The sequence below is a fragment of the Amblyomma maculatum genome, chromosome 5 (assembly GCF_055883805.1).
Source record: "Amblyomma maculatum isolate TAMU_Amacu chromosome 5, ASM5588380v1, whole genome shotgun sequence".
Classification (NCBI taxonomy): Eukaryota; Metazoa; Arthropoda; class Arachnida; order Ixodida; family Ixodidae; genus Amblyomma; species Amblyomma maculatum.
In genome coordinates, this window is record NC_139348.1 from 76,658,505 (window position 1) to 76,730,593 (window position 72,089).

At 44.4% G+C, this 72,089-nt stretch overlaps 1 long non-coding RNA gene across 2 annotated transcripts; it reads right to left on the reverse strand.

Moving 5' to 3' along the window:
* Positions 1-11,968: 11,968 nt before the first annotated feature.
* LOC146188531 (uncharacterized) lies at positions 11,969-56,720 on the reverse strand. 2 transcript variants are annotated; one of them, XR_014707542.1, is made up of 4 exons: positions 56,614-56,720; positions 43,734-43,748; positions 26,274-26,322; positions 11,969-12,239 (listed from the first exon to the last, which is right to left on the reverse strand). It is a non-coding gene; the product is annotated as an uncharacterized LOC146188531 (long non-coding RNA). The 2 variants fall into 2 exon arrangements; XR_014707541.1 differs by having other exon boundaries at positions 11,969-12,242.
* Between the last annotated feature and the right edge of the window lie 15,369 nt (positions 56,721-72,089).

Sequence of the window (72,089 nt, forward strand, 5' to 3'; positions counted from 1 at the left end):
GCGGCTGCTTTTTGATTGAGGTGAAAAGCACGGCGCCCGTGTGCTGTGCGATGTCAGTGCACGTTAAAGAACCCCAGGTGGTCTAAAATTTCCGGAGTCCTCCACTACGGCGTCTCTCATAGCCTTTGGGACGTTGAACCCACAAACCAACCAACCAATTGCAAACTTGTGTAAAACATAAAAATAATTTTTCCCCCAATATCAAGCCATGAGCAGTTACTGGAATTTTTGAAAATCTGAAAATTGAAAAAAATTTATTTCCAGTAATATACAGGAAATGGGCCTCGGGCGAAAAGCTACAACGATATTATCGCTTGAGAGATGCCCGAGACCCAGTAGTGGCCTCGGGCATCGACAATGAGTTCCGCAAGTTACGTTTTCAGCATATATTGGCGTTGGTCAGGATGGACAAATAGTATATAGAGGTGAAAATTGCGGCTGTTCTAAAAGCAAAATCGCACGCGTGTACACCAGCCAAAAGACACACTCATAACCACGAAAGCAATTCTCTATCCGAGTAACAGTTTTACAAGGAATCTTTATATCATATTACGTGGTCCGTCGGCACTGATCTCCTTCTCGAACCTACATCTGTTGCAGCTGCTGCTCTGAAATGTACCCCCACGCATGCATAATGATGAAGGCCTCACGATTTTGAAAATATTTTTCGCATTGAAAATATAAATTCGTGGTTGCGCAGTCTTGACTAAACAACATGCTCAAGTAAGTATATACTATGTGTGAAATAAACAATGTGTATATTCGGGAGAGTTTCACCACGGCTTAAAATCTGGAGTGCAAAGAAATGTCACACGTTTACACACTGTGCAAGAAGTGTTGTGGAGGCGTGTGGTTCATTGCCGATAAAGTGTAGAAATGTGAGACGTCATTAAATTTCATAGGACTTTGTCCTCCTTATAAAGCTATCACGTAGAAAACTTGCAGGATAAGTAAGCGACAAAGGTATTGAACACATCTATTACCCTGTTATCATCTTGTACCTGTCGGCCACACTTCTGAAGGGTAAAACTTCGCTTACATGCTCTCATGTGCAGTGCTCAAATGTGTGGCTGTTAGAAATAATGACACTTTTTCTGTTCGATTTATTACTGTCTCCTGAAGATTGCTGTCCGAATAGCATTTTTGACAGATTTTCAATATTTGCAGTGCGCTTAGATTTTTGAATTTTTCTTCTATACTTATCTCTAAACATTTATTGTCATCATTCTCGTCATAAATATTTCATTACAAAACATTTCAGTTTCGGCATTCAGTTGCATCAGAGTGAAATTCGGAATATTATTGGCGCTTATAAGGAGCAATGCCACATTCCGCTCCTATAACGCGCTAAATCGCTTCTAATTCTCCAGCGCTGTTTTTTCAGCTGTAACGCTGCTTCCGTCTCGAAAACTCGGTCGGCCACTCAGTCCGTACCTGTTCTTAATTTCCTACCGCATGCATCTCATGATACACATTGCTGCAATTCCGCCAAATTGTTCGCTTGCTCTCACTGCAGCTCGATGTGTCCGCATCAGAATGCCCAGCAGCGGCTCAAATCGTGGGAGCAACTTCGCTTTTGATGCGAAAACATTACTACGTCATGTATCAGCCTAAATTGATCGGTCCGGCTGTTTGACCTTTGACGAGCCAGAGGTCACAGATTGCCTACGTAGCTCAATAATTGTACCACGTGTGATGTACAAGAAAACTTTCTCATTTGAGCGTGAACCAAGATCAACCGGTCTCGCCACTCGCCCTCCAACGAAGAAGGGGTAACAGCGTTGCAACATGCTTAGCCATGGTATCACCACTGGTGTACTAAGACTGCGATTTGAGCTTTTAAAATTCGACCTTTCATATTGTCAGGTTCAATACACTACGTATCAGCCAGGCTCAGCCTTTATGGGAGCAATATCTTTGCTGAGCCAGAAGTGAGCATGTGCTTATACCGCCTTTATTCTATCACATTATTACCTTTCCAATACAATATAACGTATTCATTCTTGTAGTTAATGGCGTCATCTACTACATATTTTGAGCTATTGAGTCGCTGATAACCATACCTGCCCATGTCTAAACTTAATAACCAAAACAAAACCATAAAAAATGATTTCGCTTCGCCTAACTAGATTTAGTAGGTTTGAACCTTAGGTAATGTTTCATGCTTTGCCCCAATAAATTGTAGTAGTCGACGAGTTTTTCTATAATTTTTCTTTTTTGTTGCAAATGCTTAACCCGATTGCATGGTTGCGTGACCCGAAAACATCACGCGAGCGTCGAAAGTTCAGTAAAACAGCGAATTAATAAAGTTAGGGACCCCTCGCGCAAGAATAAATGTACAACAATCTACGCGGTAACCGTAACGTGGCCAGGCGGCTGACGCACAACAGTGTTTACATGTAAAGTTTAAACTGCATATATCTCAAGCTGAAATAGCCATCAAAAACGTAGTCTTTGGCCGAATGATGCATGTAAAATAAAGCGGTAATTTTAAAAACCATCCTCTAAGCTTGGTAGGCTTTCATGTTTTTAAGTATTAGATTATATTGTGTTTCTTCTCATGTGATTGTGTTAGTTGCGCCACATTTCTGGGTAATTAGCCCTGTTTTCAATCAAAATTCATTGCCATTCATTGGTTCACATATCACCTCTGTGCGGGAAAACACGAAAATTCAGATCATTTTCTTTGACTGCAAAGTGTTAAAAATGTTATCTCCTCCATCTGAAACTCAAAATTTGCCTGTTTCTTTCATGTGCGCTTTCTGCTATTACGTATATGCCCTAAAGGTCTGATAAGTGTACTTCACCGCTGTCTGAGTAAAACATATTGCGTAATTTTGGTATAGAAATTTGCGGTTGCTTGGTTTCAGACGTGAAACGTACCAAAGAAACTCGGGCTATACAGAAAGTGTAGTAGGGCGAGTTACTTCCCGCATCAATCGAAAAGCCGCCGCCGAAGCCTGAATGTTATCCCGCGTCCTTGGGCACACCAGTCGAGCGCCAAAACCACTGCGCCACCATCATCATCATCATCAGCCTGATTATACCCACTGCAGGGCGAAGGCTTCTCCCATATTTCTCCACTTAACCCGGTTCTGTGCTAGCTGCATCCATTTGACCCCTGCGAACTTCTTAATCTCATCCGCCCACCTAACTTTCTGCCTCCCCCTGCTACGCTTTCCTTCCCTTGGAATCCAGTTTGTTGCCCTCAGCGACCATCGGTTATCCTCTCTTCCGCACCACCACGGCGGGATATCAAAATTTTCTCGGGTTGTGTATGTCCGCTTTAATATATAGGCAAATTCTGAAGCAGAGCAGCTCACTGCAGTGCTAAATACAGGTTCGCTGCGGAGTTAAATCAGCCGAAGTGTATGGGGCTATGTAAGGAATTCTATGAGTGTAAATGATCACATTTTGGTGCACTCCACGGCCGCTGAAAGGCCGTAAAAACAAGCACGCCAAGTAGCGGGTGGGATAAAAGCAGCAGTACTCGAAGCCGCGGTTTGAGTTTTTGTCTGCCGGAGTTCCAGACATATAAGGACACCTACACACTGGGACAGAGAAATAACGGCCCCTTCGGCATAGTGGTAAAACACGTGTGGGGCGACGGCCTCGTGGAATACATGTTATGCACAATAACACCTGTTTTAGGGACAAGTGTGCTTGTACAACTGCTAATGAAGTCTTAGGTCACTCTATAGCTAATTAGCAGCATTAAAAAAAACGGTGCGCGCTCCCACCACACTCAAATTGGCAAGGGAGATTTTTCGTTTTTTTTTTTTTTTTTTGCAATAACTAGTCTGCTATTAAAAAGAAGCTGCAGCCCTCTTGTTACAGTCGTGGATGGCTGAAGTTCATTTCGTTGCCATCAGCTTAGCTCCTTCGTATCAAGACATGCGAAAGGCCGAGCACACAGTGGACGGGCAGGTCGTTTCCTTTTTGTTCGCCATTCTATGCTGATATACAAGTAACGTAGAGGGATTAAAAATTGCTGGGTTTAAGCATGACTCGCACCTATTGACGCAGTAGCCGCAATATCACCATTAATACGAGCGAAATGAAACACAAACTAGTAAAGAGTGTGTCTGAAATAATCAGTTTCTCACTTTGGCAATAATGTTTATCCACATGCGTTTTGTTTCAAAAATGAAACTAGCCAAAGTTAGTGTTATATATAAGGTGGGCCTTACAAGTCAATTACAAGTTTGGTCCCGTATCAGTAAAAAAATAGGAGCGCAAACGCGGGAACAAGGAAACACATAACTATACAAACTAGATGAACAGATTGTCGTCAAACGACTTGCTCGATTTCTAACTGCGCAAAATATTTAGCAAACCAGCAACATGGCTTCAGGAAAATTATATCATCCCAATCCGCACTCACTACGGTTAAAGGAGAGTATACTAAACAAAATAGACGAAAAGGCATAAACCTTGAAATGTTTCTCGAATTTAGGAAGGCGTTTAACCATTCAGCATCATCTTGTTATAAAATAAGTTCCATTTCACAACTTCAGTTGGCGCCTCATTGACTTTATGTGAAAGCCTTTTAAATGCAAAAGAGCAATTTATCAATGAACGCCAGATTTACTGATTTTTGTCGATGTATTGGAATCTTAAGCAGGCTGAGGTATTATATCTCGTTGGGATGACGAGGCACACAGTATAACAAAGCAGGCAGACTGATGCTTTGTCTCAATCACATACATATACTGCTAACAAAAAAAAAATGACGAAGCCGCAACAGGGTCGCTATGCTTCGCCGTCATTATTATTGACCAAAACAACTGCCCTAGACTCATTCCACCTCTGTGTCAGCACATATATGTTTGCAATCACGGAAACACGGCTAAAAAACAATATAAAAGGTTTCGATGTAGCTCTCTCCAACTAAGCAGTAGTAGGCAAAGGTAGGGTCACACGTGGTGAGGGCTTTGCTATCCTTATAACAACAGATTCCTTTCTCAAATCTTTCAAGCGTCGAAGATTTCGAAGTACTTTTTTTTTTTAACGCGAGAGCTCATCACGACCAGTTTTTATCGTCTGCGTTTGTCGCAGCTCATCTTCAAATTGCGATGTCCAGCAATCCTTACATGGCTATATGCTTAACACCCTTCTCGGTGCCAGGTTATTTTAAATGGGGGATTTTAAATGCAACGCTATGCAGCCCTTTTCTAAACTCACAGAGCATGCACTATTTGATATGATGCTAACATTTATTCTCAGCCACATAAGATGTCAACCAACAAACGTAGAAGGCGGCGGTTTGAACGTACTTGACCTGTATACCATTTCTTCGTGATCGCTTCAAAACAGAAAACGCAAAGCTTCGGTTTCTAGACGGTATGTCGGATTACAAGATAACAGATTTTAAAAGACCCACCTTTAGGCGCTCGAAATCTTACGTACATTATCCAGACAAGCCTAGCGACGAGTAGGACGCTTCAAACGGCCAGAGCACCGTTGTACCATGCTCTCGCGGGCAGCACCGTTGCGGTATGCTCGCTGAATTCAGTGCGGCAGGTGTTGTAAATTTGTCTTCTACGTTCTTGATGCGGCTGAGGTGAGTCATATTTTGATGTACCGCTTAACATTTATTGCTCCGAGCTAACGGTCTTGAGAGGATGGAACAAGGTTATAAGCAGCGCCATCTTGCGTGTACTCTGGAAGTTTGTATTCGTCGATCGGCACACTATAGGCAATATCTATATAACTTGTTGCTCTTGAAACTTGTTTAAGCGTGCGAAGTGCACGTAGCTTAAAATGCATAGCCAGCCCGTGCGCTTTAAAAGTTTCCATCCGTGCTTGGCGCATCTTCCGTATCCTTCCGTAAACAAAGGCCGACACCGCCGCTGAGCCTCGTAATGTATAGTGATCAGCAGGTTGATTATGAATGGTATGTAAGACGCCAACAATACATTCACCTACTGTTTTTGCTGAGAATGCAAATATTTTGGTAATATATTTGAAGGCTCATCAAATTTTGTGTACGCTCAATTTTCTCCATGTCATTATTCGCAAAAGGCGCTAGGTTTGTTCTTTTAGCAGTGCGTAGAAAGAATATAAAACTGAACTAAAGCTATGCGGTGAAAATGACATTAAATTTTCCATGTGACTGGTTATTGCTGTGTAGGCAATAATCTCACTTGCCGCGAGGTGGATTAAGGGTCGGTACAGAGAACGAAAAATGGGAATATTTTGTAATAGGTCGCGCTCATATATATTCGCCGCTTGCATCGGGTTGGTGAGTGCATAAATGGCTTCAAAATTCTATGGATTTATTGCTTCATACAGAAATAATTTATTCGCCTTCAAGATTGATCGCTCGCTCTGTCCTCATCGGCCATGCATGCCAACTATTGCTTGTTTATTTTATTGCATTTGGTTGACTACAGTCCTAAACTGAGCGACATCACATATGTTTATCAAGGTGCCGTACGTGATAGCGATTGACGTTTCCGTACCTCAGCATAACGGCAACGGATGCGTAGGGCACGACTGCGCGCTTGTGACGTCATCATCTGACGTTACGCAAGGCATTGCACTCGATGCTACGCGCGGGTGCTTTGCTTTGCTTAGTTAAAATATTGCTTGGGTATCGTAAACATATAATTGCGTACTGTGATGACCAGGCTTTCAGCAATGTAATCAATTATTAACTCAGTATAGTCGAAATATTGCCGGAGTTGCCCTTTAACGTGGAGTGAAATCGCACAGCATAAGGCGCGCCTTTCTTCTCGCCTCAATGCAAAGCGGCCGCCGCTACTGGGATTCAACCCCGAATCCTTAGGCACTGTATTTCAGTGCCATAACCGCTGCACCACCACACCGGTATAAAAAACAACGAATAAATACATCCTAGTAGATACACCGTGACACCATTTATGCTAAATGCATTGTGAAGCGGCTGAGAAAGCCTATACAAACAAAACCTAGTATAGGAGTAACTTGACTTATTTCTGCTGCAATTAACAATATGAAATAGAAAAAAACACCTAAAGAAGACTATTTTTCTCTCAGACCTACCACATCCCTAAAGGTTTGCGAAAATGTTTGCACAAGTTAAACCCTAAACAACAAAATAAGGTCATATTGAGTGCGGATGAAAAAGAAAGATCCAGCTCATTCGATTACTATTCCAATGAATCATTACTACAGATGACTGCAGCTTACCATCTAAAAAGACTCCGAAGATGTCCCTAGAGCTGAAAAAAATCGACAAGGCTGGCGTACTAAAACTCTTGTTAAAATTAAATGCCATAAACGGACTTGGACCTGAAACTTTATCAAACACATTTCTAAAATGATATGCTCAATAGAATGCTAAATACTTTTGCTGCCTTTTTCACAAACGTTAGCCACAGCTTCTTTTCCAACAGGCTGGAAAGTGAAAATATTTCCTATTCATCAATCTGGGAATAAAGATAAACTTTCTATCTCTGCGCTTATTTCACTAAAATGTACCGCATGTAATCTATTGCAACATATAATACTGAAATATATAACAACCTTCCTCGAAAATCAGAATATTACCGTTTTTTGCAAGAACCTATCTGCCGTCAATCAGCTTGTCGAACTGATATACGACATTTTACGAACCATTGACAATGGAAAGCAAATGCACCTAATCTTATTCGCCTTCTCGAAAGCTGTCGATTGCGTCTAACAAACTAATTAACAAGCTAGAATCCATACTAGGCGCAGAAATGATCAAACAATACATCAATATCTACTTAACTAATTGATCTCACTTTGTAGAAATTAAGGGCGAAAAGTCTACATAACTGAAGTCATGTCCGATTCATCCCAGGGAAGCGTTCTTGCGCCAATTTTAGTTTTATATTCCTCTGTAATCCCTTACCAATGTTTCAGTTATTATGAGACTTTTTGCTGTTGACTGTTTCCTGCACACTGAAATAATTCGAAATATAACAGATAATCATGGAAGTCTTAACAATGCATTAACATCAGTATTTGAATGGTGCACTAAATGGCAAGTGATTATTAATATAACTAAATCTGCTATCTCACTAGTTACAAGGAAGCATCGCTCCTCCCTGTTTAAATAAATACTCAACAATATCACGCTTCAAGCAGTTACACAGCATAAATATCTTCGTGTGATCATATCAGCCGACCCTAATAAGATTGTCATGTAATTCTCGTTCCTTCATAAGCTATAAAAAGACTCTTCTTTCTAAGATACGCCTTCGAGACGAGCCATCAGACATTTAATTACGTTCTGATAGCATATTCATCAGGCATACTTCAATATGTCAATGTAGCCTGATTTCCATTTTTTCGATAGAGTAATAAATCCTTCCCTCTTGCAAGATGGCAACTTTTGCAATAGGTCAATTTTTGAATAAATATTGCGCATGGTTTGTTTCGAAAACATTGCGGCAATCTAAGCGCGAGTCTGAGCTCGAAGTGTGACTGGCTACTGCGAGAAGTATATATGTTTAGAAACGACCCCTTGGCAACGGTGAACAATCCGGTGTTGCTGCGGCAGATAGAAGACGAACGCGGTGCATTTATCGTTACAGTGAATTTAGTGACGGATGCGGAGGCCGTCGTTGCTGGAGGCCCTAAACCTCTGACGCTGTGCTAAATTTACATCGAAAACCTTTAACAGCTCACGAGTACGTCTACGAAAAATGTGTTGTTAAACTTGTGCGGGATGTATCAACGAAATTATGCGGGATAACGGTGGTGTTCTGGTATGAACAAATAGTCAGCGATTAAAAAGAGTCTATCTACTCTCCCTACCTCTTAAGAGAAAAATGGAGAGCTCCCTCACAGACAGAAAGAGAATAGGAGGAGAGTCCCTCTCTTGGGAGAGAATTTCCCTTATCTCGCCTCCTGTTTCTCTTTTCTTCCAATATCTCCCCCTCCTCACCACCCTTCTCATCACTCTCTGCATTTCTATTCCTTCTCTTCACCTCTCAATTATATATAGCTTATCTTTTCTTTACGAATCGGTGGAACGCGGGGCATTCTCCAGCCTTTTTGTACACCACCTGAAAGTAAAGCAGCTTGAAAAATCTTGACTAAGTACTCTGATAACTCTGCTGCAAAATGATTCGGGAAGGCATTGGAAGGGAAGGGAACTTGCAGTATCTGTCCCACTTTTTCAGCAGATACATAAGGAGTTACCTGACGTTCAGGTCATCCGTTCGAGTCCCTACCGCAAACTGACTTCCACATTGACTAGTAGAGGGATAGTAAATGGGAAGCTAGATGGCATGACACCACATTGATAAGTAGATAGATGGATTTATTGAGAGAAATGGCAGAAAGGCAGAAAGGAAATCTAGCGTGCTACACTGCACTGGGGAAGGGGAGAAGAAAAAGGATCATGATGGGTGACGATGTGGAAGAAGACATAAAAAACACAAGTTTGAATGCTGGGCTGCACTATGCCTGATGTGAGGTCTTGCAACTCCATCATTTGGAGTGCGTTCAGTGCGCATGAGTAATATTTATGCGCACCTAAAGTCTCTGACATTATATATTTTGTATACATCAAATGAAATAAATGCGCACATATTCACCGACGTATGTGCTGAGGGATGGCAGGCAGCAAGTAAGCTTAGGAAGGTGATTTATTTATTTATTTAAAATGTATATAGAAACTGCAGCGCTATGGAGCGCTACAGCAAGAGTGTGTGATAAAGAGATAGATGCAAGAAACATATTGTGAAATAATCAATGCCGGAATACAGAACTGAAATAAATACAAGTTTAAATGCACAGTGAACATCAAAAGTATGAATACGAATGAGTACAGTCGACGTCACCCTTGCGTAGAGAGCTCCGATCTGCGCACTTCTGTGCATAAAAATCAATACCTCGTCGCAGTTTCTACTTTTTACAAGCAATGCTGGTACGGAAGTAGATCCACATAGACCTGTGAAGAAGATGAGCTTGAGCACTTTGTCTGCAAATTGTCGGCCGAAATTTAATTTCAGTTCTTATCGCGGAGTGAGCACTGCCCGAGCGCTCTACACAAGGGTAACGTCGACTGAAAATGATCAATGTAAGGTTACATGCATGTATACAAATGTGTATGCGCCTTGAATGGCAGCTACTAAACTATCGACATCCGAAAAGAAATAGTTGCCAGGTAATGCATTCCACGATTCAATGGTGCGTGAAAAAAAAAAAAATTGAATGAGTTAGTTTGTGCGTAAAAAGGCGTCACGTTCCTGGTGACTTCTCGTCGATATTTCTGGAGCTAAAGTACAGTAATCGGACGAGAGCGTGGCTGCAGAATAGACTAAGCAATGAAGGAACTTTAGCGGCTCGATGCGATGACGTGCAGAAAGAGTTGCTAGTTTCAAAGAGGGAAGTGCTGAAGAGGGTGAGCAATAGCGGTCATAACCGCGAAAAATAACATGAACCCTTTCATTTCAGTAGCCTACAATCTATTGATCTGCGATTGTGTATATGAGTTCCAAGCTATGAAACATAGTCTAACACTGGACAAATTAGTGATTTATACATTTGCTCCATCTCTACAGGGGAATTAGTTATTGCACGCAGCAGGAAGCTTAACTTTTTAACTACTTTGTTACAGGTGTAATCAATGGGATTAGTCCAAGATAACTCCTACTTGAAAATCGCACCAGGGTACTTATTCTTGGACGCATTATTTAAAGTACGGCCCTGAAATGAGTAACTAAATGTCGATGGAGATATTTTGTTAGAGAAGGACATCACGAGAATTTTATCAAACACAATCCTCATCTGCCCTTCCTTTCACTAAGTACAAAACCTACCAAACGGTTCTTGTAAGCAAAAATGGTCATTATAACAAATATTCACTCGGGTAAAAAATTAATCATCTTCGTGAAGAGGAATGTTAGAATAGATGATACTAGGCAAATCATTGATTTATAATAAAAACGTAATTGCCCGTAAGGAATCCCTGATATGCCAGTAATTGAAGCAGAGTCAGTAGAGCTGGAAGAAACAAACTTGGAGCAGTGTTAGAGGAAGCTGAAAATTCAATTAACTAGTTGAGGGTTATTTAGTATAGAACTAAGGCTTAGAAGTTTAGAATGCAATACGGTATCAAATGCGTTTGAGAGATCAATAAAAATGGCATCGACATGTTTGCCAAGATCAAGGTAAAGTGAATTTTCATGTTTGAATTCAGCCAACGGTCACTGTACTAAAACCTCGTCTAACCTCGTGCGCCTGTTAGAGTAAATTATTAGATTTTAAAAATTACGTGATGTGCTTATAATGATATGTTCCAACATTTAGCACGATTTTGATGTCAGTTATATCGGCCTATAGTTAGACAGAGGCTGTTGTCACCAGATATATTCTTTACTTTTGCTAACTTCCAAGAAACGGGAACTGTAGCAGACATTAAGGCCTTTTTTATATATTACCGCAAGATATTTTTATGACCAAAATGTGTAGCGAACCAAGAGCGCATTAGGAACACCGTCCGGACCTGTGCATTGCTTTGCATTGAAGTTTAGAATACAATTTTAATGCCTGAACTAAATACTTTGATATCACTAATCACGCCAGAAAAACCTATATCGGCAACTGGAGGGAAAAGGTATGGGAAACAAATACGGACTGAAAACACATATAGAACGCATTCGAGGCTGCTTCCGATTCGCTAATGATGTTGTTTCCTATCTTAAAGGAGTTACAAGAAGTATCACTGGGAAGAATGGAAGGCCAAAGTTTTCGGGCCTTAATTTTGTCACCTTACATTTTACTTGTAAACTCTCCTCACCCTCATTTCACTAACTTCGGCCTGCTTCCCAGTCAGCTTTTTTTTTTTGCCTAGCTTTTTTGAAGCTCTTCGGAGTACCTAACACCGCGAGGTGGAAGAAAGAACATCTTCGACTGATATTCTTGACAGTACTGCGGTTGTTTTGCTCCTGCAGTTGAACTCCGTTTCATTGCAATACAGATACAGTAGAACTTGACAAAATATATATCGAGTAGAACATAGTAAATGTTTATTGTCATATAAAGGATATCACTTGAGAATCCCAAACTTAAGTTTTCACAGGATTGTCAATGTCGCTGCGACGCTTTTTTCTCACCTCTCATTTCGTCGGCTTCATGCTCCAAGGCAGAGGATTATTTTCAAAGCCGGGCGGAATCGTACCGTTTGGAAGCTTGTAGCAGTACCAGCCGTGCCCTTCTTTATGATAGCATCCGCAGCCATCTCCACTACACGCAGAGTGGAGCTTATCTTCATTGCACTGCTTGGGAGTAAAATAAACACTGTAATTTGTTTTTCAAATATGACGCGCTGGACCACTGATTATAATTACTCATGAAAAGCTATATGATGACGAGCAACCAAGAAACCTGGGCATGCTTAAGTCCAGATTAGTTAAAAATAAATGTAAAACTTTTATTGGCAGGAGCTACAGCACAACATGTGAGCGTATTTGTACAATAAACATTTAAGAAACACCTGAATAGTTGCTACTATCTGGACAGCGATTTCGAATTGCGTAATAAATGAAATATGACACCATTTCAAAGGATCATTACAGCGCACAATAATGTGGGATTTTATTGCGGTCTAGCAGGGTCTACGCTGTTCCATAGTCAGTAATCATTGCCCCTTGTGCGAGAAACAACTAATGAAAAAGAATAGTGGGGAAGTCAATTCCAGTATTGGAATAAATCAAGACAATATCTAATTTGTTTATCTTCATGTCCTTTGAAATCATCCTAAATACACAACATAACCATTTATTTATTTCTTTTTATTTATACAGAACATCAATCCACTTGGGAATTTACCAGGAAGGGCATTTATTACAGAACATATTGGAGTGAAACGCACTACAGGGCTAAAAATGTTAGATGCAATGCGTAGTCTTAAAAGGCGTTTAAAATGTGAACAAATGGGAATACCGTTCCACACTTTATTACACAGTTGTATACAGAAGATCACTGCCGCCTGGCAAACATAACCACACTGATAGGTTAGGCATGACCCGCATAGCACCACATAACAACAATGATATGGCCGAAAAATACAGCACTAAGCATGGAGTTAGCTATTTTGGTTGACAATTGAAATATTTGATAATGACAGAAGATGACTTTCAACACGTTTTGCAAAAGTATCCAGTGATGTAATATCAGTGATGTGATGATGAAGGTTATTCCACTCTCTTACTGCAAGAGGGAAGAAGGAATAATTCAGGCAGTCAGTGCGGAAAAAGTATTGTTTTAGTGTTTTGGTATGTTTATGTATAGTCGATCTCGACTCTGAGGTCATGATGTAGTTAGTTTTATCAAGATTGAGTTGGTTATGCAGCAATTGATAAAAAAGCTGAAGACATGCAAGTTTGCCTCTATTTTCTAGAGTGAGAATGCCGGATCAAGTAGTAGTTGAGTCGGTGAGTCAGTATTCCTGTACCTGTTGAACATAAACATGACTGCCTTTCTTTGGATGAATTCGGATTTACCAGTGAGATATTTTCGTGCGAGCGAACCAAGCGACAGTCGCATATTCTAGAACCGATCGAAGAACAGCGTTATATATAAGTTGATTTGTTGAAGGTGGGGCTTGACGGGGGTGTCTTCTGAGAAGCAAGAGTCGTTTTACTGCGGAAGTTGTGACATGCGACTATTAGCTGAGATCATCTGATATTATTAAACCGAGGTATTTATAATTGTTACCTCGCGTCAGGAGGGTACTATTCACGATATAGGAATAGGAAGGTTGACTTTTTTTTCTCGTTATTGTGAGAAGAGCACACTTAATAATATTAAGGCTCGTTTTCCAGTCAATACACCACTTGGATACGGCTTCTGCAGCGCGGTTTAGGGCGATATATTCATCGTGAGTATTAATTTCTTGGTAAATTATACAATCATCTGCAAAAAGTTTAATGTTGACATTAACATACGATTGTAGGTCAATAATAAAAATTAGGATAAAATTGTAGCCAGGAGGCTGCCCTGTGGCGCTCCTGATGTTACTCGTTCAATTGTAGAGCACTGATTGTCAATCTCAACATATTGGGACTGATCCGTTAAATAGTCTTTAATCCAGTTAACAACGTGGCTGCTGCCAAGTGTGCATTCCAATTTATTAATAAGTTTTCTGTGTGAAACGCGGTCAAACGCCTTTGAGAAGTAAAAAAAATCTTATCTACTTATTTCTGACGGTCGATGTTCAATGATAGGTCATGAAATAGTTCCAAGAGCAGAGTAACCGTGGAAAGAGCTTACCGAAACCTATGCTTGACTGATGTCAGCATGTTTTGTTGTTTGAGAAATGTGGTTATATGCTTGGTGATGATGTGTTCAAGAAGTTTACATATTGTGCAAGTTAAGGAGATGGGGCTGAATTTAGAGGGTTCACTCTTGCTTCTGGATTTATGCACAGGAATAATTTTGGCGACTTTTTATTCTAGGGGTAAGGCGCTTGTTGATAGTGATTTATAAAATAGTATGAATAAGTATTTGGTGATCCATTCGAAATATCACTTGAGCAATCTGTTTGGTATGTTGTCCAGGCCAGGAGTTTTTTTTTTGTGTCTAGTTTAAGTAAAAGGTTCAATATACCTGATTCACTTATATTTAAAGATGCTAGAGAGAGAATGAAACTGCATCCATGAAATTAGGAGACGCCTGCTTCTGGGAAAGAGAGCCATGGCTAGCCTTGACCACCTAGTAAAGAGCAGACACATTAGACTGTCAACCAAGATCCGTATAACGCGTGCTATGGTATTTCCAGTTGTGATGTATGGATGCGAGAGTTGGACTGTGAAGAAGGCTGACCGCCGAAGAATTCACGCGTTTGAATTGTGGTGCTGGCGGAGACTCTTGAGAGTTCCTTGGACGGCCAGAAGATCAAATCAGTCGATATTGTCGACCATAAACCCTGACTGCTCCTTGGAGGGTCAAATTCTAAAGTTAAAGCTCAGTTACTTTGGTCATCTGATGAGAAGAGAGGAGTCGCTGGAGAAAGATTTTATGTTGGGAAAGGTTGAGGGTCACCGGAAAAGGGGTAGGCAGTGAACGCGATAGTTAGATGGTATCCTCGAGGCGCTGCAGATGAAGGTATGTGATGTTAGGAAGATAGTGAGAGAGCGGAAAGCGTGGCGTGATATGGTCCATAAGGTCACGAAGAGTCGGACACGACTGAACGACTGAACTGAATTGAGAGGTAACCTATCACACGGGACGCGGCCAGAAAGTAAAAATTAAAACACAATGCTGACCACCAAAATATGCAACGGCTTATGCATCTAGAACGGCATAGTCTATTATTAAGGCTATTTAATGCGCAATCTTATTCTAATGGCATCATGAAAAGATGAAAATAGTAGCAAGTAGAGAACAATGAATCTCAAAAAACGCAGTCTGTTTTGCCGTTTTGCACCGTTTTATACACTGTTCGTGTACCTAATATGAACCAACAAAGACTTTGTTTGATAAATGATTCATTCATTATTTTATCTACAATTGATTAGTTAGAAGGCAGTTACTGGCTTTGCCACTCTGCTAGCTGCGTGTGGTGCAGAATGACACAATCGGACACACATTACTGATCCAGATTCTTTGCATATATTAAGAATTCTATTCGTTCTAAAGCGCCAAATCAGCTAGCACTGACAAATAACGATATTCTGAGATGCGCCTCTGATACAAAAGATAAGCAGTGAATCTGTGGTATGTTACTGATTCCTGAAGAATGACATTATGCTTAGAGTGCAATCGGCTACCTACAAGCCAAATGGTTACTTCTGAGAAAAGAAATACAAATCCCAAAATAGCGACGCTACACTCGACACGTTCCTATGCACCTGTAGGGCCTGTTGGGAGGGGCTGGTAACCGGGATATCGCGCGCTTCCCCCCCCCCTCTCCAAGATAAAAACGACGAACACTACAAAAACTGCATTGCAGTAATACGAAAGCATCGATGCTGCTGTTGGTTCCTTTTGGTTGCTTCTAGTTGCGTGATTCACTTCTTGTTTACCCATTTTAGTTTTTGGTACTTTCAAATTGAGCGCCAAGCCTTCCTATGCCTCTTTTCAGCTGCACTTTCGGTTTCTTGAGGGTCACATCCTCTACGTCACAATTTTTCACTTTTATTCTTCGGTACTTCCAAATTGCCGGCCAATCCTTTCCCCTGCCTCTCTCAACTCTACTTCCAGTTGTGTGACATCACATCCTTGACGCCACAGTAGTTCACTCCTTTTTTACCCATTTTAGTCCTTGGTACTTTCAAATTGCGCGCTGCTCCCTTCCTGTGCTCTTTTTCAGCTCTACTTGATGATTTTATTTAAATAATTACTTTTTCGACACAACAATATGTCACCCTCTTAGATTGACACCACTCATTAACCTCTACTACGTCTCTATTACTCACAACTGCTGCGGACGCAATTTTGCTGTCGCGGTCTGCGGACGCAATCTGTGGAAATAAATCTGATAACATAGTGAAGTAATGCTTTCACAATAATAAAGGCGGTGCCTGGTCGTGGCTTGTGCAGTCTCTGCAGGCTGTGTTGTTCTTGCGCCAATCAACAGCAGTCTTCTTAATTCGCTCCTGAGGCGTTAGGCCTTCATCTTGTGACCTAACGACGAGAAATGGTGATCCCACAGCATCCACAGAACAGCCCTCGCGTCCTCAGGACATCTCGTCACTGTAGTGTCATCTTCCATCTTTCTGGCCTCAGAACTTGCAAGTTTTGATCCACCAGAGCTTAGCGCAATTTGGTCTTGCCCGCATCAGCTCGCATATGACACGATACTACCATGTCGCCTCGAGCCTGCCTCGCGAAGTTGGCGGTGATCTCTCCGACGTTATCTCTGCCCCCATGGGTGATACACCATATGCCAAGATGCTAATGCAATTCAGTCTGATCTCGAAAACATTCAAACCTGGTGTGATAAATGGCTTATGTCCTTAAACATTAAGAAATCAGCTCTTCTTACTTTCCATCGAAGAAAGACCCCTACTACCCGGAAATACACTCTTCTTGGTTCCGACATTAACTCTGTAATTACCTGCAGACATCTTGGAATTAATTTATCCGCCAATCTTTCACGGCCCGATCACATAACTACGCCAGGAAATGAAGCTGACTGTGTCCTCAGCGACTTATGCCGCAACCTTTGATTAACCCCTCCCTCTGTAAAAAATAACATACTGCACCTTCGTTCGACCTAATCTTGAATACGCATGCGCTATCAACGACTCCTACCAAGCTAATCACATTAACTTGCTGGAATCTGTTCAGAATCGTGCACCACGTTTTATTTTTTCTAATTACTCATATATGCACAGTTCTTCAAACCTCAAAGGAAAAGCTAGCCTCCCCAACCTTATTCACCGTCGCAAAATCGCCCGCCTCTCCCTCTTCCGTACATTCTATTATGAATCACCTCGCAACTCTGCCATTCTACCAGCACACCACCTCTCCTCTCGCCTCAGCCATGACAAGATGGTACACCCAACTTCAGCCCGACCATCAGCCCATCGTTCCTAATTTTTTGTACGGACACCAAAGGACTGGAATGACCTTCCTGCTGCTGCTGTTAGTCATTGAAATGACGTCCGTTTTAAGTGCTTCATTGAAAAACTCATCTGCCTCACCTAAGGCCCGCCCCTCATGTAAAACCCCTTCACAGGGACTTTTCAGGTATTGAAAAAAAAAACACTGATGTGCACACTTGGGCGCGCCTGCGTCTACCCTGTCAGACGACCAATGTCTGCCGTCATACCAAAACACATTCCTGGGCGTTCCTACCACCTGCCCGTCGTTTCGACAATGTACGTTTCGATGTCGCGTGCTGTCTATCCGTGTTTAGAGGCTACCGTTGTATCCCTACCATGGTCCACTGCTTCACTCGCTGGCTGGCCGGGTGCAGTCCCCAATCATGACATCACCACGAAGACTCTTCCCCGCACCTTCATCTCTGGGTGGGTATCAAAATTTGTTTGTCCTGGCACCGTGACAATCAGCCATGGTCGCCAGTTTGAGTCCTCCCTGTTTGCTTCCCTTAATAATATTCTCGGAGCGAAGCATTTCCGTACCATTGCTTATCACCCGCGTGCCAAAGGCATGAAGAAAAGCCTTCACCGCTAATGGAAGGCCGGCCTAGCAGCTCGCCTCAATTGCGCCACCTTGCTCAACTCATTACCTTTTGTGCTTCTTGGTCTACTGTCCGTCAACCGGGAAGTTACAATGCTCAGTTGCAGAGCTGGTATATTATTGTGCTGTGCGTCTTCCAGACGTCTTTACATCGAAGCAGCTCTCAGCCCAGCCCCAATAATTCCTTTAACGTGTGTTGTACTGCGTTAAAAATCTCCGGCCTACTTCACGCGCCCGTCCCACCCCCATGCCAATTTCATGCACCCTAACCTGGCACTTTGACCAACGTTTTTGTTCGCCGCGATGCTGTACGAGCTCCACTAACAACGGCCTATGACGGTCCTTTCAGTGTTCTCTAACGCACTCCGAAAATCGCTTCCCTCCTACAGAACAGCCGGGCAGAGACCTTCAGCCTAGACCGCCTTAAGCCGGCTTATATGGAGACCGCACTGGACAGTCTCGCATCGCCGTCTGACCTCGTGCTCCAGTGACATCGCCTGCGTCCGTCCGTTTCGACTTCCAGTTTTTTCGGGGGCCGGCCCTCTATAGCCCTCTTAGGTGGCGCCGGGAACCTGGATATCGCGAACCGCCCGGCGAAGAAAATAAAGATGGCGCCTGATAGTGGCTCGCGCCGCCTCTGCAGGCAGTCTTGTTCTGTCTGATGCCAGTAAATAGCAGTCTTGTTCCTTCGCTCATGAGGTGTTAGTTTTGGTTTAGTTTGCTTTGGTGGGGTTTAATGTCCCAAATCGATTCAGGCTGACAGACGCCGTAGTGGAGGACGCTGGAAATTTCATCCGATTGTGGTTCTTTAACGTACACTGACATCGCACAGCCCACGGGCGCCTAAGGTTTGCGCCTCCACCGAAAAGCGGCCGCCAAGGCCGGGATTAGATCCCGTATCCTTGGGAACAATAGTCGAGTTCCGTAACCACTGCGCCACCCCATCGAGGCCTTCACGCCCAGCGCTGTTTCCGGCGACCTTAGGATAACTTAATTGCCATTTTTGCTCTTCCTCCAGTGACACCGCTGTGCGATGACAAGCAGAGAATCAGATCGGGTGCGGCGGATCTCGATTTGTGCACCACCCGAGCTGCAACGCACAGCCGCCACAGTTCGTAATTGGGAACCACCTGCCTATATAGATACTTTATTTTCAGCCGGACCTTTCTGAGTTATGACCGAGGCAGCAGGTAGAAGGCATTTGTCTGCCGCAGTTCCTCAGTGAGCTGGCAGTGCAGAGACAGGTGATGAGCTTTGCTCAAATTTTGCATTATGCAGTAACGATTCGAGGTTTCATGAGACAAACGCTTTGCGGTATCAAGTAACCCTGTAGGTCACTTTCTGGACGCCCTTTTGTTAAGCCTTAATAACACAGGCATTTTTAATGTAGGACTCAGGCAGCCATAATAACTTTGTTGTCCCCAATCTGAGATCACTGCAGGAATGTGTCAACCTGCTGTTGTGGTGAGATAAGCCCACTGGTTGGTGAACCAGTTGCGAATCGGAGTTTAACAGCCGCAATAGAATGGTCTTGAAGCGCATGATGGCGCCCGCTCTCATACATCCATTCATTAGTGTATGGGAGAAAGTTTGTATAGGGATCCCTACTGTTCCTCCGTCAATTTACTCCTCAATTTCAAGCTGCCATTCAACACGTCGAACATAACGCGCACTAATTCTCCTTCACGATCGTTGATCCGTCCCTACTAAGCGGTGATGGCTTGTAGGACAGATGCTTGATGCTGTGTTTTGGCACGGCCGCTCGATGGAAGCGCACTGGGTGCTGCATGCTGTCGCCGTCAATGGGCAGGCGCGTCCTTGGGGAGTTTACAGTTGCGCCCGCTATTTCTGCTGAGGGCGCCACTGTTCGGCGACACGTCGCCGCCGAGGTCGCCGGCTCTGAGAGCGTGGTTTGCTTCCTTTCTGGACGCATTCGCCTCGCGTCTGCGTGGTAAACGCAAACGTTTTTGTGTGCGCGTGTGCAAGCACGTTAACGTTGAGACTGGGTGCGTTTGTTTTTTAAGGCGAAAGCCGTTCTAGGCTCATGAAGCTAAAATATATGCGCAGAAGCTGTGCCTGTTATCTGTGCGTCGCATCTGTGCACTGGTGCGCCAGTCGCAAAAGCGGACGTGCAAGGAGGGAGATTAAGAATGAAAATGATTGATGGTGATAGGTAATCAATAAAAGTTATAAATAGACATTGATAGAGGTAATGACTAATGCCAATGACTAGTAATGGTTAATAATGATTAAACGATTTGTAATGACCAGTATATCAAACTACGATATGTAATGACCGCAATTGATTAGAAATGAGTAAAAGTGCTTAGCGATGTGTGGTAATGACTATAATAGCTAGCCATGACTCATCATTACTGTTAATGACTACGAAATGACCAATATGTGAAACGACGACATGTAATGACCACTTCTGATTCTAAATGAGTAACCTGCTTAGTTATGAGTGATAAGGGCTGCAATGACTACGCAGGCACACTCATCATGACTGAGAAACGACCAATGTATCAAACGACGACTTGAATTGACGAACTGTGGCAAACGATGAGAGGCAAATGATAGGAGAAGGATGAGCTTTCGCCGTCCTCCGCTTAAGAGACATCTAAGAGACCCTCTAATTTTATCTGCTGAGCTCGCTTCAGGCAAAGACAGCAGCGTGGAGTGGAAATGCACTCGCTTCCTCTGAATTAAAACGGCGTTGAGGTTAAAAAGCCCAGATGCTGAAGCATAATGCCCTATTAGCTGCCATTGAATTTGCTACAAGGGACAGCAGATTGGACTCGTTGGTGATTAATTATAGGTTAACCGCGTAAACAACGTGACGGGAACACAGGAGAAGACGGCCCAACCACGCTAGTTGTGGCGTCCTCTTTTCCTGTGTTCCCGCCACGTTGTTTAACCTATTTAGTTACCAGGGAGCTGGCCAGTGAACTAGGATTTTTAACGATGGGTTGTGAAGCAGATGAACCCGATTAGGTAGCACCAGAAGCTTTTCTCGGAGGTTATGTTGCGAGGACATATCAGAAAAAGTTTCGAAGGTTTTTTTTTTTATATAAGCATGCAATTTGTTCTAAATTGTGTCGCGCTAGTCTGAGTGGCCTTTGAAGTAAAAGAGCCTGAGCATACAACATTCGTTTATACTGTTGAGACTGTTTGAGCCGATGCGGTAAAATGAAAAGCCATGTTCCACAGAAAATCCGGCACCCGGTCTGACGGCGGAAAGTCGGAAAAAAACCTTTCTGGTAAGAGGCACTTTAGTTGGTGACATGGCCAAACACTTTTGGCGCAATAAGAACACATGACATGTTCAATGTGGCAGGAGCTGCCAAACCAGAGAGAGTCAATAAGATGTAAGGGTGAAATGGGAATTATCGAAAGCGGGACCCTTAGATACCAAGTCAGGCACACTATACTCCTATAGGGCACGTTTTACAGCTTCGGTAAAGAGGTGCTTTATATACTTATGTGTAGGGTGCTATTTTATATAATGCGGTGGTTTAAGGCTGCATTCTAATGATATGCGACAGAGGCAGCAATTACGGGAATGGTGAATAAGCAGGTAGCAAAGTGCGGGTACTCTAACGAGGCTCCTCAAGGAGACTTAAGAACCCCAAGTTTTGTTTATCACTACCAGGTTGTTGCTTAATTTATGCGATATTTGGTAATGGTTTTGAGGCGACATGTCAGTCGAGCACGAGCCTGTTGCAGGAAATATGAGTCAACTGGACCAGTTACAGGTTAATGAAAACCAAGGACAGTGGAGGCTTGATTGTACCCTGCAATGGAAATAATCAAGCTTTGTCAGCTTACGAGCACCTTCATTAACAGCATGATGAAGTCTGAAGAGGTCCGGCGAAGTAGCAAGCTGTATAAACTTGGTTTCATCATTGTTTTCTCACTGTACACAGTACCTGCAGCTAATCTATAAAAACAATGATCGTGCCCATGCTAAGGCGCTATACAAGATATCGTTAAGTTGCTGCCCCCACTGATAGCGAGCTGGGCTGGAAAGGTCAACTTAACAGTGGAGCAATGTTTATGGCTATGGTATAAACCTCTCTCAAGAAAGGTTTTCCGTCTGCGATTGGCAATTTTCTGCCTTCTTTTGTGTGGCCAATAAAAAAGCGTACTCGGCTGCTCGCTGAATCTCGGCTGCAGTTGCGCTCTGACGCGTGAACATTCTTGTGATCGCAACTAAGATTTTCACAACAGCAACACTCGATGCGCGTTCTTCCATTGAAAATTACGAATCAGCAAAATTTTATGGGTTTGCGAGCAGCCAATAAAAATAGAAATAAAAATTTTCGGCGCATTTACGTAGCACCTTGAGGCAGACCGACTTTATGAAGCGCGCTTAGTTCGGTCATGCAAAATGCGGAAAGCCATGACGGATAGCGTTCTGGCGTACAAAGTTTAGGGTCTCCAATTGAGTCAAAGATCCCAGGTTATCATCTAGATTTAACCCAATAAACATCTTCATATTTCCACCATAACATTTATCACAATGAGATAGAAAGGTTTGTTACATGTCGCATTTTCACAGAGGTTGCTCATAGTAGTACATTTTTTAATTGGACAGCGCTGGCAGCTTAGAACAGGTTGACATCAATTTGTGTATAAAAGCTGTATGCAGGAATGAGTAAATGGTATGAAAATGACACACGGAATTCACGACATAGTTAAGTGGTTATGCATTAGGCTACCATGGCAGCTGAACAGCTTCGAATTGTTCACAACTTGGTCACATTTTAATGTGACGAAGAACTGGATCCGAATGCAACATCACGGTAATGCGAGCTCTCCAATCGAGTGGCCTTGAACCACCGTCACTATAAGTTTCTCGGGTACACTCCAGTATACATCTTTGCCGAGCAAGCGCTAAGTGCTGACATGGTCACACTAGACATGACAGTATATACTAATTCTTGTTGCCAAATTGTGTGAAGCGGAGCTCTTATGTCCTTAAAATAAAAGGCTTCCACCACGCCGACGCCTCCCTCAAAGCGCAGCCAGGCGCAGCTCTCCGCGCGCGGCTGTCCGCGAACGGTGGCGCCGTGGCGGTGGCGACTGGAAGTAGGCGCCTCCCGCCGGTTTCGGGCGACGTACCAGGCCGCACCTAGTGCGCTTCCATCGAGCGGCCGTGGTTTTGGCCGTTCCATGATGTCTAATTCATGATCACATCCTCCACACTGGCTTCCTTCGCTTTGCGTGGTCCCTAATAGAACACTTTAGTCCTTTTAGAAATACTGGCACCGGAGCAGCCGTACGCTTCCCATAAGGACAGTGTAACTTGAGAATGTAGCGTTCTTTGATGGATACAAATAAAGCTAGGAAATAAAAATAGAGCTGTGATGACACCAGATAGAAAAACGTCTTCCTCTATCAGAGCTGGAAACTATTTTAATGCCACGCTGTCTCAGTGCTAAACGTGAGCCATCCTCGGCGCACTAAATGTAGGATGCGGGTCAGAAATTTGGAACAGAGGCGAAAAGGAAATCATCCGTGTGCTATGCGATGTCAATGGACGTTAAAAATCCTCAGGGTATAGAAACTTTCGCAGTCCACCACTACAGCATGTCTCATAGCCTCAGTCGCGTTGAGACGTCAAAGGCTGAAAAAATCAAATCAGTAAAGCTTTAGACACACATTATGCATACCTAGTGGTCTCACGCGTCAGCTTTGAAATGTAGTCAAGAATAAAGGATCACTTCATAGCTTAGTTTATTTAGACGAGGAATTATTGCGTAGAAGCCAAAATGGCGGCGCAAAGGCTTTTCCACTCAGCTTGCGATGGCGATTCAGAGTCGAGTTCCAGACTGGGTTCCCCGGTCTACCTGCTAGACCGCGTCGCTTTACGTTGTGGCTTCGATCCTCACCGCAACACAAGTATCTGACGTGCAGTAAGACCAAGCGTCAAACATTCTCTGCGCGCTGAAAGTAGACCCCACTTTGAACTTGTCTTCATGCGTGATTTGAGGCAGCTTTAGTATGTACGTGCGGTGGGTTCTTTGCCATACGAAAAGTATAGGGTTTCTGATTGTCTCCTGCATGGAGGTGTTATAATCGAAGACCATTCGTGATGGAATTGTCTCGTTTTAAGGTTTTAAGTTGTCTGCGTACGTATAAAGAAAATGTTCTCGTTCGTGTTTTGCGTGATGGTCTCCGTTTGGTAAAAAGTTGTCTCCAGGGGCTTCGCTCACTGTACCTAAAGGTCGATTTTCAGCTCCGCCGTAAACAGTGTTCCCCGGCTTCTAATGTGTACGTCAGGATCTCATCGATGTGTTGACTTTCGCCAGCTGCCAGGTAGTGCCCTTCAAGCCTTTTTTGGCTCTGGCTGGCCTCAATGTGTATTTGTGTAAAGAAAATAAAGTATAATATTGTTATAGACGAAAATGTTTTCAGTTTCCCCAGCCGTACCACTTTGCATTGCATAACTCTTGCTTCGATGTAGTTAAGCAATCGGTCGCCACTATTGCTGCCGAATGTCAATGTAAAGTAGGAGCCAAATGATCTCCTTACGATCTGGTTGAGTGGCCTCGTTGGCGGTTAAAGGGACTGTTTAAACTGCTGCAAGGTTTGTCGGTAGTAGTTTAGGTCATCACAGTCTGGCCAACTCTTTACATATTGTGCGGTATCCATCGAAAGGCTCCGAGGGCCCAATAAATATGCTCTCAATACAGCAGAGTGTACGCGTAAAACATTATTTGTGTACATATATACTGTACGAAAGTCATCTGCTATGCAAATTCTTAATCGCATGCCAAGTATGGCAGAAAGGGAAGTAAACTTTTGACCATATATCTAGGAATACATTCTGCTTAGGGTTGCTGACGGTATACTCATGGACAAAAACCCGGTGAGCTTGAAAGGCCATCTGCATTGTTCAGCGCAGACCGCCACAATACGAGTTGCAGCAGAGCGTGTTACCTGCATTAAAGTATCCTAATATTGTTATGAGTCTGGAAACTATTACAGTTTTAAATTTCTTCTGTTGATTAAACCATGCAAAGTACAAAGAACACATGTTGCAGTGATTCATTGAACCAACACGAAATGACTCACTAAAAACAAACTTTAATAGATTTTGTATCAAAATTCAGCACCCATTGTATGTATCGCGAACGATATCAAAAATGTCTCGTTTCCTAAGCATCACTAGAATGCGTTGTTAATGTTTGCTGGGTGTCTCCATTAGCCAGGCGTTTGGTAAGCAGTAGGACTTCTCTGCTTGTACCTAAAGGTCGAATTTCAACTCCGCCGTAAACGTTGTTCTCCGGCCCCTAAAGTGGATGTCAGGAGTTTTCGCCACCCAGGCGAAAAGAAAACTGCAAAAAATTTGGACTGTTGCAAAAGAGCGCATGTGCTGCTTTTAGTCAGGAGCCAGTAGCGACAATATAATCTTATGCAGCGAAATCACAATGTTTGTATTTACCGCAGCACAAAATGAATGCAGACTCCAAAAAAATACTTTGCTAATAAATCCATAACCTCAACATGCATTACAAAGCTCATAAAATCTGAAGACAGAAAAAAAAATACTCGTCATTTTGTGTTTTTGGCATAGTTATGTTGTTTTTATGCCCGTGAAATCTTCAGTAGGGGCCATGATGTGCAGAAAAGTTAGACTATGTTGTCACTTGGCCACACTCAAATAGCTCATTGTTGGCCTACATTGGGTGTTATCGAAGGTGTGTCGAAACGGTAGGTAGGAAAGACGTCATTCAAGACCAAAAGCGAAACATTCGATGTTAGAGCTCTCACACAACAAACACCTATCTTAAACGAACTACTAGTAAAGTTTCGCTGATATCAACCGTTAATATCTTCGTCTTGCTCAGGCTAATGAAGACAACAAGCAAACATTAACAACGCATTTTAGTGATGCTTAGTAACGAGATATTTTCCCTGTGATTCGCGAGGCATACAATGGTGCTGAATTTTGATAGAAAGCCTATTAAAGTCTGTTCCTCGTGAAGAATATTGTGTTCTTCATTGAATCACTTCAAAAAAAAAAAAGCCCTAAAGGTCGGGCACATTTTGTAGGGATGGCAATATTTTTTCTGCAGTTATTATTGGCGCAGAACTTAGGATAACGCCTTCGTCTCTCCCCGAATTTGAAAGAAAACAAATCTCGAATTACTCACAGTTCCGTAACAGCCACTGTAAGGAGATTTAGCTTCTGGTGAACATGGCCTAGAAAGAATTAAAGGAAAGCGAATGTAACTTGCCATATTATTCACTTCTCTTCCACAGCGAACGCTACAAGTAAAGCTCTGAAGGCGAGCTCCCCATGGCAGCCTCTGCAGCTTGAAAAGAAGTGAACATGAGGAAATCGGATGACAGAAGCAATTTGAAACGAAGGCTTATTCGAAAAACTTATCATCATTACACGGACAATGCCAAATGCAGGATGATGGTGTCTCTCATACTCCTCCATTTATCTGGTACTGCCATAAATGCATGCATTATACTCATGCAGCATGTTTCACTTCATTCGGCCACATAACTTTCTGCCTCTCTCTGGCACGCGCTCCTTGCAGTGGAATATAATTTGTTACCCTAAGTGACGACCGGTTATCCTCTCTTCACACATTTCCTGCCCATGCCCATATCTTCTTCATTTCCACTTTAATTACATTAACAAAAACTCTTTCTCTGAGCCACTCTGCAGCTTCCCATCTCCTAAAGGTTACACCTACCATTTTCCGTTCCATATCTCTCTGCGTTGTCATCTACTTAAGTAGGACCCTTTCCTTTAGCCTCCGCATGTCATCCCCACAGATGAGTACCATTATGTTGCAACTGTTACATCGTCTTGAGTGATACCGGTAAGCTGCTAGACATAATCGGCGAGCATCTGCCAAATGCGCTCCTCCCCAAACTTATGGCGCATTCGGTTGGTGGGATGAGAGCAGAGGCGCCGTGCAGTACAGAGCAGTGCAGGAGCACGCCGAGCGAGGTTGTAACTGCTCTCCCACGCGAACGCTCTCTGCGTGTCGAGAGCAGAGCGCCACGACCATGTGACAGCACTCCTCTCCCCAGCATTCTCTGCCTGCCCGCCGCGGCGGCAGTTGCAACTTGAGGAGAGGCACACGCTCCGTGTAGAACCGCTTGTTTTGTGTGTCTTTGTTCTCACAGCGCGGCGATCTGCCTCCTTTGGCCCTTTAGACGCCAGCAGTGACTCTCAAACATGCATACAGCACCTGAGCAATGCTTTCTACTCGCCGCGTACCGATGCTTTGAAGCCGCCATTTTGAACGTCGATGACTCGAGAGAGAAAAAAAAGATGGCGCGGATATGACGCTTTATGCCATGTGACTTCCTCTACTCTAGCTTTAGACGAGAGAGCAGCCGGGAGTGCACTGGGGTTCTCTGAGCGCAGAAAAAGCCCCCCTGCTCGACCATTAGAAGCCAGTGATTCTACTCCTGCTCTCCCATTGAAGGGTGCCCTCTTGTCTGAGAGCAACTTTAAGTGCTCTCGAGTGCGCGTGCTCTCCCACTCATGTTCGCCATTTTTCTTCTTCAACTTTTTTCACTTTGGTCGTCCGGATGCCAGGATACTACTTTCCTGAGTTTACATATACGCCTATCATTCCCATTGTTTCGTTACCTGTTGTAAACACCTGTCCCTTTCCGAAGCTGATGAACTATACCTATAATTATCTGGACAATAAATTTTAGCTTACTTTTCTGCTTTTCCTGTTTAGGTCATAAAAAGTATTTGCAATTCGTCCTCTCAGATACTTAGTAAGGCAATATCATCATCAAATCACATTAAACTGATGTATTCTCTATGGACCATTTTACCTAACTGCTCCCATTGCAACAATCTAAACATTTCTTTTAGGCAAACGGTGAACAGCGCTGGGGAGATTGTGTCTCCTTGCTTAAAATCTTCCTTTCGAGAAAGTTATAATTCTTTCTTTATATAGAACTATGGTTGCTGTGCAGCCATTTTTACATATGGCTCATCTACACCCTGATTTTGCAATGTGTGCACAACTGCTCAATTTTCAACAGAATGAAATGTTTTCTCGTAACCCAGAAATATTATTTGAAACGGCTGGTAATATTTCGAGCATTTTTCTGTCACGTGGTTAATAATATGGATATGGTAGAATTAGAGAATCCTTTCCTGAAACCTGATTTCCGTAAACATGTCATATAAACAAGCAATAACATTGTTACATATATGACCTGCGCGTTGCTGGATGTTGAAGAAGAGGACGATTAACAGTAGTGCCGCGAAAGGAAGACGAAGCTGAAGAAACCGTTGAGACTTGCCTGAACACTTGCTCTACTGTGCTGTGGACGCTTGCCCTTCACCTGCTGTGGTTTCTGTGCTAGCTTTCTGCCGCGTATCATCTTGGTGGAGGTGACCAAAGATCCCCGTGCGCACAGATTACCCCTTGCGCTCTCAAAACCTGGATTTGCGCAGTGGCCGTCATCTACCTGGGCTTTCAACGACGTCAACAACTACCACTATGACATCCGAGGCAGCCCCTACCACCGCGGCAACTTCGGCTCAGCCAGTCGTGCTCACAAAAATCCGCCACCCTCCCCTATTTAATGGCGAAGACAAGACAGACGTGGAAGATTGGCTAGATGAGTACGAGCGTTGCAGCAAGAACAACCACTGGGACGCGACCATTATGCTGGCCAACATCAATTTCTATTTGGCGGGAACAGCTCGCACGTGGTTCCAAAATCACGAACAAGAGCTGGTGACGTGGGCAATCTGTAAGCAAAAGCTTAAGGACCTGTTCGGGAAGCCCATTGGTCGAGCTGTCGCAGCAAAAACAGAACTTTCATCTCGCATCCAATCCTCTACGGAGTCCTACCTTGCGTATATTCAAGACGTGCTTGCGTTGTGTCGCAAGGTCAACTGCTCAATGACGGAAAATGACAAGGTACGCCATATCCTCAAGGGCATTGCGGATGATGCGTTCAACATCCTGTTCTGCATGAATTGCTCCACCGTCGACTCAGTGCTTCAAGTCTGTGGAAAATTCGAGCAGGCTAAACAACGACGCCTCGTACATCACATCGCTTTGAGCGCCTTCCAAACACCGCAGCTACATCATCCTGCGATGATCTGGCCCCTTTGCAACAACCTTCCCATCCCACGAACATGACTCGTTCGCCGAGCTTCTGCTCGCTGGCGCCGAGCTTCTGCTTGTAGTCCCCGAACACCTGCGCGCCACCGTTCTACAGCAACTGCACGACGTGCTCACTGCGGGTCATCTTGGTCTATATCGCACGTACGACAGCGTCCGCCGCCGTTTCTTTTGGCCGGGCCTCTATCGCTCTGTTCGTCGTTACGTGGCTTCTTGTGACCGGTGTCAGCGACGGAAAAAGCCATCGGTGGTGCCTGCTGGATACCTACAGCCGATCGACATTCCAGTAGACCCGTTTTCCCGAGTGGGCCTTGATCTCCTCGGGCCTTTCCCACTCTCTTCGTCGGGGAATAAATGGATTGCGGTGGCCACGGATTATACTACGCGCTACGCTGTCACCCGAGCGATACCTACCAGCTGTGCAACTGACGTGGCTGCGTTTCTTCTCCACGACGTCATCCTGCTCCATGGGGCTCCACGCCAGCTGCTCACTGACCATGGCCGTTACTTTCTTGCTCGGGTAGTCGACGAAATTCTCCGGTTCTGTACATTAAGCACTATTTCACAACTGCTTACCATCCACAAACGAACGGCCTCACCGAACGCCTCAACCGCACGCTCACGGACATGTTGTAAATGTATGTATCGGATGATCACCGTGACTGGGATGTTACTTTGCTGTTTGTAACGTTCGCATATAATTCCTCCCGTCACGACACAATGGGCTACTCCCCCTTCTATCTCCTATACGGCCGCAACCCTCCCCTTCCGTTTGACAGCGTACTGCCTCCCACCGTAAATGCCAGCTCCTATGTTCGTGATGCCATATCTCGAGCTGACGCCGCCCGGGTTATTGCTCGGCGCCGATTAGCTTCCTCCCAAAATTCCCAGAAACGCCACCATGATTCTCGTCACCGCAACGTCCACTACTCTCCGGGTTCTCTCGTCTTGCTCTGGACTCCCGCTCGTAGAGTTGGGCTGTGTGAGAAGCTCATGCCACGCTACGCAGGACCTAACGTGTCTTACGGCCAGTCACTCCTGTGACATATGAGATCACCCCTGTGCATCCGCCGCAACAGTCCGCTATGCCACGTACCGAGATCGTTCATGTCGCCCGAATGAAGCCGTACTATACCTGCAGTAGTTCAACATAATGCGCACCGAGACTGTGCTTTTCGTGGGGGGGGGGGTAATGTTACATATATGACCTGCGCGTTGCTGGATGTTGAAGAAGAGGACGATTAACAGTAGTGCCGCGAAAGGAAGACGAAGCTGAAGAAACCGTTGAGACTTGCCTTTTACACTTGCTCTACTGTGCTGTGGACGCTTGCCCTTCACCTGCTGTGGTTTCTGTGCTAGCATTCTGCCCCGTATCAATATATTGGATAAAGGTCGTAAATAAAAGCGTCTTGATGCGACTTCAAGGTATATTGAAAGAGGGTTGCACAAGGCAAGGGCCTGCATTCTATGCTATAATAAATGCATCCAATATTGCATAGACGGTTTAATTATGTACTTGAATGAGAAGCATAGCTCAATAAATAAACCGGGTGTAGCGGGACTGTAGCCGCATTTTAAGGCAAGTGAATTGAACTTTAACACTGTCCATCAAAAATCACTATCGATAAGTTCCTGTACAGGAACTTTATTGTTTAAAACAATCTTTGCCAAAGGTATTTTCCGAATTAAGGAAGCGTTGACAGCAATTTAAAAAAAATATCTGAAGTAGGAGCAATATTATAAAATCTTTAGTGATAACGATGATTTCCGCCAATGTGAAATATTACAGGTCATGGAAAATTTAGAAAAATTCAGAAAATGTGAATTTAAATAAATGCTCTTATCGGAAGAAAACGGACCGCCGCAATACGTTATGACAATCAACCATCGCCAATCAGCGCGTTTCACTGCGCTCTTTTTCAGCTTTAAGAAAATTTTCGGAAATGGCCCAACCTGTTCGCGCTGAACCAGAAGCTGTTGGAATCACCATGTAATTCTTCTTAACCAAATTGCTCGAAGTGCCCATTAGATGATGCTGCCCAACACTCAGAAAATAAATCACAATAAATATTTTGTTACCAGGAGAAAAATATCAGTTCTTCACGGGTCTGATAGAATTTCCTTCAAATTATTCCAGATAGAATTGGGTACGATACACACAATTGCTGGCAGTAGATAGCACATTCCAAAAACAATGCTTTTAATACAAATATTCCGTGCGAATACTAAAACAAAACACCTCAGAAGCAAACAATTAGTTGCATGAGAGTAGACGTTTTTGTTTTACAAGATAATGCTTTTTGATGAAAAGTATCAAAATAAATTCTAGAGCAAACAAAATGTTTTATATGTTTCATAAAACTCGGCAGCAAAATCTGAAAATTTTAACTCAAATGCTTTCTAAGAAACACATGTTTTCCTCATACAACCTAAAAAAGACTAATTTTGCCTTGGATTTGAAGTAAGTTGTACTCACCAAGAAATAAACATATAGGAGTACAATTTTTTTTCTTAAGCCTATGTTGATAACAATACTTCAAACCTTTCCCAGTTTAAACTACGCTGGCTCTAAGGACGCCGCAAAAATTACAAACCAAACCTATAGCCGTCGTGACGAATCTTGATATAAAAATGAGAAACAAACAGCGATGATAACGAATAAAATATACAGATAAGGTTTCTACCCTCAAGAGTATCCACAAAGCATTGAATGGCTGTGCTGCCGTCAAAACGTGACAGGAGAACGCGCAAGCTTCCACGATGTACAGAAGCGAGAGCGAACCTGCCATTTCTGGTTAGCGGAGCCACCGCGGATGGTGGATGATTAACCACATAGCTCATAGATTTATTGCTTTGAAGCATCCTTAAATAGCAACAGGGCGACTAAAGTTCGAAAAATTGAGCAATAATCCTCATGCATCTGACATTTCAGATGCTCATATGCCTGGGCTCTATGAAGCATATCGCGGTGCAGCGAGAAAGTTCGACGGATCGAGCATGTCCGAAAAATCGGGAAAAGAAATTTTCGGTCCGTGGCAGTAAGCATATTTGATAGGCATATAGCAATCAGAACTACCCAGGTGAAAATAGTTTGACGAAATTTTCGTCTTTCACGAACCTTATACTGACGTTCCGGAGCAGCTAGGCGGCATGGTAGGGAGTGTCAATGTGAGGTCAACGCCCGGAGTTACACTCGGTCAAAATAAAATCTATCTTTGCGATGATGGCAGACTGTCTCTCCATTTATTGCCGATGCACTACAGCTGAGAAAAATATCATGCATTGCATATTTCTGTCGAGTGAATTAGCTCCAAGAAATAACAAAGAAAGGAGAAACACAGACCGGAAATTACGTCCATGCAGACGCCATTCTGCGCTGTTGCTGCGATTATCAAAATTGCAATCAAAAATCTAGAATTCAAACTCGTCTGTCGAACTCCTGCTGTACACAGCATCCAACAACTCTGCTCCAGTGGCAACAAATTCACCTGGCATAGTTTTTGACGAGCTAGCGCTTTTTCCGTGGTGGGCACCACGCTGGGAGCGTCCCACGTCAGAACCTGAACTAAAACGTATAGTCTCTGAAATACAATCTAGATTGCACAACAAGTTTATTACGGCACTGGTGGCGTGAAATTTGAAATTCGAGGTTTCCAAACCCCAGTGATCGAATCACAGTGGCGTGGTAACGAAAGAGTAAAAAGACAAGTAAAGAAGACGAGGTTAAAACTACCATATTGAATTGCAGGGACGCCGGGCCTGAAACTATATTGAAAATGAAAGAACAGACTAAGAAGTAAATGTCATATTACGACTTAAAAGGCAGTATCATTATATTGGAAGCTAGATAAGGATATCTTTGATCGCGAAGCTAAATCAGGAATAAACAGAGAAATATGTTGAGCAGGCTTTAGCAAAGGTTTTCAACTAGATATGGCATCAATTTTATCGGAATGGTGGGAACAGAAATTGTCTTGCGCCTAGAAGCTGTAACATCTTTAGGTTGCCCGCAAAAAAGCCAGGCACAGGTGCAGTTGGCAATGCAGCAGAAGAAAGCGTAATAAGAAATCATGAACCCCCATAAATGGGAACGAGAAGGTCAAGAAAGAATATTACAAAAACAGATTTAAGGGTAGGATAATTTATATAAACATAAATGGAGGGCAGAGTAAAAAGAGAGCATAATAGGCAATGAGCAGCTGTTAAAAGACGACGAAATCGGTGTGTACGCTCTGTGCGAGGCACATCTCAGGGATTCAGATTCATCATTCATTGACGGCTACATCTAGAAAGAGCGCGACAAAACAACGATGGAATGGAGGGAGGAGGGGTAGCATGTTCATAAACCCTAGAACACATTTGCATGGGCATAGAGGTAACCTATGGCAGAGAGGATAACCGATGGTCGCTTAAGGTAACAAACTGGATTTCAAGTGAAGGAAAGTGTAGCAGGGGGCGGCAGAAAGTTAGGTGGGAGGATGAGGTTAAAAAGTTTGCAGGGGTCAAGTGGATGCAGCTAGCCTAGAACCGGGTTAATTGGAGAAATTTGGTAGAGGCTTTCACCTTGCGATGGATATAGTCAAGTTGCTGCTGCGGATTATGATGATGATGATTATGAAACTCATCTTGCGAAGAAGTATGTGGGCATCAGGAGTAATTGCCGGTAAAGCGACACGGCTACAGGTGGTTTATTTAGGGACAGGACACAAATGCAGGTACCGAAAAGTAGGATCTCGTTAAGTGTCTCAGTGATGATATAATGAAAATTGGAAATGATGCCGCTATTATTCCATGGGGGGCCTTTTTCGGGTGCACCATGATTTTGACTATATGCACTGATTGTAACGGGAAGTTAATGCTACACTTCCGTTAGCGACACAACCTATTTATTGTAAAAAGCGAAAATAAATGAAAGGGTATATCACATAACGAATTTCGGAACAGGCAGACGACCATTGATTACTGCCTAATGTCACAATGAATTTAGGGCAAGCTCACAAAGACGGAAATAGATGAAAAAGGGAGTATAGTCTTGGAAATAGTAATTTTATTTATTTATTTATTTACAGACATACTGCGGACCGTAGTTAGGTCCAAGCAGGTAGGGCACTATACATAGAGGAGAAACAACTAGATAAAATTATACAAAACGAAGCAATATACAGAATAAACGCACTTGCAATATTGAGTTTGTACTGTAATAAAACCAAGACACTTACAAAGAACTTTGAGGTGTAAGGCAAAAAGAAAAAAGAAATAAAGATATATGTATACATACATATACATACATACAAACATACATACACATTAATACATATACACACACGCATACCCATATATATATATATATATATATATATATATATATATATATATATATATATATATATATATATATATATTGTAACGAGTACAAGACAGCGAACACTGAACCGACCAGTTGCACCCACTACACTGTTTCGTTCTCTTCTTTCTCGGTTCCGCGAGGCACGCGGCATTACCCCCCCTCTTCGAAAGCGGCGACTCGACCCTGGGAGTGTCCTCAAGCTATATGCACACAGGAGAAGCAGGGAACACTGCACACGCGCAGAAGATCACTGCCTCTCATAGTACGGGTTTCATTCGCAGTACATAAACAGTTTCAGCACTTGAGCGCCGCCGTATTGAGGGTTGTTGACCCCGAGGAACAACTTAACAACTTCGTAGGTCACGTTACTAAGACGTCGAATGACCTTATATGGCCCAAAGTAACGGCGAAGTAGCTGCCCGGAGAGTCCTCGACGGCGCACAGGTGTCCACACCCATACAAGATCGCCAGGTTGGTAGTGAACGTCTCGGTATCGGAGGTTTGTACCAACTGGCATCGCGGTGTTGATGTTGAATACGGCACAGTGCGAGCTGGCGCGCTTCTTCGGCCCGCTGCAGAAATATGTCGACGTCCACATAGGCGTCAGTGGCATCGTCGCCGTGACTAATGGGTAGCATAGCATCCAACATTGTTGTGACGGGACGACTGTAGACTAGCTGGAATGGCGCAAGACGGGTTGTCTCCTGTTCAGCCGTATTGTCTGCAAACGTTGCATACGAAAGGACTTCATCCCACGTGCGATGCTTAACGTCGACGTACGTGGAAATCATGTCTGCAAGTGTTCTATTGAGGCGTTCAATCAGTCCGTTTGTTTGTGGATGGTAAGCAGTAGTCCTACGATGACTTGTGCGAGTAAGACAGAAGAGAGCCTGCATTAGTTCAGCCGTAAAGTCTGTACCGCGGTCAGTACTAATAACCGATGGGGCACCGTGGCGCAGTACGATGGTCTTAAGAAAGAACTGCGCTACTTCTGCAGCAGTTGCACTGAAAACTGCCTGTGTCTCGGCATATCGCGTTAAGTAGTCCGTCGCCACTACTATCCATCTCTGCCCTCATGCGGACGTTGGGACGGGCCCAGAAGATCCATACCCACTTGCTAGAAAGGGGCTGTTGGCGGACGTATCGGCTGAAGGAGCCGTGCAAGCTTCAGCGGAGGTGTCTTTCACCGCTGGCAATCTCGGCATGTTCTCACGTAGTGCTGGACTGAAGACAGCACCTTAGGCCAATAGTACCTTTGACGAATGCGTGCTGATGTTCGCTTGACTCCTAAATGACCAGCCGAAGGCTCATCGTGATATGCATGCAGGATTTCTAGCCGGAGGTCGGACGGCACAACGAGAAGAAAGGTTTCCTTGTTGTGCTGAAAGTTTCTCTTATATAAGACGCGATTGCGAATCATGTTGGAGGATAAACCCCGTGCGAAAGCACGTGAGACAGCTACATCAAGGCCTTCGAGGTGCTCAATAAGCGGGCGTAAACCGGGGTCAGCCCGTTGACGCTGGGCCATGTCGGCGGTCGTGACTACAGCAAGAAACGGGAAGTCGCCGTATTTGCTGTTGGGAGGGGCAGTATCCACTGGTGCACGCGACAAGCAATCGGCCTCATTGTGCTTACAGCCGTACTTGCATACAACCGTGATGTCGTACTCTTGGAGGCGGAGGCTCCACCTTGCAAGTCGTCCAGAGGTGTCTATGAGGTTGGCTAGCCAGCATAACGAATGGTGGTAGCTCACAGCTCTAAAAGGTCGGCAGTAATTATAGGGTCGGAACTTAGTTATGGCCCAAACTACCGCGATACGTTCCTTTTCCGGGGTTGAGTAGTTTGCCTCTGCTATTGAAAGAAAGCGACTTGCGTAAGCGATAACTTTCTCAGTGCCATTTTGCCACTGAGTCAGAACGGCGCAAGTCCAGAATTACTGGCATTGGTATGAATATCCGTAGCAGCGTTTTCATCAAAATGGGCAAGTATCGGGTCGGCCTGCAGTCATTAGCGCAACTCGTTGAAAGCATCCTCTTGATCATCTTGCCACGCAAAAGAAACATTGTCTCGGGTAAGACGCGTAAGAGTCTCGGCAATCACTGAAGATTCTCTACGAAACACCTGTAATAGGCACAAAGCCCCAAAAACGTTCTAACGGACTTTTTGTCGGCTGGGCGCAGCAAATTTATAACAGCAGCAGTCTTGTCGGGATCTGGTTTCAAGCCCTCAGAACTAATAACATGGCCAAGAAAGCGGAGCTCCTGGAATCCGAAATGGAATTTCTGTGGTTTTATCGTCAGTTGGGCTGAACGCAGTGCCTGTAGGACAATTCGCAGCCGGTCAAGGTGCTCCTCAAAACTAGCCGCGAAAATGACGACATCGTCGAGATACACTAGGCACTCTTGCCACTTCAGTCCAGAGAGAACGGTGTCCACCATTCGCTGGAAGTTTGCTGGCGCAGAAAAAATACCGAAAGGAAGCACTTTAAATCCATAAAGGCCGTCGGGGGTGACGAATGCTGTCTTCTCTCTGTCTCTTTAGTCTACTTCTATCTGCCAGTAGCCATTCTTGAGGTCAAGTGACGAGAAATATTTGGCATTGCGTAACCGGTCCAATGCGTCATCGATACGTGGGAGCGGGTATACGTCCCGTTTTGTCACCTGATTTAACTTACGATAATCGACGCAGAAACGCAAGGTGTTATCTTTTTTTTTCACCAGCACTACAGGCAAAGCCCAGGGGCTGGTAGACGGCTGCACAACGTCGTCGGTAAGCATTACCTGCACCTGGTTTCGAATAGCCTCTCGTTCCGTTGACGACACTCGGTATGGGTGTTGTGAAATCGGCTTGGTCTCCACGTCATCCATAATGCGGTGTTTGGCTACTGGTACGCCAGCTTTTGAAGACGTTGCAAAGCATCCAGCAAATTTCTGAAGGAGGTCTAGGAGTGGCCGCCGCTCAACCACCGACAGATTGGGTTTAATGTCCACAGTTGATAGAATGTCGGGTTCATTACATCTGGCTGGCGACGGCGGCGCCAGAGTACAGATGTTCGCTTGCTCAATTAAGTCGGCAACATACGCGCTGGCCGTTCCTTTCGCAATGTGCTGAAACTCGGTCCCGAAATTTGTAATCTAGAGCTTCGTACAACCGTCCCGCAAGCGAACAAGTCCTCTTGCAGCGCAGATCCCTTTCTCAAGAAGCAGGCCCACGTTCGTCTCGGCCAGTATATCTCGGTCGCATGGTGAGTTGCTTTCTACCAAGACCATAATGCTGCACAGTGGCGGGACCGTAACGTCAGCAGCTGTAATACGTAAGGCGGGCGTTGATGAACCGTCGACGCTAGATCTCCCAGTGGCTTGGCTCGAGGAAAACGTCACTCGTGATTCTTGCAAATTAATTATCGCACCATTAGCCATTAAGAAGTCCAAGCCGAGTATGACGTCTCGCGAACAGAGGGTAAGAACAACGAAGTCGCAAACATAAATAAATCTGTCAATTGCAACTGTCGCAACACATCTTCCAGCCGGGGTAATAATGTGTCCACCTGCAGGGCGGATATGAGGCCCAGTCTACTCGGTTAAAACTTTCTTAAATTTCCTGGCTAACCCACTGCTCATAACTGAATAGTCCGCCCCCGTATCAACTAAAGCTGTAATGAGAAAATAGTCGATAGAAACCGGTAAGTCCGAAACTGCGCACTCAGGTTCATCGTTACATGACGCCGTCTGACAGCCGTTATCTTGTACTAAACTTGATGGAGGATGTTGAGCACTTCGGTCGTCAGCGGTCTCCCCTCCGCAGGTCGCTGTTCCTAGTTTTCCCGACTGCTCTGGGAGCAGGGGCTCGGCGAGCGGCCAGTGCGGTATGTAGAGCGCCATGGACTTGGAGAACGATAACGGGAAGAGGTAATGACGCGGGACCCGTACTGTGGGACGTCTGGAGGATTCGTATTCGTCGGCAGGTACTCCTCGATTTCGGGTGGTCGTTCACCACTCTGAGGACATCGTGCACGTGGATGGAAGCCACGAAGTCAGGCTAGGCGGTACGGACAGAACCTTAACATGTGACCAGCCTCACCACAGTGGTAACAAAGGAGCCGATGGTCAGTGGCACGCCAGACGTCAGTCCTCCAAAACCGTGCCTCGGCTAGAAGAGGAGGAGGATGACGTAGGCTTCGTACTCACTATAGTAATGGTTTGGATGAGGCAAAGTGGGGTACCCTTTTGGAGTATCACAGAGGTTATGCTGAAGCACGGATACGTACGTTGGAACACTCGGTGGCGGCGGCTGTGCGTCAGGCACAGACGGCTTCGGGACGGCTTGCCTAACCTCTTCGCGAACAGCCTCCGCGAGTGATGAAAGCCTCGATGACGACGTTAGACCCTGTTGCTGAATGAGTCTCAGCTCTTCTCTGACCACAGATCGAATAAGCTCCCTTAAGGCATCATCAGAAGCATTGAAGACGGAACCTTAGGCGACCGGTGACATGGCGGACATGTTACGGTTATAGTGCTCAGTCCTATGTCGAAGTGTTTGTTCCATCGTGGTGGCCTCCGTTAAAAAAAATCTGATGCCTTGCCAGGTGGATTGCGCACAAGCCCAGCAAATAGTTCTTGTTTCACCCCGCGTATTAAGCGGCGCACTTTCTTCTTCTCTGACATATTTGGATCAGCGCGCCTAAAAAGGCGGATCATGTCCTCGTAGTACGTTCCAATACTCCCGTTAGGGGCTTGGATGCGAGATTGCAGCGCCGATTCCGCACTCTCTCGTCGGTCGTTGGCGGTGTAGGTCGGCAACAGCTGGCGACGAAAAAGGTCCCATGTTGATAGCGTCGTTTCGTGGTTCACGAACCACGTCCGCGCTGAATCTTCGAGAGCAAAGTACACATTATAGAGCTTCCTTTGCTCATCCCAGCCGTTGTTATTGGCGACCCGTTCGAACTGGTCCAGCCAGTCTTCAGCGTCCTCATAAAGCTCGCCATGAAGGGACAGTGGCGTTCGAGACTGGAGGACGATGAACTGGGGCGAAGACTCTCCGTTAGCCGCAATGTTCATGTTGGATCTATGCATGTTGGCCACAAGCGTGCAGGAAAGAGGCCCGAACTCTGGCGACTGACCTCGAAGGCGACGGCTGCAACTGCGATGGACCGGTGTCAGATCCGTGGTTGCCCTCGGTTGCCCTAGAGGGGTTGAACTCAGCAAAAAGAGAAATCAAACCCAGCACCTCCACCAGGAAATGTAACGAGTACAAGGGAGCGAACACTGCACCGCTCTGTTCCACCCACTGCACTGTTTCGTTCTCGGTCTTTCTCGGTTTCGCGAGGCACGCGGCAATCTCTCTCTCTCTCTCTCTCTCTCTATATATATATATATATATATATATATATTTACACATACACATATACAAAAAGCGAGGAGCCTGCAGTCAATAAACCTTGTTTTCCAGAAAGAGCCACAAGGCACACCACAAAATTCAAGAACGCGAGCAGCTAGTTCATGGCGGTGACCTGGGCAAACAGTTCCACTCAGCGATGGTGCGAGGAAAAAAAGAAAACTTATACAAGTTAGTTCGAACAAAATAAGGAGAAATTAAATCTGTGTGGTAGTAGCGAGTGTTTCTAGCTGGTTGAGGAATGAAATATCGTGACGGGTCAAGTCCTAGTTTATTGGTTAGTAAGAAGAAAAGAAATTCTAAACGAAAGTATTTTCTCCGATCTTCAAGGCGTGGTATATCGTTAACTTGCATTAATTCCGAAGAGGAATCTGTTTTCAAAAATTTAGAGAACACGAATCTCACAGCTTTTCTCCGCACGTTTTAAAGCTTTTTCATATTTGATGTAGTGTACGGATCCCACACTATGCACGCATATTCAAGCTTAGGCCTGATTAAAGAAAGATAGCTAAGATGTTTCACACCAGATGGGGAATTTCGGAGTTTATGCCTGAGGAAACACAGTTTTCTAAATGCTGCTCTACAAATATTGTCTATACGTGTATTCCAGGATAGGTCACTTGTAATTGTCACACCTAGGTATTTCAAAGCAGTTACTTCCATCAGCTCAGCAGACCCAAGTTTATATGTATATTTTATGGGATGCTTTTTACGTGTTATGCGGATATACACAGTTTTTTTGTCTGATTTAACGCCATGCCCCAACGGTTGCGCCAGTTTACAATATTGTCAAGGGTAGTATTCAGGTCGTTTTGGTGTTGAGTATTAAAGATTTCCTGAAATAATATGCAATCATCGGCATACAGCCGTATTACGTACGTTACGTATAATAACTATTGCGTTAACACGTATAATAAATGTGTTAACGTCTATCTGGGGCGAAGCTTCTTAATGGAGAGCTACAGGAAACATAGAAAGAAACTGCGCAAATATACCACGAAAAAAAAATAGCACTAAGTACAGCAGGTACGAAGCACGTGCTTTGTACCTGCTGTACTTAGCGCTATTTTTTTTTTTCTCCAGGTCCGATTTGTAAGTTTTAAGCTACCTTCTATAACGCTGCATTTTGTACAAAATGCAGCGTTATAGAAGGTAGCTTAAAACTTACAAATCGGACCTGGAGAAAGGCGGGAATAAATATCCCTAAATGTAAATCCGCATGCAAGTATAGGCAAAATTCAAATCCAGCTGATTTGTGAACTAGGTACAATGAGCAATGAAACGATGTTAAATCTTTGGAAATCGGCATAACTCAGATTTATGCAATATCATTGCTCAAATCTGCACTGCAGTGATGTAAAAGCCTGAGCTTTGCCTAGTTGTTAGTGAGATGTTTGAGCAGGATTCAGCGAGTTAAAGTGTTCGCTTTTCCTTTTGTGTAAAGCCTTTAGAATACTGGTAGCTTTAAAGCGTTGAAAGGAACGTCAAGGGGTGTTGAACTGAGACACGCAGAATCCACTCAGACACGTGACCGAAAGCTGAAAGCCGTAACTGGAAGTTTGTTCGCAGCCACCTTTGCGGAAAGCTATACAATTGGCTCCAATTCGTTGTCAAAATAACCCACATCAACCATTTTGTCACTTGCACACCTTGATTTTACGCTCTACCCAATAGTACCGTTCTTTTCTTGACATAACTGTTTTCTTTTTACAAGGTACCGCCCATATGAAACACGCCAACATATTCACACAATGCTTACGCATTAATGAGAAAATTTCGAAAAAGTGGCAATAGAGTAGTATGAATTTTATTTGTAAAGCGAAAAGCTAGGACTCGCATAACATTTGAGAGGCCGATTAAGATAACATCTTTCATATAGAGGTTGCCAATGCAAGCGGTGAAACTAAAAATGCACTCATAAGTAAAAAGTAGTAAGGTATTCGGAGACCCTGAGAGGATATTTAACAATGGTAGGCGTACAGGAGATAACCCGTTCATGCTTACCAAATGCATAGAAATAACAAGGGCGGAAAACTAACCTTCGTATTTAGCATTACTGGACACAAAACAGGGCATGCACCCACATAAACCACATAAGGAACTCCTGTGGAACATGCTAAAAAGTAGGCATATTTCGTTAGTAACATATTTCGAATAGAAAATATGCCGGAATAATAAAGCACAAATTCAATGTCGATAGATGAGGAGTACTAAAAGTGCCGAGTTATGCAAAGGATTAAGATAAGGTTGTCATCCATCACCACTACAGTTCATGTTTTATATAGTACATATGGACAGAAGGCTACAAGACAGTAATCTGGGTTTTAATCTGTCGTATAGATTAGACAGAGAAATTAGGAAGCAGAGCCTCCCCAGTAAAAATATACGCTGATGAATCTGTTTTGATAACAGATAGCCGGGAATGGTTCAAACTCTAGTTAGTTTTTGAAGACAAGAAGGGGACGCCATAGACTTCAGTTCTAGGGTCATTAGGTCGGGTGCGATAATTTACGATGGCTACAAAGATCAGGTGTCTAAAATACATAGCCATGAAAACCCTGAGTGGCAGAATATAAATATATCGGCGCATCGGTTAAACTCTGGACTGACGCACATGAATAAGCACGAACAGTATGCTACAACAAGATGACGAAAACATGCAGGGATAATGAAGCCTAGGAAATTGTGGGGATAAAACAGGTATCAGGTGCTGAGAAGTATTTGAAAAGAAATTGTGATGCCCGGCATTTCGGAAATACGGTTTTGTGCCGGAAAGCATAGGTACAGTCACATTACAAATAAATATGAGAGCGGTCGCGCGGTTGGCACTAGAAGCTCACGATAAAACCACAAATGAGGCTGTACAGGAGTATATGGGCTAGGCATCTTTCGAAGCACGGGAAGCTCAGAGTAAAATAATATATGTGGAACACCTGCCAAATTGAGCAGTAAAAGGAGAGCAGCTAAGACATTTTTATACCTATACCTGAAAAGCGTTCGTTCAAAATGAAGGAAAATATTTAGGAAACTAGCGTGCTAAATATGCAGAGGATAAGGATTGAGATTTAAATAGAGTTCGAACTGGTACAAAGCACTGAACGGAATATTTTTATAGCCGAACAAGCATACCTATACCAAAACAGAAAAAGCCAGGTCAGGAAGGAATCTTTTTTTTGATAACAGGATAGACAGGTCCCTACTTTCTGAAACTATATCTGAGTGCTTCAACAGACGCCGCTACACAAAGAAAGTTAACCAATAAGGTGGCACAAGTGCAGCGAGTGGTAAATCTGTGAAAACTATTGAGCATCTTGTGCTCGATTGTTATAGTATCCACCGTGTTTTGATGCAGAAACAGCCGCTCGCCCTCAGGACCAAGGATTTGGAGACATCAGTGATCATGTGAAATAATCTGTGGCACAAGTTAGCAAAATACAGGCGTGTGATTCGTTGCTGTAAAGCAAAAGATGACATAAGGTTGGAAAGGTAATAATAAATTTTTTTTTACTGAAATGACAAAACATTTGAGAGGTTTATAAAATCATTCAAAATATAAGAGGGAAACTTGTGTTAAAAATTAGAAAAAATTGTTTAATAGCAAGTCGGCAAATTTTTTTCACAAGTGCTTCAATCATTTTTATTCTTCTCATTCTGCGGAACAAATTTTTTTCTTTAGGACAGAATTTATTAAAACATATGTATCTCGTCCTTTTGCAGCTATGCATGCATAGTAGAAAAGTACTTACACACTTTGACAGCCACTGAAAGGAAGAAAAAACATTTCATTACCACATATTTCAATATATTGGTTACGTTGCACATTCTACAGCAGCTGAATTATGAAAAGCACGCTCAAAAAATACAGGCATGAAACATATTTCCATGTTACCTGCTACAGAGCTGTTCAAAAAAAAGACATTTGTTCATGAATAAACTTTAACTAGCGGTTACATGGTACGGTAGCCAATTAACGAAATCGCAGGAAGCACCATACGCTTTTACCGACTGAACGATTCATATTTTTTTTTCTATTGGCTCATGTCCGACAGCGGTAGCCACGTTTCCTTGGAGGTAAGAATCAGGGCCCCTTACCAGATTCAGCTCGCCCAACTTTAAAACTTACTACCTTAACAAAGTGGGGCACTGAGGGTTGTCAGGGCTAGTTAAGAGCCGCAGATGACACAATGCTACCACAGCCGAAAATGCAGCCGGTTGAAAAAGTGAACAGGAGCACATTGTTGCACCCGTACGAAAATTGAAGCAGATGAGAGTGAGTGCTTCTTATCCGAACATATATCTCATTTTGGGCAAGGCGCGCATTTATTAGATGAACATATTGTGCATCTTAAGCCTATGGAACTGTATTAGCGAGATGCGGTGTGGTATATGGTGGAAAGTTTGTGCATTGTGCAGTAAAGCGATGTCAACTTCATCTTTACTAGGATCCTTTATAAGCTCTTTGCTTCTGTTTATTACCTGAGTGGACGTCACCTCGGCGGTGATGCAGGCATTGCGAAATCAGGGGGTAGACGAGCCGTACGTGAAAGTGCTAGAAGATATATATATATATATATATATATATATATATATATATATATATATATATATATATATATATATAGTGGGTGCACAGCAACCATAGTTCTGCATAAAGAAAGTAACAAAATTCCCATAAAGAAAGGTGTTAGGCAAGGAGACACAATCTCCCCAGTACTATTCACAGCTTGTTTAGAGGAAGTATTCAGAGTCTTGGAATGGGAGCAGTTAGGGATGAGGGTAAATGGGGAATACCTCAGTAATCTGCGATTTGCGGATGATATTGCCTTGCTAAGCATTTCGGGAGATGAACTGCAAATAATGATTGATGACCTAGAGAGGAAAAGTAGAAAGGTAGGCTGAAACGTGGAGGCTAACCAAGAGAGTTGTACTTAAGTTGAGGACAACCCAGAGGGCTATGGAACGAAAAATGGTAGGGGTAACATTAAGAGATAGAAAGCGTGCAGAGTGGGTCAGAGAAATAACTCAAGTTACCGACATTCTAGTGAAAATTAAGAAGAAGAAATGGACATGGGCAGGACATGTAGTGCGAAGAGAGGATAACGGATGGTCGCTGAGGGTAGCAAACTGGATTCCAAGGGAAGGAAAGCATTGCAGGGGCGGCAGAAAGTTAGGTGGGCGGATGAGATTAAGAAGTTCGCAGGGGACAAGTGGATGCAGCTAGCACAGAACCGAGTTAAGTGGAGAAATATGGGAGAGGCCTTCGCCCTGCAGTGAGTATAATCAGGCTGATGATGATGATAATGATGATGATGGACGTCACCTGATAGTGCTGAAAGTCATGCTGACGGCATCAGTAACGTAACTTATTTTTTTAAACAAATTTAAAATGCCAAACCTCCCATTCTTCATTGCCACGGCAAAATAGGAAGACCATATTTGGTGAAGACGAGGTACTTGCATAACATATACATTGGAATTTTCGAAAACTTGGTATAGCAGTAAGTAAGGAATATTTCATCTAATATTCTGCGTATCTATCCAATAACACACTCTGATGCGGAATTTGAAGTCAGTATTTAATATCTGCTGTTACCTGCAAAAAAGTTAAGAAAAATACATTTCACAACAAATTTTCTGTGCGAATTTTGACAATGAACGCTTTGTGACTGCGTAAATGTTTGTTGTATCATCACAATTTAGACTGTCAACACTAAAATATAATGCAGAAAAGTTGCAGAATTGAATAAAGTTGTACATAACTACAAAGAACTCTTACGATAGAGCTAAAAATATTTCGTAGTATTTCTGACATGACAATGCAGGTTTTCTCTATTTGGCTACCACTATCATCCCTTTCACTGCATTCGCTCTGTTTCAGAGGCTTTGACTACAAATGTGCATTGAACCCCGTTCATCACTGCTACGACCGCCGTATTCTAGCAAACTTTCAAATGCCATAACCCTCTTAACTCGCTGCGAAGCTTTGCTCAGCTTACTGTTCGTTTCTTATTCATTCGATCGCACTAGCCGACCAACGTTTAGATTCCTTTCGTATTATATGCAGCGCTCATATACATTTCCTCTTCTTCCGTTTAGTGTATAATTACCACTCGAGATTTTGAATTGGCCACTGAGGTTTTTTTCTGTCTCTCAATGTAGTTTCGCATTTTTGTTGCACTCTACGCTCCTATCACCGCAATATACTTCTCGCCCTCTTGCAATTTTTTTGTAGTTTTCTACATCACATTACCATCGAAAAGACATAGCTATTATATAGGTTCATCTTCAAAAACTCTTTGTTAAGGTAGGACCGTAACGTGGTTTTGTAGCTGACAAGCAAGTTGCCTTATTGAGAGTCCAATATGCCCAACCCCCTCTTCATTATTTTACTTTCACGCCGAAGAGAGAGCAAAGGGCTTGCCGAATAGTGTCTCGATACACGTCTCTCGACAGAAGTTTCAAAAAAGCATTCACACGCAGAATAAATGAGCAAAAGGCTGTTCCTATGACGTTTCAGTGCATCTGGCCATGAACACCAGTGCGCTATCACAAAAGTGCCCTCTTCCCCCTTTCTACCACAGTGTTCGAGAAGGCCTGAAAACCTATCGAAAGACGTGCTGTAAGACAAATCTTTCTGGATGTGTATCTCACCAAATTTTGTGGTGCATACTCTCGGGGGTGCTGAAAACGAAGATTTTTGCATATAATATTTCAAATATTTAGGGAGAACTTTCTTACAGGGAAATATGCCTTCAACCAGAGCAGCAGTGAAATGACCAATATTAACAAGAGAAGTTGTTTAGAGTATCTATAGCCCTTTTAGGCCCACGTGCGTCTTTCCCTCTCCTTCTTCGTTTTCTTACTTTCTGCCTATTTTTTCCTCTTCCGCTCGAGGCAAAGGCGGTAACAGCTACGAAGCCAGTAGTGTTGTTGTTATTGATGATGAACCAGTAGCGGGTCCGAGCATTTTCCTTTCCCTCTTCCTTCACTCGTAACAACACCGCATGGCTGAGAAAGAACTGGCAGGTTCTATAGACAAGCGGTTCGCAGTGGCTAATGGCTGCAGCTACGCGTTTAGCTTAGGTTATGCGGGCTACCTAGCATTGTATCGAACACAATCAGCGTTCCGTTGAAGGCAACAATGTTCACCGGCGCTCTAGGCAGAATCCACTTTTATGCCGGCAGCATGCGACACCGGCAGGCGGCTTCTTGCACACTGCAGAAATGCGCAAGCCTAATCCTTACTGATGTATGTTCGCTCTCGTTTTCATTCTTATCTAAATTGAGCGTCATTATCATTGCTAATGTGATCATTGCCATTATCACTAATTCCGGCGTCATTGTCATCGCTACTATGATTCTCACGGTAGCCAAGGAGACTGAGGATGTGCGTTTCCCGATCCATGGCGTGGCGCAGTGGTTAAAGCGCTCGAGTGGCGATCCAAGGGATGGAGGCGCGACCTCCTGTGGAGACAGGATTTATTTACTTGATTTATTAATTATGTAGCTAGTTACGATGGACAAGGCCGGAGGCGGCGCCGCGAAATGCAGGAACGGGCACCAAAAAGCTGCCTTCTATAACTACCAATGACCGCTTCATGACTCCGCAGCCCCACTTATAAGGCAATGAACAAAAGCACTAAACAAATCAGGACTCTTGGTCAATGCAGAACAAATGCGAAACACTCCAAATAAATAAAAAATGTTTTAAATCAGTAAACATTTCTTTACGCTATGCATTATAACAGTTAAATAAATTGAAATTAACTGATTGCGAATAGCTTGAACATTTATTTGAATAAATAAATTAATAGAATAAAGAATGAAAAGTGGGTAAAGGGAGTTCAAAGTTCTCAAAAGTATTGAAAGAAAAAGAAATACTTGATAGTGGTAAGATCGAAAATTTATTAATAGTGAAAGGAAGAAGATGCGCTCTGTGATGCGTTCTGTGATGCGGTTCTTGACGATACGCCGTCTTTTTCTTGCGCCAAATTTGTTGTCGCCGACGACGCCAACATTCCGCCCTACTGTGCTGTGATTGTTCCCGTGTGTGTACTCTTTTCCTTATACGCGACTGTTCTTTTTCCGCCTTCTCCCATGTCCGCTTCTCGCCATAACCTCCTTGTTCCCTTTGCTATCATCAATATTACCCGCAGCGCCGCTGACATTGTTGCGAATGCCTCAACCGCTGTGGTCCCGCTACTTCGTGACGAATGCCTTGGCCATATTGAAGTTGCTGACCTCATCTCGCCGTTTCATGTTGACGGGTATTTACCACAGAGTGCCCACGTAGTCTCCTTAACGCCGATTACTGGGTCTCCCGATGTACCGAGTTGGGACCTTTTTCAATCACCTGTGGCCATTGACCTCGCCGGTCTTCAACTTAATCTGAAGAAATGTCGTTTTGGCGCCCGCAAGCTGACAATACTCGGTAATGTCGTGTCCAAAGATGGTGTCCTGCCCGATCCGGACAAACTACGTGCAGTCACTGAATTCCCGAAACTGACTTCTGTTAAAGAGCTGCGCAGCTTCGTCGGCCTATGCTCATATTTTCGCCGTTTAGTCCGGAATTTCGCTACCATCATTGCACCGCTTACAAAATTGCTGAATGGTCCTGCCGACTTGTCTACCTGGACTCCAATCTGCGACGATGCTTTCACTACGCTCCGACGTCTACTCACTTCGCCACCCATTCTCCGCCATTACGACTCATCCGCTCCTACAGAGGTGCACACTGACGCCAGCGGCATCGGTCTCGGTGCTGTCCTCGCTCAACGCAAACCCGGCTTTTCTGAATATGGAAGGACTTACGCTAGCCGAGCGCTAACGAAAGGTGAATTTAACGACACCGTCACAGAAAAGGAGTGTCTTGCAATTGTGTGGGCCTTAACAAAGTTTCGCTACTGCTTATATGGCCGCCGCTTCAACGTTATCACCGACCACCATGCCCTCTGCTGGTTGGCTTACCTGAAAGACCCTTCTGGATGCCTCGGCCGCTGGGCTCTTCGCCTTGAAGACTTTGACTTTGAGGTGATATATCGGTCTGGATGCAAACACACCGACGCCGACACCTTGTCGCGCTCGCCGCTGCCTTCTCCTGCACCCTCGGACTCGATATCTGAACTCTCCGTCGCAGCCCTTACTTCCGACGATCTTCCTTTTGAACAACGCCGGGATCCCTGAATATCTTCACTCCTAGACGTCCTTACCGCGTCCTCAACATCTTCATTCCCGCGAGCCCTTCGTCGCCAAGCTTCCCATTTTATGACCCGGGGTGGCCTGCTATATCGCAAAAGCTATCGCCCGGATGGTCGCAAATGGCTCTTGTTCATTTCTCGCCATTTTCGTACTGAAATTTGTGCCCATCACCATGCCGACCCGCAAAGTGCACATGCTGACTTGTTGAAGACATACGAGCGTCTCCGCCAGCGCTACTACTGGCGGGGGATGTACAACTTTGTCCGGCGCTATATTCGCTCCTTTACTGCTTGTCAACAGCGGAAGTCGTCTCCGCGCCCCTCCGCCGGCCCATTGCAGCCATTGCCTTGTCCAGCGCGACCCTTCGATCGTGTCGACATCGACCTCTGTGGCCCCCTTCCATCTTCCGACATCAGGCAATCGCCGGATAATAGTCGTCGTGGATCACCTCACTCGCTACGCGGAGACTGCAGCCCTGCCTACGGCTAGTGCTCGCGACGTCGCCTCCTTTATTCAACGTCACTTCGTTTTACGTCACGGAGCTGCTCGTGAACTTCTCAGTGACCGCGGCCTTGTCTTCCTATCACAAGTGGTCCACGAGCTGTTAGAAGCTTGCAAAATAATACATGGAACCACCACAGCTTACTATCCTCAAACTAATGACCTCACAGAAGGGTTTAACTGAACGCTTGGTGACATGCTCGCCATGTACGTTTCTTCTGACGCGTCTAATTGGAGTCAGGTGCCTCCGTATGTCACCTATGCCTATAACACAGCGTCTCAGGCAACGACTGGATTTTCCCCGTTCTTTCGCCTATACTGTCGTCAGCCTTCTCGTCTACTGGACACTATACTTCCTTACCACCCCGACAATTCAGAGTACACTTCTCTTTCTGCTGTTGCCCGTAATGTTGAACAGTGCCGTCAGCTGGCTCGTTCATTCACGTCGGACATTCAAGATCTTCGCCGACATGAGAGCGATCACGGAAAGCCCGCTTTTGACTTTCCTACAAACACCCTCGTTTGGCTCTTTGTTCCGGCTGGTTCCAAATTCTCTGCAAAGTATCATGGCCCTTATCGTGTATTAGAGCGCTCATCTCCAGTTACCTACGTTGTGGAGCCGGCAACGCCTTCTTCGGACCACCGTCGCCGCGGGCGAGACGTTGTTCATGTCAGTCGACTTAAACCATTCTACGATCCTCTTGTCGTTCCCTCGCCTTAAGTCGCCAGGATGGTTCCCGCTTGCCGCCGGGGCAATTGTAAGGAAGAAGATGATTCAGCGCCCACGCACACGACGACGAAGACGGCTGAGTTCCTGGCCGATCAGCTGGCGCGCACACTCGAAGCTCGGACTGTCTTATTCGGACGAGATTGTGCCTTACTCTACAATCGTCGTGTGTCATCGGTCGCCGCCTCCAGTCCTCCGAATAACCCCTAATAAACCCCTCTTCAATAGAAATAACTTGAATAACAGAAATTGTGTTCAAATGAGTCAAACTACTTTGAATCAAAAGCCAATATTTGCTGGTGGTGTGCATCGGTGTATAATAATGAGAAAAAGTTTGAAAAATTGGATAGAAATAAATAAACACAATTCAGTTGGTGAAATAACGGTAAAATCGACAAAACGAAAAATTAAATGCGATAAAGCATCTCCCCTGTGTGTGAAGCGCTATCGGGTGATATCCGTAACGGAAGTGTTTAAGCGCCCTCATTTTTATTTGTGGATATCACTGGAGACAGCTAGCAGCTGGTGTGTACGGGCAGCAAATTGAACGGGTTTGTTTATTCAAAATACTGTAGTTAATTGCTCAGCCCAGAGCGCAAGTGGCGCAATGGCCTTCGTCAGTGCGGACTGTGAGACATCAATAAATTGCTGCGATGTTGCAAACGAGCAATGAATGGTACAGAGTTATGAAACCGAGCGCCTGCCTTAAGTCGATCCATTGCAGGCGGCCTGCGCGGTTTGTGCTTATTATCTTATCTCACGTAAGCCGACTTTGAGGTTTGGTGTACGTGTGTGCTGGTGGTCCGCAACCGAGAGCACAGTAGTCGGCCGCTCTTGTTGCCACAATAAGCACTCCACTGCGACACCTTTTACGTCTCTATTTCACTGCTACATTCATTCTTGCATTACGATGCGGTTGAGGTGTCTATCAAGGTTTGTCAGATCTCGCGTCTTTCGATTGTTTGAGTTTCTTTCTTTCTACAAGAAAGGGGTAGCCAGGGCACACGGCGACAAGCCTGACTGGGCCTTGGCTCCCAAAACAGACAACAGTAGACAACAGCACACACCTCTAGTGTATATAAAATATAAAACAGAAGCAATATGCAACACTTACATACGATATATAAAAGGTATCAACACCTGCAGTATTCATTAAATATTCAAATAAACAGACCATGAGCTCAATAACATAAATTTCATAGCACAAATTATTTACATAATAAAGATTGCATAAGAGAACGCTGCAGCCACTAACATCCATGAAACTATAGGGGATATTCATTTAAATATTGTTTTAAACACCCTAGGTGTCAATGCAAATTGCACATTTTGTGTAGTGTTGTTGATAAGGTATGGCACCTGAAAAGTTAATTTTTGTTTTCGATAGTTGGTTCGACTAAGAGTTAACAGTTTTTTTCATGTTCGCAGATCATACGTTACTGTAGATCTATCAGGTAGAGTAGTATACAGCCTTCTATGGTGAAGAAGACAAAAGTAGTAAATGTGATTAGCGGCTAAAAAGGCATATTTTTTAAACAAGGGTTCTGTACGCCAGTCTCACGGTATACAGTAATAACTTTCAATAGCTCGAAGGGATTTTTTTTTAGAACAAACCATTTATATTTCGTAAAAGGAGTGGTTCTCCATATGAGAATACAGTATGTTAGTTTGGAAAAAAAGGAGCATAATAAATTGAAATCTTTAGCCAAACGGGTACGAAATTAGAAATTCTGTAAAGTCATCTTACAATTCTGCTCAATTTTACTCAGTCATCCTACAATTCTGTTAACGTTTACTCAGCTTAAAATGTACATATTCCATTAAAGCTTTCCATTGAACCAAACGCCTAGAAACTTGTGATTAGTAACTTGCTTTACAACGTTGCTGTTATATTTAGTTACTACACTACATTGAAGAGTGGTGTCGATTGGTCTAAAAATTGTAGGTACAGTAAGGAAGAAGCTAATACAGCACCGACACTAGCGACGATGAAGACGCCGATCAGGTGGTGCGCACACTGAGAGCTCGGACTGTCTTGTTCGGACGAGATTGTGCTTCGCTCTACGATCGTCTTGTGTCACCGGTCGCCGTCTGTAGTCCTTTGAATAACCTCAAATAAAACCCTCTTCATTTGGTGGAGGTGCGGGGTACGACTCTTACACGATCACCGTGGAGCTCCGCAGCCGTATGATACCTAGGGCGACAAACGAGGTAGGCCAACAGCCGATGGCAGCCCCTTCTCAGTTCATCTCATGCTCCGGTGCCATTCGGCAGCGAGACCCCGCTGTTTTCAGCGGGCAGGGCGACCACGACGTTGACGATTAGTTGGCCTCGTACGAGCGGGTAAGTCGTCGTAACAACTCGACTGACCGCATGAAAATCAACGTCATCTTCTACCTGAGTGACTTTGCTAACCTTTGGTATCGAAATCATGAGGCCGACATGCCAAATTGGGCCAACTTCAAGGCAAAGTTCACGGACGTTTTCGGTCGTCCCACAGTTCGGAAACTACCCGCGTACGAGTTCAGCATGAAGGGGAAAGCTTCGCAAGCTAAATTGAAGACGTCATTAATTTATGCAAGCGTGTCGACCCGTCTATGAATGAGTCTGCCAAGATAAAATACATAATGAAGGACATTGATGTCGATGCATTTCACATGCTGTGGGCAAAGAGCCAAACCATGGTGGCATCAGTATACAACATTTGCCAAAGTTTCGACGAAATGCTCAAGCAACACCTCTGCACACGTCGCTCTCCCGAACCTGCTGCGTCCATCTGTGGCCTGGCAGTGAGCAGCGACCTTTTGGCTAACATCAAAGACTTCGTTCGGGATGTGGTCTCCCGACAGCTTGGGCTTTTGTATGGCCCACGCCCGTCATCTACAGCCCAGCTGCTTACCCCTTCTATCCGACACACCATCACGCAGGAGGTTGCTGATGCCCTTCCCAGTTTTGGCCAGCCAGAGCCTGTCACACCTCATTCCGATCCTGCTCCACTGCAGCCCACACCTCTTGCTGCACCTTTGAGTTACAGCCTCCTGTTGTCGTGCCGCCTCTACCTGTGCAGGTACAGATGCCTCCCACCTATGTACAAGGTACCGCCCGCCCACCGCCGCCACAGTCCTTTGCGTACGTGCCGACTATGGCGCCACCACCTGTCGCCCCATGGTTCCGATCTACAACCACCCTATTTGCTATGCCTGCGGTATTCCAGGCCACGTTGCCCACCTGTGCCGTCGCACTATGCGCTCTGCCCCTGCACGCACTATGGATGACTGCAGTTATCAGTACGACACCTTGCGCCCATCTTCGGTTACATCTCCAGGGCAGCCGCACAACTCGTCGGGTCACCAGCACTTTCCATTGCACTGCTCGCCGTCCCCTCGCCCTCGGTCCGCGTCTCCAATGCGGCGTCGCAGCGTGACACAAGACTCGAAAAACTAGCCGTCGCAGTTCCTGGGGAACGAACTGCACACATTTCGCCTACCACGGGTCCTGGTCTGTCTCCGCCGCACGTTCTCGAAGTTTTTGTTGATGGTGTTCGTACCCTTGCACTCGTCGATACAGGGGCCACTCTCTCCATCACTAGCGAAAGTTTTTGTCGCTCGCTGCATAAAGTTTCCACCCCACCTTCTGGACTCTCTCTTTGCAACGCCAGTGGCGATTGGGTTCGTCCGTCTGCTGCTTGCACAGCGCGAGTCGTTATCGCGGACGTCTTATACATCGTCGAGTTTTTAGTGCTTCCATCAGGCTCGCATGACTTAATTCTTGGCTGGGATTTCCTGTCCCGCCACCCTGCTGTTATTGAGTGCGCCCGCGCCCACGTCGCCTTCTCTGCGCTCTGTGATGCGGTTCTTGACGATGCGCCGTCTTTTTCTTGCGTCAAACTTCTCGCCGACGACACCGACATTCCGCCCAACTGTGCTGTGATTGTTCCCGTGTGTGTAATCTTTTCCGTAGACGCGACAGTTCTTTTTGCGCCTTCTCCAATGTTCGCTTCTCGCCGTAAACTCCTTCTTTTCTTAGCTATCATCGATATTAACTGCGGCGCCGCTGCCATTGTTGTTGCGAATGCCTCAACCGCTGTTGTCCCGCTACACTCGTGACGAATGCCTTGGCCATATTGAAGTTGCTGACCTCATCTCGCCGTTAGATGTTGACGGGTATTTTCCACAGAGTGCCCACGTAGCCTCCCTAACCTTGATTACTGCGTCTTCCGATATGCCGAGTTTGGACCTTTTGCAATCATCTGTGACCAGTGACCTCGACCCGACTCACCGTGAGCGATTGTTTGTTTCCTTCAACCAGTTCCGTTCTTCGTTTGACGTGCAGACGAATTCCTTGGGCCGTGCGACCGAGGTTTTTCACCACATAGACACCGGCAGTCATGCCACTCTTCGCCAGCGCCCTTACCATGTTTCACCTACGGAGCGCCGTGTTATTGCTGAGCAGGTCGACGACATGCTACAACGTGGTGTAATTCAGCTTTCATCTGGTCCGTGATCGTCTCCAGTGGTACTTGTGAAAAAGAAGGATGGCTCCACAAGATTTTGTGTTGACTACCGCCGTCGTAAAAAAATTACGCGTAAAGACGTATACCCACTACCCTGCATTGACGACGCCATCGATTGTTTACACGGAGCCGAGTTCTTTTCGTACCTGGACCTACGCTCTGGTTATTGGCAAGTCCCTGTGGCTGAGCCTGACCGTCCCAAGACAGCCTTTGTTACCCCTGATGGACTATATGAGTTCACTGTGATGCCGTTTGGTCTTTGCAATGCTCCTGCTACGTTTAAGCGAATGATGGACAACATATTACGCGGCCTCAAGTGGAACATTTGCCTTTGTCATTTGGATGATATCGTCGTTTTCTCTCCCAATTTTCCGACACACCTCGTTCGCTTGCACCAAATCCTGAGCTGTCTCACTGGCGCCGGTCTTCAACTTAACCTGAAGAAATGTCGTTTTGGCGCCCGCAAGCTGACAATACTCGGTCATGTCGTGTCCAAAGATGGTGTCCTGCCCGATCCGGACAAACTACGTGCGGTCACTGAATTCCCGAAACCGACTTCTGTTAAAGAGCTGCGCAGCTTCGTCGGCCTACGCTCATATTTTCGCCGTTTTGTCCGGAATTTCGCTACCATCATTGCACTGCTTACAAAATTGCTGAATGGTCCTGCCGACTTGTCTACCTGGACTCCAATCTGCGATGATGCTTTTTATTAGGATTCAAACTGAGTTTGTTTGCCGTCAACCAAATCTCTAAATTGTTTAAATATTCATTGATCGTAATTTGTAGTTTAGACAAGGAACAGTCCATAAAAAAATATTGGTATCATCGACGAACATAATCAGATCAGGTGAGTAAGGATTTTTTGTGATATTATTTATATGCACGATAAATAACAGTGGTCCCAAAATTGATCTTTGGGGAACACCTTGCCGTATAACCATGCTAGTACAGCAGCAGTTATTAACTCGTACAAACTGTAGTGTTTTCCACAGATAACTTAATAAATGTAGTGGCACACCACAGACTCCATATACAGCCAATTTACTTAATGAAATATCATGTTGTACACAATCAAAGTATTTTCGAGTATTCAGGAATAAACCAAGGGTATATTTCCGACATTCAATGTTATCAATTATTTTTTCTTTTATGGCTAACAATGCTTGTTCAGCACACCTTCGCTTCACAAACCCATACTGAAAGCTGGTTATAATTCTGTATTTGTGAAAAAACGTTTCGCGCCTAGTATTGATTACTCCCTCGAACGCTAGAATAATACAGATAATATGAAAATTGGACGATAATTAGAAATTTTATTCTTATTTCCACCTTTACGTACCTTAAGGACTGCTCCTTCAAACAATTTTGAAGTATTGGATGATCATCTAGCTGACCCATAACTACACAACGCTGCTTGCCAGGCTGTATATGGCAGCATTTACAGGTGCACTAAACACGTTATATACTGTGAGCTGTATGAATAATCCGTTATCGGCAGTAATCATCGAGAAAAGATGAACAGCTTGCGAAAATTTAAATTGTTCTCCCGAGGAACTGTACACATTATTGTTTCTTATATAGATAATTGGAATTATATTTCGTTCCGTTTTGTTATATATGGCCATGTGCTATTTTCTCACAAAAATAAAGGCGCCATAGATGCAAAGCTAGCAATCGACACACTTACTAGGCGATACTGAAAGCGTCCAACAAGATCAAGAGGCAGAGAACAGCGCTTTTCATATTCCTACTTGCGACCGCCTTTAACGCAAAACTGATTGCTCGACAACAAGATCTAGCGCCTTTTAGTGCATGTTTTATATCTGCTAAGGAACAATGGGGCACTCGATCACAAAAGCTAAGAATGAGAAAATAATAAAGGTGAGAACCATCACAAAAGCTGTCAGATACAGTGAAGGAAAGGTTAATGAAATTGAAATGAAGATAACCAGTGCATGAAAACCGGAACAGATATAGAGCACACGCATAGTAGAATGAGCGGTCCGAAATTCATAAACCAGTACAATACGAGGTATGTACTTTGGGTTTATTTCGAGCTAAACATCCGGCGTACTGTATCCTGCATATCTTCATCCTGAAAATAAATGTATTTGCTATTGGCCTCGAGATCGAGCAGAGTCGCCACCTTGCGGCTCAGCGGCGAAACCTACTCAGTGTGGATGCGTTTTCGCGTCGCGTGCTAGTCCGCAGTGATTTACGCGCGCGCATGCGGCGTGTACAGGGGTGTTTTTGTTTGTTTCGCGGTTTCTGTGAGCTTTTTCTTACCCATATGCCTCTTGCAAAATAAATATGGAGTCTATAGCCACACGCTTCATTAAAAAAAATATATATATATGCTTGTCCGTACCGAGCATTTCATGCTTGGATAAGGACATCATCCATCGCGGTCTTCGGCGCGTGAGATCCTTTGACATGCAATGTCTCAAACGAAGTGGTACTGTCGTTACCGCCGTGTCAAAGCAAAGCAAGTCGTTGCCGTCTATAAAAGTTAATGCAAACGCTCAGAAATCTCATATTTCCGTTTCTGTTTGGAATACCGCAGCTACTAAAACATGCCACCGCAGATTGCTTCATATAGCAGAAGGCAGTTTTAACAGACCACTCTATGCCTACTATGCCGTCTGTATGCACGATAGAGTCGTGCGAGTACTATTTATTTATTTATTTATTTTTTTGCTTTTAAACCTCTGTCGCGGTGTCTCAGTGGTAAGGGCGCTCGACTGCTGATTTAGAGAACAGGGGATTCAATCACAACCGTTTCGAAAGGCGTTCCTCTGCTGTGGGATTTGACTGCACAATAAACAATCCCACGTGGTAAGTGTGGTGTTAATAATGAAAAAAAAAAAGACGACACCAAAATAAGCCTCTGTAATCATCTGTCATAGCCGATGCCACTTTCATGCGTTAAACCCGGGCCAATAAGCATTTCTTTTCTTTTTTTGTTGTTGTTGAAGGCTTCTGAGCATCCGTAAAAGTTTTAGTGAGCACATTTTGCTCTAGAGAAATGTTCGAATGTTTGGGACATATTCTCTGCACCTAATTCTTACCCTAAATATTACATAATACGCCTAGATCAATGTACTTTACTGGCAGCGTATTATAATCATTATAATCCCTTTTCGTCCAAGTGCTGTCTTCCGAGCAAACTCGTCATTTCTGACAAGGGGAGTAAAACAGCTCCACGCGGTCTTTAATATCGGTGTTTAGTTCGGGAATAAATACATTTTTATAGTCGCATGACAAGATGACCTCCGTTTCTTTCGGAATAGTTTTATATCCGGCATCTGTTTTGGAAGCAACCCTAATATTTTAATTCGCGTAAGATTTAGTCACTGCTAAATAATTAGTGATAAAGAAATTTTCAGCCTGTAAAATTGCTTCGCAGAACATGACAGTGCCCATGCGCAGTTTATAACAATGTCTTCGCAGCAAGTAATTCGTAGCTTGCACTTTAACGTTACTGAAAATTAATCACTGATTACTGTAAATTCTGTCAAGTGTGTAAAATTCTCTCACACGGTGGAACGTATTCGCATTGCAAAACTAAATAATTACACTACTAATTTACCGTTATATATTAACATCACACACATCAGAAATCTCTTATAAGCTTCCCTCGGTTTCAGAAAATCATTTACAGTTAGTGGCGCATGCAGTAATACACTATCACATTTTTATGACAGTGACCGCAAAAAGCATCTCGGCAAATTCAATCCACTCAGCGCTGTACACGTGAACAATCAGTTTTCCTGTGCGGCGACGTTTCCTGTATAGTGTCGGCATGATCTCATTTTTGGGGAATATTTGTGCGTGGTTGTCTGGGACAGAGTTGATGCGCACTCAGTCTAAAGCAACTCGCCATGCAGTGCGCTGCCAATGCTACATTTAACCCGCTTAATCCTCGAGTCAAGTACGATTAATGAACCAGGCTTTCTCGATTCAATCTAAAGTACTGCAGGTCAGAGCACGAACCTTGTATCTGCGTGGGCTTGACACTAAATACGCCGGTCTCACTCGCATGAGACACGCGTAAACTGTTCAAAAGTCGATAAGAAAAACAAAGCTGTCATTAGGCAGCGCGTGAGCGCGGTACAGCCCAAGAAACGTGCAAAGCAAATCTAGAAGACTGGTGGTTGCGTGCTTTGTTTTCCTAAAGTCCGCTCTTCTTCTGCTGCATTGGCGAAAGCCTTGGATTTTTTCTGCAATATTGCAGAAATACTGCAGAAGACACGTTTTCATCGCCAACAAACCCGCCGTAAACTCGGAAGCAGACCTACGCAGCGTGCGTTTCTGCGAGCGCCGCCGGCTGCCGATCCACACTACCGGAGTGACTGTGGCGCCACCTCTAGGTCGATCTCGCGGCGAATACACTAGCCTGCTAAATATTTCCTTGTTATTTCTGTGCAAAGCAAAATTCAAATCATGTGACATCTAATCGCCTCGGCGGCTGCGTTTCGATGGAGGCGAAACGAAGTGGCGTCCGTGTGCTGTGCGATGTCAGCGCACGTTAAAGATCCCCAGGTGGTCGAAATTACTCCGTAGCCCTCCACTACGGCCCCACTTTCTCTCTATCCACTTTCACTCCCACCTTCATCCCTTCCCTTACGGCGCGGTTCAGGTGTCCACAGAGCAAGTGTGACAGATACTGCGCCTTTCCCTTCCTATGAACCAACCAACCAACCAACATCTAATCGCATATTTCATACAAATCTGAAAATAAGTTTCATCAATCAACTCCCAACAATTGCGTGTTCGATTTCATTCACAGTTTGGGGAACCTTACTTTGTTGTCCGGATATCGCCCAACAAAAAATTTGCAGTCGAAATATTCTTTATAGGAAATAACCTTTTATGTAGCCAGTAATGTGCATGTGCTCGTTTTATAAAAACCCACATTTTAGAGCTTTATAAATACTATTTTGTCCTCACTGCGCCATTATACTTTATGAACGTAATTGGAATGGAACACAGCTTTGCCTGCATTTACTCTGACCACTTATTCCACGCCAAAGGGTGGGCCAGCAGGTGTCTGTTTAAACCCTTGACATTTACCGTCGACGACGCGCGAATACCACGAATAACATCTCGGATTTATCTCGAGGGCTCACACTGATTTGAGCAAATTCCTTATAAAGCGTCGTCACTCTGAAAGCAGCTGCACGATGAGCCACGACGATTGAAAGGGAATTAGCTCAAATTAGTATGAATCACCTACAAAAGCTAGAGACAAACCTGGAAAGTTCTCAGTGGTCTTCGTCCGTCGGTGACGGGTAATGTCTAGTCTCTAAACAGAGCTAAATCTGGAATGTTGACGTCCGCGAAGTTCGGTTAATAAACTGGACGTGCCGCTGTGCGGCGACAGGATTAGGAAGAGGGAGGGCGGGCGCCCCATCTCGAGAGGCGACAACTGTCTTGATTACCTATAAAAATAAAAAAGCTGGAAAAGTAGAAGACCCATCAACTAAAGTCCTTTGGCACGACCATGCCTTTGTCAAGATAGAGAGGGGAAGACCTTATTGATGAGCTTTAAAAGGGTGTTCCTAAGGTTTTTTTTTTTTTTTTTTGGCTCTTCATACCCGTGGTTAACGTTCCAGTCCACACTACCAGCCCCAATTTGAGCCCGGTTTCTAGGCTAGAGACCGCGATTTCCCAACCCTTACGTGGTTGGAATGGAATTGGATGTGGTTGGATTGGATTGGTGATTAGAATTCGTGGGCAGAGATATAAAACTGTCGAAGTTGGCTATCGGAGCCTAACAGAAATAGCATTCGCGCATGTAATGCCTTGCGTGGATAAGCGCTAACAAAGCCAGGGAAAGGAATCTGCAAGCCTTGAGCGGTTTGTTTGTTTTTTCGAGAGGAAATTATGTCTTCGAGGTGGAGATGTGGGGTGGGTAGGCCGTTCTTAGCTCCTAATTGTGAAGCGTAATGTCATGATAGGTGATGAGCCGGTCTCTAGCTCTATCTTTGTCTAGTGTGCCCCACTCAGCTAACATATGCTCGAGTAAGGAAGTGCGCCACTTAGTTGATTTAATTATCTATGTAGCCTGGCACCCAAACAATTTGAATGAGTCTGAATTCTGTGGAGAAAGAATTGAGAACTGTTCTTTAGGCAGAATAAATATGTGCCCATGCAAAATTCGTGATTGCAGTTTGAGTCTCTCGGAATGTCTGGCAGCGGAGGAGGAAATGGCAAGCGTAATGGCTGCTTCTTCAGCTTCGTGTGAGGTTGTTGCTTTGATTGAGCACGAGGCTATGATTTTGCTGTCATGCGATGCTACACTGACGGGCTTGATGAAACTGTGGTTTTACTCTGCCTCGTCCACATAGACCGCATCTTTGCCATTCGCATGAGCTTGTAAATCCTTGGCATGAGCCTCACATCTGGCCTGGTTGCGAGCTGGGTGTATATTTTTGGGCAGCGGTTTAACTTTGAGTTTGTCTCTGCTGTATCTTGGGATGGCTTTCGTGTTAGAAGTGTAACTATTGGCTAAATGTTTTGCGAGACGAGAGTGTGTCATACGTTTTTAGTGTCAAAATCGCGAGCATTGACATATTTACATAAGCCCTTGACAGAATAAGAGTTCTGCAGGTTTATTGCCGCTTATTTGTAGTCTCTAATTTCACGTTCATTCTCTGTGAAACTGGACCTGACTGCTTCACAATAGGGAGGAGTGGGGCTGGTTCTTCTCCACAAGCGTCCGGAGCAAGGGTCCTGTGGAAGAAGTGATAATTATATCCGTATGGTGGAGAGGATGCCAAGCGAAGGACAATAGCCAAGGTAAATCAAGCAGGAAACTATAGACCTCACTTAAAAAGACCGAGGGAGGCTCACTCTTCTGGTTTCCGCAGAGTAGAGAAATTGTTGGAGGCCAATATTACGACAAGTCGGCAAACGAGCGGACTCCCCAGCCCCCTTAGTAGAGTGAGCCGCCATTTTTTTGTGGCGAACCCAGCTAAGCATATTCTTCAAGAACGCTGGGACTAAGGTTGGGAAATAAGAGGTTAGCTATGGCGACTCTTGCATGTTAGAAGTGGCACAAACTGCACGTGCTGATAGTTCAATCAACAAATTTGTGGTGACGCTGATCATCGTTAGTATGCAAATCTTTTGCAATAAATATTCTGTGTATGTCCAATAAAAATAAGACGTCGAAACTTAGAGAGAAACCCTAGAGTACAATTGCTTGTTTTGTAATTAGGGCGCTTTAGGTCTCTAAGACGCATCTTAATTAGTCGCTATCTATTATTTTGCTGAAATTTTGAGAAGTGTCTAGCTAAAAATGCCTTGAAGAGCGTTGCTTCGGCAAGCGCTTCGACTATGAAATGTACAGTCGTGAGCAAACGTGGTATATAATAGCCAGTGGCAGAGGTTGGGAAAACTGCATCCCAACTTTATCTAACAACAGCTATCTTAGATAGAGACAATAGAGGCAGTGCCCCATTTGATCCACATGCATGTGTCACTGTGGCTGTCCCTTACACTGTCGCTGGATGACATTTTGATCCAATTTTCTCAAGCTCTGTCACTAGCTAAGGGTTGTATACCACTTCTCCTCACGACTGTACACTCTTCTTTTTCTTTATAATCCCTGACAGAGTGTCCTAGTACTTTCCCTAGTTTACCGCCTCAACGAATATCCGTAATTGCTTTACAAACCAACTAGTTCGAAATCCACTTGTGTGTATTGGGGTCTGTGAAATTCAACCGGAAACAGCTGTTGATAGTTGACTTTCCCTTAATTCCGATAAATGTTTAAAACCGAAGTATTCACTTGTAAGGTTCGTATCAACATTCGCTTTATTACAGAAATTTTAAAAGTGATACAAATTTGATTTTGCGATTACCTTTCATCATTCTCAAGTAGTTTATAATTGGAGAACGGAGAGATCGTATAATAAGGCTGATGTCTCATCTCGTTGCTCACAGCAACAATTCAAAGCTTCATTAAAGTGATCCATTATGTTCCCTGAAGCTTGTCACCGAATGCAAGAGCATAAGAATTCGCGATTTAAGGAAGGCCCTACGTCAAAAAACTTAATAACTAACGACATATATCGAACCACAACAGCTGTTTTGCGGCTTGAACATTCTTCCTAATGAGCACATTGGCATGAAGAAAAGAAAACATATCAATAGGCAGAGCAGGTAACGGTACGCAGATAACAAATACGTTTGACAACAGTTTTCGTTTTTTTTTTAACAGAAATAAATAATGATAATAATAATATTAATGAAAGTTACCATCTAAGCACGTCACGCTTCGAAATTGAAATGCTATAAAATGTATTTTTATCTCTGGTTATACTTCAGGCGAGTAATATATGTACAGTGTTTTCAAAGAACAAACAAAAAACAGTGCCGATCGATCTCGCGCTCCCGCAATGCCTGTTAAATGATTATCGCACTGCTAAACACAAAATAAAGATATTTTGCTGCTAGCTGCCGATGGGTGTTTTCAGCGCTCATAAGGTGCAGCAGGTTCGAGCGCGAATTTCATTTAAATGACTTTCAGTGCAAACATGAGCTCTCATTTTTGTTCGTATGCCAGAAGGATAGCAAGAAGCTTCCAGCTTTATTTTGAAGATTGTAGGTTTCGTTAACAACAACCTTGGCGTTCCTAATAAGTGTGCAATAAGAAGTTTTATACGAAAACAAAACCATTCTTTTGCGAAATTTCAGTTGCTGTTCCTAAGCAGGCAAAGATAGAACCATATTGGCCGACCGCCTTAAAGGCCAGAGGACCAAGCATTGTTAAGGGGCGTGTGTGTGTGTGTGTGTGTGTGTGTGTGCGAGTGCCGGAAAATTTCACAACTAAACCAAACATTTATGGAACAATTCATTACAATTAGCAAAACTCAGTGACAGTTATGAGCATGGCTTCCATGACTAGAATTGTCGACGCCGGCTGACTCCTCATTGGCAGTAAGCGTATATCATTTGTTGTGGTTGGGCCACAAGTGACCTGCGTGGCCTGCCTGTTCTTCACGTCCTATGTTTCAAACGAAACGCTAGTCCAGGTACTCAGCAAACATGTCAAAGTCCTGTCCGTCACTACGTGCCAGATGAGCACTCGTAAGGGTGTTCTGACTGGGACGCGGTATGTGCGAATGGAGATGTCTGCCGCTTCATTAGTGCCCTACTACCTACCTGTCACTGGTCATCGCGTGACGTTCCACCACCGAGGTATGTAGCGTGTTTGTCGGATGTGTGGCTCCTCGGAACACTTTCGGGCACAGTGTCAATGGTCACCAAGGGAAGGTTGTGTCCTGCACTAACGCCGCTGAGATGATGGTCATCTGACGGCGACATGCCCTGTGCGCCGTTCCTATTTGGACGTGGCAGTGCGTGCGCTTCCCCCGCTTACACCCGTGAAGCCGACAGTGTCGGCCCCTCTGGAAAGCCGTCTGAGTCAGCTAAAGGCCAGAAGTAGGTACAAGTAGACTCTGGAGGGCGCAACATCAGAAGGATTGCCGAGTCCTACTCCTAGTACACCGGCATAAAAATAGGCGAGCAGTGGTTACGTGGCGTTTGACAAACATACTGCTGGTCCGACCGAGGTTGTGGTTGCAAGCTCGACTACGACTGACACCGTGGTGGTCGCCGGATCATCGGGTGAGCCTTCTGCTATCGAAGTAGCTTCTTCCACACCGTCGCCGTAAGCGCTGTGCACGTCGAAATATCGCGGCCTCCAGGCCAAGCATAAGGTTCGGGGAACGAAGCTGCAGTGGGGGTCTAAGGCTTTTTCTCATCAAAAACCAACGGTGCTTCATGAAAGCCGCCTAGTCATGTCATGAAGCTTACGGCGACGCCCGCCCCTGTTTGCGTATCAAAGATTTACGGAGCTCTGAAGAAGCAAACAAGACGCGTGAAGAAGCTACCGGCATTGCGAAAGGACTTACAGGAGGCAACCGTGATTGTGAACGATGAACGGGATATGGACGACTCCATCGGCTCTTTCAGCCTTGATGTCGAACCCTCCCCGATGCTTACCACACTCAGCGAATGTGACATGGCCATGGAGTTCCAGTTAAATGGGAATAAGCGATGTGTTTTATCGCCCTCGGGATCGGACATGGAACAATAAGGTCGCGCAGAAGAAAATTGTCCTAAACAATCCCGGACCGAGAAGCCCCGCTTATGTGAGTGCAAAGCACCTTCGCGTTGCCACCTCAGGTCGTGCATCTGCCTTATTGGCGTCCTGAATCCAATATCCGATAAGCAATTAGAACTCATATTTTTTCTTTATATTCCGATGGGTTTCGGAGCAAGCGGAAACGGACAAAAATAGTATATTTCTATTCACGAACACAGTGCGATATCTCGTGTCTTCAGGAAACAAATTTCACTACTCTTTCTGATGTATTTTCCTTCAAGCGCGACATTCATTTGGAGTTCTTTTTTTGTTCGCCGCTTCGCCCTCGAGTGGCGTAGGAATTGTGCTGCTAAACAGGTCTCTTTTGCGCCACCACCACTTCGCATATGATAAGTTAGGGCGTTTGTTAGCGTTCGATTGTTCATTTTTGGCAGTGAGGTTGCGCCTCTTCTGCATATATGCGCCGGCGAACACAAGACTTACAAAAAAACTGATTTAAAGAGCTGGATGTTTACTTTCTAGATGGCCGCCATGTAATAACAGTGCATGATTTCAATTGTAAATGAACGGCGGCGCAACACGGTCACAGATAAGAAAGGGACACCACTTGCGCACACAACCAACACTTTACTGAACGGAATTGTGGCATATTTATACTTACAGCTCAAGCATGAGACTCTTCGCCAAAATATTGGCTGCAAACACAACACGTGGAAGCCAGGCGGCAAGATCAGGAAGAGACAAGATATCTCTAACCCCAGTAGATAAACTAACAGAAACGGAATAAAAAAATTGAAATGGAAGGCAGGCCAACTCTTAGCAAAAGCAGTGTGGACATTTCTTAGGCACAGCAAAGTATGACATAAGAAGCGAACTAGTCCGGACCCTAAAAAACTAAAAATAAAACAAGAAACTAGTCGTAGCAAAAGCAGAGTCAAAAATCCGAAGCAAACACAGTCATTAACGTAAAAAAACAAGCATCTACAACAAAAAAACAACAACAAAAGATGAACGCAGCAAAAGCAGAGTAAAACGAAAGAAGCAAAGGCAGTCAGAAACCTAAACCAACACCTAAAAACTAACAACAAAAACGATGGTAGCAAACGCAGAGTCAAACAACAGAGGCAAAACCAGTAAGAAACCCAAACCAACAAGAACACCCGTAGCTCAAGCAGAGTAAAAAAATGAAGCAAAAGCAGTCAGAAAATCTAAAAAAGCAATAAAAAAAAAACACCACTCGCAGCAAACGCATAGTCAAAAAGTGAAGCAAAATCAGTCCGAAACATAAACAAAACAACTAAAAACGATCGTAGCCAAAGCAGAGTTAAACAAAAGAAGCAAAAGCTGTCAAACCTAAAACAAAAAAAGACGCCCGTAGCAAAGGCAGAGCCAAAAGAACGAAATTAATTAACAGCACGCCTAACCAAACAACAGAATGCCGCTCAAAAATTCAGGGCTTGAAACTCGCGCAGTATGTAACGGCGCAAATATTATCACGAAAAGAAGCTTTATTTCTACAGAGAGATACAGAAGAGTCGCTAGCACAAGTACTTCCAATCTTTTTGATCATAAAAGCTTCTAGAATTTCAACTGCCACCTGATCGCGACTCCTGCCCAGAACCCTTATACCGATAAGCATTGGCTCACAATTGCACTCTTTACAATGGGTAGACAAATTCGACCCGCCTCCGTTTTGTAACGAATTCTCAGGCTCCCGTGTCCTTTCCTTAATGCGGCGATCTGTCTGGCCTATATAGATCCCTCCACGTGTCAGTGAGATTTCATACACCACTCCGACGGCAAAAGAACTGAAACACTTGCCATACTTCTTTTCGCACAGGGCTTTCTTCTTCTGCCTGATTAGCGAGCATAATCCGCTCAGCTTTTTGAGCGTGAAGAAAAAGACAGGTACGTCATACCGGCCGGCAACCTTCTTCAAGTTGTGGGCCACTCGGTGTATATATGGGACCACTTGTGGTCGATATGATCCTGGCTTAGCAATCGATTTTTTCTTCTTTCCTTTCATTTTTTCTAAGAGGGTCTCTGCTACTCTGCAAACAGAACCGGGGAAACCAGCCATTCGCAGCCTTTCGATCTGATCTTTGAAGCTAGGCTCAGCCATATGAGCCCAAGACGTAAGTAATGCGGACTCTCAGCAAACCGAAGCGATCGCCCTTCTTACTGTCTTAGAGTGCGCTGATCAGTACGGAAGCAAATCCTTTTTTGTACGGAGGGAAAGCATCCAATATACCCGTCCTTCAAAGACATTGACATTAAAATCTAAAAACTGCAAGCTGTCTTTGACTGGCAGTTCACAGTAAATACCAGACCTTTTCCTTGTCTGAAAACAGATAAGACTTTTCACTGTGTTGGGGAGCGTCAATGCGGTGTTAGTACTTTTAGGAATTACCAGGTAGGCATCCACATATCTAAGGGAAGAAGATAAGCACATTACTTAGATGATAAAAATATATTACACAATGCAGGGGCAACACAGGAACCGATGCAAATGACTTTTTTCTGCAAGTACATTTCTGTTTCAAAGGAAACAAACGTAGACCTGAAGTAGAATTCAAGAAGTGATAAAATGTCCACACTTAGTCGAGCTCAGTTTTGAAATGCTATAACGCCATTAGATTCAATACACTCCCGTACAGATTTGAAAATGTCGCTGTGCGGAAATGAAGAGAATAAATCTTGGACATCCACAGAAAACAAGTGTCCAATTAAAGACTGGTCTTTTAAAAAAGTCGTCACAGCTGCTAAATTCTTGGTGGGAAAACTGATCATCCACTTCCAACGTTTTTAACGATTCACGAGAAATTTGCTCACCTTTTGCTTCCGTGAATACGGCTCACATAATAATGGATATGAAAGGCATGCCTAATGTATGAGTTTTCACCGTAAAAAACACACAAGCCGTTTTTACGGTGAAAACCCATAAGTCAGGCATGCCTTACAGATCCTTTGTTAACGAACGATGAGCAAATTTCTCCTGAATAATTTAAAAACACTGGAAGTGGACGATCATTTTGCCACCCAGAATTCAGCAGAGGTAATTGCCTTTTTAAAAGACGTCTTTCATTGGATACTTGTTTTCTGTGGGTGTCGAATATTTATTCTATTCAGTTCCGCATAGCGACCTTTTCAAATCCACACGGGAGTGTATTGAATATTATGGTGGTATAGCATTTCAAAACTCATCCGGACTAAGTGTGAACAATTATCTATCACTTCTTGAATTCTACCTCATGTCTACGTTTGTTCCTTAGAAACAGAAATGTACTTGCAGAATAAAGACATTTGCATCGGTTCCTGTGTTGCCCTTGCCTTGCGTAATAAATTTGTATCATCTATTGACCGTGCCTTAGCTTCTTCCCTTGACAATGGCCAAGTCTTGCGAATTTTTAGATACGTGGATGACTACCTGGTTATTCCTAAAAGTACTAACACCACATTGATGCTTCCCAGCCAGTGGAAATATTCTTATCTGTTTCCAGACAACAAGAAAAAGGTCTCGCATTGACTCATGAACTGCCAATCAAAGACAGCATGCGGGTTTTAGATATTAATGTCAAGGTTTTGAAGGACGGGTGTGCTGGATGTCCCCCCCCCCCCTCCCTCCCCCGCCCCGTGCAAAAAAGGAACGGCTTCTGTACGGTTCAGCGCAATCTAATACAGTAAAAAGGGGGATCGTTTCGCTTTGCATAGAGTCCGCATTACTTAAGTCTTCTGCACACAAGGATGACGCGAGCTTTAACAATCGGGTCGAAAGGCTTCAAATGGCTGGTTTCCCCGGTTCTGTTTGCAGAGTAGCAGAGACCCTGTTAGAAAAAATTAAAGGAAAGATGAAATAATCCCATGATAAGCAGGTATCAAGGCAACCACAACTGGTCCCCTATATTCATCGAGTGGCGAACAACTTTAAGAAGGTTGCCGGCCGGTATGACGTAACTGTCATTTTCTCCGTGCCTAAAAAGCTGAGTGGATTATGCTCTCAAATCGGGCAGAAGAGCAAAGCTCTGTGCGAAAAGAAGCATGGCAAGCATTTCAGTTCTTGTGCCGTCTGAGTGGTGTATAAAATTCCACTTACGTTTGGAGGGTCTATATAGGCTAGACGTGTCGCTGCATTAACGAAACGGCACGGGATCATGAGAAATAGAAAACGGAGGCGGGACGAATTTGTCTACCCATTGTATATAGTGAAATTGTCAGCCAATGCTTAACGGTATAAGGGTTCTGGGCAGGAGTCCGGATCAGGTGGCAGCTGAAATTGTTGAAGCTTTATGATCGAAAATAAGGAAAGCACTTGGGTTAACAACTCTTCTGTATCTCTCCGTAGAAATGAAGTTTCTTTTCTAGAGAAATTTTTTGACGTTATGTACTGTGCGATATTTAAGCCCTGAATTTTTGAAAGGCCTTCTGTTGTTTGGTTAGGTGTGCTTTTAATTTCTTCGTTCGTTTGACTAGCCCTTGCTACGAGCGTCTTTTGTATTTGTTGGTTTAGGTTTGACCACTTTTGCTACTTTTATTTGACTCTGGCTTTGCTGCGATGATTTTTAGTTGTTGTGTTTAGGTTTCTGACTGCTTTGCTTTCCATTTTGACTATGCGTTTGTTACGAGTGTTTTTTTTTGTTGTCGTAGGTTTTCTGAGTGCTTTTGCTTCAGTTGTTTGACCCTGCTTGTGCTACGAGTGTTTTTGCTGGTTTAGGTTTCTGACTCCTTTTGCTTATTTTGTTTGATTCTTCTTTTGCTGCGATCGCCTCGATAGCAGAAGGCTCACGCGATTATCCGGGCGATACCATGGCGCCAGCCGTGGTCACGCACGCAACCACAACCTCAATTAAATAAGCTATATGCTTGTAAAACGCCACGTTATCATTCTTGCCGTTCCTTCCGCCTGTATACTGGGAGTTGAACTCCGTAATGTTTCTGATGAACCGCCCTCCACATAGTTTACTTTTACTTCCTTATGTCCTTTAGCCCACTCAGCTGGCTTGGCAGTGTAGTGGTGGTAGACACATTTGCTTCCATTATTACAGAGGGTGGGGGCGTTGCCCCCTACATGGCATTTGAGAGCCCCCTCCATGCACGGAGGGCCTTCAACAAAACAAAAGAAAGCCCTTGGAGGGCTATCCGAGCAAGAGCGCATTTAATGATCTTGTGCTTGTTCTTATAGGAGGTACTAGTGAGTAGCTCCTCCCAGTAATCTAGGGCCAACTCTGGTGAAGGAGGATGAGGAATGAGGGGCAGGTGAATGATATGTGTCGAAAGTCGCCAGGTTTGCTACAGAGCTTGCAGGAAGAATAAAACGGGTCAGGAAAGCGGGCGTGGAGAAGGATGAGGTATGGGGCTGTGCGCGTTTGTAGCTTGCGCCAATGGGCAGCTTGTTTTACTGTAAGATTCGGAGCAGGGGGTGCGTAAGTCCTCTATTTTCGCGGTGATGGGTAAGAATGTCTCGAGAGGACAGCAGGCACCCCCCGGCATCTCAGGAAGACTGTTCCTCCCCAGCCTGGAAAGTGAGACCTCGGGCAAAGGAGTGAGCCTCCTCATTACCGGCAAGGCCCGCATGCGCGGGTGTCCAAATAAGGGTGACAGTTGTCGGGGTTGCCAAAAATGCAAATGGTGGTGGGTGTTGCATGACACTAAACACTTGGCAAAGTTCAGGATAGCTGTTTTGGAACCCGAAATTATTTTCGCAGCGGGTGTGGATGGCATGGCTAGCGCAATGGCTGACTTCTCAGGCTCAGTTGTAGAATCGGTGAGAATTGAGCAAGCAGAAAGTTTTACATGATTGTTAGTAACTGCTAGTACCTTACGATGGGTGTTTGCATAGGTGGCTGCATCTGCATATGCTACACTGGGGTCTTCTCCATATTTTCTGTGTAAGGCTTGGGCCCTGGCTGTTCTAGGTTTCCCCTCCCGTTCTGGGTTCATGTTTTTGGCAATGGGAAGGGGGGATACCAAAATTTTGGAGCGAATTGCAGGAGGTAATGGGGTGCCTTTAGATGGGAGTCCTATTGTGGATATGTGTAGAAAAGAGAGCAGTGCGCAACCTGCTGATGTACGTGAAAGGCGGGCCATCTGGGCTGTAAGCGTGGCTTCACGGACTTCTTCATACGTATTATGGGCCCCAAGTGGGAATAAGTGGAGTGTTGAGGCGCTGAAAGGAAGGCGCAGGGCTGTTTTTGTACTAGACCGGCACTGTAGGCTACTCGGGTGCGAACCGGGGAAACGCACGTGCCGCCGCCTCGGAGTAGGAAGGGCGCACCAGGCATGTCACCGTCGGGTAGTCATCACCGCAGCGTCGGCAGGGCAGGGTGCACCCTTCGCCTTCATATCGTGGACACTACTACGTTCATGAAAGCCGCTGAGCACTGCCCCCAAAAGTGATCCTAGCTGCGCCTTCAAATACGCTGTATACCTAGGCAGTCGAAGGATACGCGACGACCAGCGACGCGTAGGTATTTGGGTACTAGCGACGTGCCAGATATTTCCAGTCGCACATACCGCGTCCAAGTCAGAACACTCCTATTGTAGCCCATCTGGCCCGAAGTGACGGCCAGGCCTTTGCCAATTGGGTTGAAGGCCTGGACGAGCGTTTCATTTTCAATGCAGGACGGCAGGAAAAAGCAGGCCACAAAGGTCACTTGAGGTCCACCAGGAACAATTGGTACAAATGCTGTCGGTGACCAAGCAGCCGGCGTCAACAATTAGAAGCATGGAAGTCATGCTGTTCACTATTACTTGGAAGGACTGTGCGCCCATACGCTGGACAGAATAAACTTCGTGTAACCCAAAGCACAGAACCGGGTTAAGTGGAGAAATATGGGAGAAGCCTTCGCCCTGCAGTGGGTATAGTCAGGCTGCTGCTGCTGCTGCTGCTGCTGCTGCTGCTGCTGCTGCTGCTGCTGCTGCTGCTGCTGCTGCTGCTGCTGCTGCTGCTGCTGCTGCTGCTGCTGCTGCTGCTGATGATGATGATGATGATGATGATGATGATGATGATGATACCCACTACTGAGGCCACCGCTTCGACGATGGTCTCG